At 44.0% G+C, this 72089-nt stretch overlaps 2 protein-coding genes across 2 annotated transcripts; both read left to right on the top strand.

Moving 5' to 3' along the window:
- Positions 1-19588: 19588 nt before the first annotated feature.
- Positions 19589-28688, top strand: LOC115202082 (neuronal pentraxin-1). Its single transcript, XM_029765970.1, has 5 exons — positions 19589-20122; positions 20544-20751; positions 21854-22098; positions 22394-22573; positions 26717-28688. Exons 1-5 carry the CDS (start codon positions 19661-19663, stop codon positions 26936-26938), a joined length of 1317 nt encoding a protein of 438 aa, XP_029621830.1. The 5' UTR covers positions 19589-19660; the 3' UTR covers positions 26939-28688.
- Positions 28689-53119: 24431 nt separating this feature from the next.
- LOC115202076 (uncharacterized protein K02A2.6-like) lies at positions 53120-56075 on the top strand (the record flags this gene model as incomplete). The annotated part of the gene is made up of 1 exon (XM_029765958.1): positions 53120-56075. A coding segment is annotated over exon 1 (2883 nt), but the record flags the coding sequence as incomplete, so codon positions are not given.
- Between the last annotated feature and the right edge of the window lie 16014 nt (positions 56076-72089).

Here is a 72089-nt window from a genome sequence, read left to right as displayed (position 1 = left end):
GTCTCTTGCATATTGCTAAGGCATCTTTATGGAGTCAGATATTCCGTTTAATAGCCGTAATCATATTAATTGCAGATTCTTATTATGGGTTGCATGTGAGGTACAGATAATATTAATAACTACTTCCCCACTGCACAATAAAGCTGTGTGTTTGTGTGTGTAGTGCGGGCCGTTCTTGTACTGTGCTTAGATAATAGTCAGTGCAGGTGCTAGTGGGCAGGAATGTCCATAACTGAGCTCCAGGAGGTGAAGAGAGAGGCAGTAAAACACATGCCCTCCAGATCTATCGGCTGATGAAAGGAACCATCACAGGTGCTTAACCTCACTGCACATTGTGACACATCACGTCTGCTGCCTCCAGTCCCTAATTACAGCTACACTCAGCCACTTTTACACTCCTTCACGACAGAGACTGTCCATGATTTACTATTTAGCTTTCATTACTGACTTTAAATGCAATATTAGGATGGTTACAGAGTCACTTCTGATAACAGATCTATCCCAGCACTTCCTCGTAACTTGAATGAGGAAGTGAGTGAACTGAGCTGAACAAAAAGGAATGTTATGCATCAAGCAGTGCACACAGGACTACCTGCCTCCTCCCCAACTATTCCATTGTACCCTGAATAAGGAACATAGCTTTTAAGAGTAAACACAGTTTTTATGTGTGCACACAGATGCCCCAGGATGTTTATGACGATACAGTGCTGAAGTATGGATACGCACTGTAAAGGTCTGCAGGGAGCATAAAGCTTTAAACATTCTGCAATGTAAAACATCAAAGAACTAGCTGAAATAGCGTAAGTCTATGATGAAATTCCTTGCTTGCAGCTACCGTTGTCAGCTAAGCCTCTTCAGAACTTATGATGCAACCTGAGCTAATGGTGGGTCTGGTTGGGTGAATTTACAGTAAGTAATGTCTAAAGACAACAGAACACACTGTAAGTGCCCAGCATACTAATAGAGCTGTACTTGTTTACATGTCAACAGCACAAACAACTGTGTCCTGAGAGAGGAGAGAGGGAGAGAGAGAAAGAAAGATTGAGTAGTGGGACAGATGAGTTTGATGTATTGTAGTTGATCGACTGTGCTGCTATGCTCATTACCCAATGAACACACACAGGTGTCAGAGGTCAGTAAAACATGACCTTTAACATTGAACTGGTTCCAAGCACCCCAGATTGATAGGCAGTGATCATTCGGCCTGCTCCAGTCATTAAGGCCATTACCACTGTAGTCTCCATCGATCGCTGGACTCCGTCCCCCGTATCCCCAGTAGACGATGGATGTCCAATGGACAAAGTTAACACTCTCTCACCCTCCACGCCTCTGCTGCCTCTCCATCACGCAGAAACAAGGACAAACAGAGATACTCACAGCAGGTTGCAGGCCACAGAGGCCAATAACCATCAGACACTAGGAAAACATTGGAGAGAGATAAGCACTGGTCTAAAAGTATTATTCAAAGATGTAGCTGACCCTTAAGTTTCATGCATTTGAAAAGAGGTTGGTTCAGATGTTTTGTCAAGGCAATGGGTTTTTCGAGGGCAAAGTCAAAGTGCAACATGGCTATGTTTAGGTCTGCTTAATAGTTTTGACTTATACTGTAGAGCTGAGGTCTGTCAGGGAGTTATGATTGATTCCACTGTGGGCAGAGGTTACTGGCTACAATGCTCTGATACAAAAGATACAACTCACATCCAAAGGACACAGTGCTATTTTTACCTTGTTATCAAATAAATAAAGTACAATCTCACAGGAAATAAAATTATTTCAAGCGTATGCCAGAAGAACAATTTGGGATTAGTAGTGTGTCTTGAAATACATTAAGATTTATTCAAGCACTACTGTCTTTCAACATTACTTTTGTGATTTCACTGTAACTTTGAATTCTGATTTGAAAAACATATGCATATGTTCACTAGTTTTGTCTTATTTGATCACTTATTAATCCTAATTAGAGAAGGACTATTGTATCATATCAGCATGTCCAGGTAAAGCCCATAAACCAAACCCATTGTCTGAGGAACCCATTGTCTGAGGAACCCATTGTCTGAGGAACCTGTTGTCTGAGGAACCCATTGTCTGAGGAACTCGTTGTCTGAGGAACCCATTGTCTGAGGAACCCATTGTCTGAGGAACCCATTATCTGAGGAACCCATTATCTGAGGAACCCATTGTCTGAGGAACCCATTGTCTGAGGAACCCATTGTCTGAGGAACCCATTGTCTGAGGAACCCATTGTCTGAGGAACCCATTGTCTGAGGAACCCATTGTCTGAGCCTGCGTTCAAGTATGACAGACATGGTAAACAGGAGAGAATGATCTCAACAGTACTTTAATTCCTTCTCCAAACATCATTATACTGTACCTCTGGGATCAAATAAGCAAACAGAATAAAATAATAAACCGCTATATCTGGAGAACACTGTGTACTAATGTTGCTTTGCTTATTCTACTGGGGTTGGAATGTTAGACGCAACAACACAAACATAGTCAAATACAGTCAGCCTATAAGGTAATAGTGGGGGTTCCTCCTTGGGCTCTGTAAAAAGACAGAAGTATGGCGGTTTCAGGTTGAACTAGGTGTCACTGTCCAGGGTGGTGCAGTGCTGAAGGGACAGCCCTCTCACAGTCAGACATTGGAATATTGAATGAAAAAATCTTGAAAATGCTGCTGATCATATATCCTAGTATAATAATTTAACATGGCAAGCACATTTGTTCCAGAAACATAGCAGAAACACAATGCTGTATGTCATCTGACACAGCATCCCACTTCCAATGAATTCCTCTTACTATAATAGGAGCTGCATGCATAGTGGAACTGCACAGCCTTGCCACACGCACCTACACAATGTCAAGGGCAAGCAGGGAGGGGGGCAGGATATAAGTATTTGTCCATTAGCAGGGACAGACCAGCAGGCCTGACTAAATTCAACTCTCAGCAAAGCACTCTGATCCCCATCACTCTGCTCATACAGTCTACAGGGGTCTAAGGGGAGACATTAGCCTGACGTTACCAAAACGTCAACCACACAGCCAGCTAAAAGCACAATGAGGAGAAAGATAGGTGAGATAGACCCAACAACCCTAAAAGCCTCCCCTAAAAAGCAGAGACTATTTTTACCCAGTGAATTGCTGATATGGAATGAATAACCGTGTGACGCACAAATGAGTGTGCTTTCCATAGACATCATCACCTCCTTAAACACTTACACTGCAATTCCCCCTCAGTCTATATTATGCCTCTCTTGATGATGAATGAGAGTCCACTCACATTGAAAAACATGAAGTGTCCTGGTTTAGAAACTATTATGGAAGTGGAAAGGTCGTGGAGAGGTCAAATGGAATATTGGTCTTTTGTGGGGGAAGGAAAAACCCTGATGATGCAAAGTGCTACACAATTGTGAGTGTGTGGTTTAAATAAAATGGACCCCAGAGAGAGTAAAGACAATAGATGTGGAGAATAAATTGGCTGAAAAATGTGTCAGTAAAGCTTAATTTCTTCAACCCCTAATGTGAGTCAGAGCTCACAAAGAATGACTCAGATTCAAGGGTGACATACACTCACAACAAATCACATAAAATGAAAATGTGCAGATACTGTCTGCGGTTAAATCCAACTATAGAAAGACAGTGTGTTAAGCTCAGCATTCAGTCAACTAATTACACCCTGTCATTACTGAGCCCAGCACCATGCAGACAGAAGGCGCTGACAGAGAGGGCTGCCTCGCGTCTAGTCCTTAGGAAACTTTGCATTGCTAGCCCAGAAACTTTGCATTAGGAAACTTTGTATTATTAGCCCAGAAAATCTTAAGTGTTATTACAAACAGCGGGGGGGAAACAAAATTGTCACCTAAAACCATCACAAACTTTTACAGATGCACAATTGAGAGGATCCTGTTGGGATGTATCACCGCCTGCTACGGTAACTGCACCGCTCACAACCACAACGGTCTCCAGAGGGTGGGGCGGTCTGCACAACTGTGGGCAAACTACCTACAGCACCCGATGTCACAGGAAGGCCAATAAGATCATCAAGGACAACAACCACCAGAGCCACTGCCTGTTCACCCCGCTACCATCCAGAAGGCGAGGTCAGTACAGGTACATCAAAGCTGGGACTGAGAGACTGCAAAACAGCCTTTAGCTCAAGGCCATCAGACTGTTAAACAGCCATCACTAACACAGAGAGGCTGCTGCCCAGATACAGACTTGAAATCATTGGCCACTTTAATAAATGGATCACTTGTCACTTTAATAATGCCAATTTAACAATATGTATATATCTTGCATTACTCATCTCATATGTATATACAGTTGAAGTTTACATACACTTAGGATGGAGTCATTAAAACTCGTTTTTCAACCACTCCACAAATTGATTGTTAACAAACTATAGTTTTGGCAAGTCAGTTAGGACATCTACTTTGTGCATGACACAAGTAATTTTTCCAACAATTATTTACAGACAGATTATTTTACTTATAATTCACTGTATCACAATTCCAGTGGATCAGAAGTTTACATACACTAAGTTGACTGCCTTTAAACAGTTTGGAAATGTCCAGAAAATGAAATCATGGCTTTAGAAGCTTCTGATAGGCTAATGGACATAATTTGAGTCAATTGGAGGTGTACCTGTGGATGTATTTCAAGGCCTACCTTCAAACTCAAGGTACCACGTTCATCAGTACAAACAATAGTATGCAAGTATAAACACCATGGGAACACGCAGCCGTCATACCGCTCAGGAAGGAGATGCGTTCTGTCTCCTAAAGACGAATGTACTTCGGTACGAAAAGTGAGAATCAATCCCAGAACAACAGCAAAGGACCTTGTGAAGATGCTGGAGGAAACAGGTACAAAGTATCTATATCCACAGTAAAAACGAGTCCTATATCGACATAACCTGAAAGACCGCTCAGCAAGGAAGAAGCCACTGCTCCAAAACCAATATAAAAAATCCAGACTACGGTTTTCAACTGCACATGGGGACAAAGATTGTACTTTTTGGAGAAATGTCCTCTGGTCTGATGAAACAAAAATATAACTGTTTGGCCATAATGACCATTGTTATGTTTGGAGGAAAAAGGGGGAGGCTTGTAAGCCGAAGAACACCATCCCAACCGTGAAGCACAGGGGTGGCAGCATCATGTTGTGGGGGTGCTTTACTGCAGGAGGGACTGGTACACTTCACAAAATAGATGGCATCATGAGGAAGTAAAATTATGTGGATTTATTGAAGCAACATCTCAAGACATCAGTAAGGAAGTTGAACCTTGGTCCCAAATGGGTCTTCCAAATGGACAATGACCCCAAGCATACTTCCAACGTTGTGGTAAAATGGCTTAAGGACAACAAAGTCAAAGTATTGGAGTGGCCATCACAAAGCCCTGACCTCAATCCCATAGAAATTTTGTGGGCAGAACTGAAAAAGCGTGTGCGAGCAAGGAGGCCTACAAACCTGACTCAGTTACACCAACTCTGTCAGGAGGAATGGACCAAAATTCCCCCAACTTATTGTGGGAAGCTTGTGGAAGGCTACCCGAAACGTTTGACCCAAGTTAAACAATTTTAAGGCAATGCTACCAAATACTAATTGAGTGTATGTAAACTTCTGACCCACTGGGAATGTGATGAAAGAAATAAAAGCTGAATAAATAATTCTCCCTACTATTATTCTGACATTTCACATTCTTAAAATAAAGTGGTGATCCTAACTGACCTCAGACAGGGAATTTTTTCTAGGATTAAATGTCAGGAATTGTGAAAAACTGAGTTTAAATGTAGTTGGCTAAGGTATATGAAAACTTCCGACTTCAACTGTACTGTATTTCATACCGTCTATTGCATCTTGCCTATGCCGCTCTGTCATTGCTCATCCATATATTTACATGTATATATTCTTATTCCATTCCTTTAGTTAGAATTGTGTGTATTAGGTAGCTGTTGTGGAATTGTTAGATTACTTGCTTGATATTACTGCACTGTCGGAACTAGAAGCACAAGCATTTCGCTACACTCGCAATAACATCTGCTAACCATGTGTATGTGACCAATAAAATTGGATTTGATTTGATTTGACAGCATCCAACACACATTGACTGGGCATAGGGAGAGATACTGGAAAAGTGGAGATGAGTTGGACGGACTGAAGGACATGGGAGAAGACAGCTAGACAGTGGACGTGCAGAGCGTGGATTATTTGGGGAACATAGAGGGAGGGTACATTTGAGGAGGGAGATCGGGGTGGGAGGTTTGCATCCATTTGTGAGTTTGTTGTTTCTTCAACCTGGCCTCCCTAAAAGCCCCTCTTTCTCCTCCGTAAAGAAGATAGAGGAGAGAAGAAGAAGAAGGGGGAATGAAATATTAAACAAAAAAGGATATCTATTTTTAGAAGCAGGGGCAAAGCTTGAGTTATATTATTGATGTTGGAGTGTGAGTGGGGCCTCTCGGGCTCTCTGTCTGACAGAAGAAGAAGAACAGGCAGGCCTGTCAGAGTGGACGTGTGCATGTGTGTGCGTGCACGTGCGCATGTGTGTGTGCATGTGTGCGTGTGTGTTTGTGCGTGTGTGCATGTGTGTGTGTGCGTGTGTGTGTGCGCATGGACAGAGGACGCGAGCACAGCATGGGTTTGGCAAGGAGGCACTCCTTGGAATTGAGAAGGAGAAAGTGAGATTTTTTTATTTTTATTAAAGATGTGGAGAGGGTGGAAGAGATAAATACTATAAAATAAGAGCAATAAAATCCAAGGAGAAAATAATAGTAAGTAAAAATTAAGACAGGCTGAGAGAAAGAGAAAGAAAAAAAGAGTCAGTGAGTAGAGAGAGACAGTGGGCATGGGAGAGAGGGAAAGAGGGAGAGAGGGAAAGAGGGAAAGAGGGAAAGAGGGAGAGAGGGAGAGAGAGGGAAAGAGGGAAAGAGGGAAAGAGGGAAAGAGGGAAAGAGGGAGAGAGGGAGAGAGAGGGAAAGAGGGAAAGAGGGAAAGAGGGAAAGAGGGAAAGAGGGAGAGAGGGAAAGAGGGAGAGAGAGGGAAAGAGGGAAAGAGGGAAAGAGGGAAGAGGGAAGAGGGAAGAGGGAAGAGAGGGAGAGAGGGAGAGAGGGAAAGAGGGAAGAGGGAAAGAGGGAAGAGGGAAGAGAGGGAGAGAGGGAGAGAGAGGGAAAGAGGGAAGAGGGAAGAGAGGGAGAGAGGGAGAGAGGGAAAGAGGGAAAGAGGGAAGAGGGAGAGAGAGAAGAGGGAGAGAGAGAGAGGGAGAGAGAGAAAGTGGGAAAAAGGGAGAGAGGGAAGAGGGAGAGAGGGAAAGTGGGAAAAAGGGAGAGAGGGAAGAGGGAGAGAGGGAAAGTGGGAAAAAGGGAGAGAGGGAAAAAGGGAGAGAGGGAGAGAGGGAGAGAGGGAAGAGGGAGAGAGAGAGGGACAGCGCAGGGGCCTATACTGCCTGAGCTGCATTCCCTCCAGACAACACAAGTGTATAAAAAACATCTGCCTCCGCTTTCTGCCACAACATTGTGATTCCACACAGGAGTGGAGTGGGATCGCCTGGGTTCCGCTGGTGGTTTGGGGAGACGGGTGTTTCATGTGGAGACATTGATCCTGATCTGTTTTCAGACCAGCCTTCGGAGCTGGAGGGGGGAGTTTATTGGGCTTCTACAAGACACTAGACAGGTCTGGCTTAATAGCACTGCTCTGAGCACAGTCTGAGGACCAATGGCTGTTAAGGCCAAGATGTTGATGGACAGACTGTAAGTCACGATCAGTTCTAACCCTACTTCCATAAAGCCTTTTGTATTGTGCCTACATCTATTTAGGGTAAAACCATTATCCTTCCCACAGTTATTATCATGCTTTCCAAGCTCAAGGAAGTGAGTGTATCCGTGTTTCTATTCACTCTGGGGTGTACAGTGCATGTAATGTATTTCCAATCAGAGAGTTAGGAGATAGTTGCCAGAGACAGAGACACATGGCCCCTGGTGGTAAGTGGAGCTACCCCAGTGAATCAATTCACTCTCAGTCACTTCTTCCCAAATGATCTTCCCCTACGTTACGTCACATTCATATCAGTGAGTTTATACCATCGACTCACGGTCATCCAGGCACAATGAACAGATGCAACGTACATACAGCTCTGATCCATCTCACGCATGTTCAATAGTGCATAAGATGCATGTTACACATACAGTACCAGTCAAAAGTTTGAACACACCTACTCATTCAAGGGTTTTTCTTTATTTTGACTATTTTTGCTTATTTGAGCTGTTCTTGCCATTATATGGACTTGGTCTTTTACCAAATAGGGCTATCTCCTGTATACCACCCCTACCTTGTCCAACACAATTGATTTATTGAAACGCATTAAGAAGGCAAGAAATTCCACACATTTACTTTTAAAAAGACACATCTGTTAATTGAAATGCATTCCAGGTGACTACCTCATGAAGCTGGTTGAGAGAATCTTTGGTTGTCTTCCTCTCATGCTTCCATGTCTTCTCCCTGGACCTCCTCAATGTCCACCTCTTGAACATCAGACTCTGAGGGCTCATCTTCACTGTCACTTTCCAACCATGTTGAAGATGGCTCGTTGTCAGCCTCAAATTTGCCCCGATGGCCACCAATTATTCAATCCTTGCATTGGTCAGCCTGTTGGGTGCTTTGGTGTGTGTGTTCCCAAACAAGGACCAGTTGCGCACTAAGGCGGCTGATGTTGGTGGGATTTGGAGGATGATGGGGGCAACAGGGGAAATAGCCTCAGATCCACAAAGTCCCTTCCACCAGGTGGCTGATGAGATATTTATTTATTTTATTTATTTCACCTTTATTTAACCAGGTAGGCAAGTTGAGAACAAGTTCTAATTTACAATTGCGACCTGGCCAAGATAAAGCAAAGCAGTTCGACAACATACAAAAACACAGAGTTACACATGGAGTAAAACAACATACAATCAATGATGCAGTAGAAAAAAATAAGACTATATACAATGTGAGCAAATGATGTGAGATAAGGGAGGTAAAGGCAAATAAATGCCATGGTGGCAAAGTAAATAAAGTATAGCAAGAAAAACACTGGAATGGTAGATTTGTAGTTTGAAGAAAGTTCAAAGTTAAAATATAAATAATATGGTGCAAAGGAGCAAAATAAATAAAATAAATAAATACAGTAGGGGAAGAGGTAGTAGTTTGGGCTAAATTATAGATGGGCTATGAACAGGTGCAGTGATCTGTGAGCTGCTCTGGCAGCTGGTGCTTAAAGCTAGTGAGGGAGATAAGTGTTTCCAGTTTCAGAGATTTTTGTAGTTCGTTCCAATCATTGGCAGCAGAGAACTGGAAGGAGAGACGACCAAAGGAGGAGTTGGCTTTAGGGGTGACCAGAGAGATATACCTGCTGGAGCGCGTGCTACAGGTGGGTGCTGCTATGGTGACCAGTGAGCGGAGATAAGGGGGGACTTTACCTAGCAGGGTCTTGTAGATGACCTGGAGCCAATGTGTTTGGCGACGATTATGAAACGAAGGCCAGCCAAAGAGAGCGTACAGGTCGCAGTGGTGGGTAGTATATGGGGCTTTGGTGACAAAACGGATGGCACTGTGATAGACTGCATCCAGCTTGTTGAGTAGGGTATTGGAGGCTATTTTGTAAATGACATCGCCGAAGTCGAGGATTGGTAGGATGGTCAGTTTTACGAGGGTATGTTTGGCAGCATGAGTGAAGGATGCTTTGTTGCGAAATAGGAAGCCAATTCTAGATTTCACTTTGGATTGGAGATGATTGATGTGAGTCTGGAAGGAGAGTTTACAGTCTAACCAGACACCTAGGTATTTGTAGTTGTCCACAAATTCTAAGTTAGAACCGTCCAGAGAAGTGATGCTGGACAGGCGGGCAGGTGCAGGCAGCGATCGGTTGAAGAGCATGCATTTAGTTTTACTTGTGTTTAGGAGCAGTTGGAGACCACGGAAGGAGAGTTGGATGGCATTGAAGCTCGTCTGGAGGGTTGTTAACACAGTGTCCAAAGAAGGGCCAGAAGTATACAGAATGGTGTCGTCTGCGTAGAGGTGGATCAGAGATTCACCAGCAGCAAGAGCGACATCATTTATGTATACAGAGAAAAGAGTTGGCCCAAGAATTGAATCCTGTGGTACCCCCATAGAGACTGCCAGAGGTCCAGACAGTAGGCCCTCCGATTTGACACACTGAACTCTGTCAGAGAAGTAGTTGGTGAACCAGGCGACGCAATCGTTTGAGAAACCAAGGCTACTGAGTCTGCCGATGAGGATGTGGTGATTAACAGAGTCAAAAGCTTTGGCCAGGTCAATGAATACGGCAGCACAGTATTGTTTCTTATCGATGGCGGTTACGATATCGTTTAGGACCTTGAGCGTGGCTGAGGTGCACCCATGACCAGCTCTGAAACCAGATTGCATAGCGAAGAGGGTGCGGTGGGATTCGAAATGGTCGGTAATCTGTTTGTTGACTTGGCTTTCGAAGACCTTAGAAAGAAAAATAAATTTTTTGGCACAACTGCCATATCTCCATCCCAAAGCCCTTGCTTGGAAGTGTACTTCACCAGACTGCCAAGAACCTTGCCCTCATCCAGGCCAAGGTGGCGAGACACAGTAGTGATGACACCATGGACCTTGTTGATCTCTGTACCAGACAGGATGCTCTTGCCAGTATACTTGGGGTCCAACATGTACGCTGCGGTGTGTATGGGCTTCAGGCAGAAGTCTTCACGCTTTTGATGTATTTCAGAACTGCAGTTTCCTCTGCTTGGAGCAACAGTGAAGTGGGCAGGGCAGTACGGATTTCTTCTCTGACATCTGCAAGCAGAGTCTGAACATCAGACAGGATGGCATTGTCTCCCTGCAATGGCTACTGCTATGGGTTTCAGGAGTTTCCGTCTGCTTACCACTCTCTCCCAAAATACATCATCCAGGAGTATCCTCTTGATGGGGCTGCCCATATCGGCAGACTGTGATATGGCCATTTCTTGGAGAGTCTCCTTCCCCTCCAGGAGACTGTCAAACATGATGACAACACCACCCCAACGGGTGTTGCTGGGAAGCTTCAATGTGGTGCTCTTATTCTTCTCACTTTGCTTGGTGAGGTAGATTGCTGCTATAACTTGATGACCCTTCACATACCTAACCATTTCCCTTGCTCTCTTGTAGAGTGCATCCATTGTTTTCAGTGCCATGATGTCCTTGAGGAGCAGATTCAATGCATGAACAGCACAGCCAACGGGTGTGATGTGAGGGTAGGACTCCAGTGCAAATACCTTCTGTGGTCCAAGGTCATTGATGACTGCCTTCAGCTGCCTGCAATGTAGAGACCGGTGTGTCTGTTGTCCCTTGTGTCTGTGCTCTTGTAGAATACTGGTTGAGGGGTGGAGATGATGTAGTTAATTATTCCTTGCCCACGAACATTCAACCAGCAACCAGAGATGATTGCAATACAGTCTGCTTTCTCGATGATTTGCTTGACCTTCACTTGAACTCTGTTGAGCTCTGCATCCAGCAAATGAGTAGATAAAGCATGTCTGGTTGGAGAGGTGTATTTTGGGCGAAGAACATTCAGAAATCTCTTCCATTACATATTGCCTGTGAGCATCAGAGCTGAACCAGTTGCATCCACTGCTCGAGCAAGACATTCATCAGCATTTCTCTGACTACATTCCTCCATTGAGTCAAAAAAAGTCTGATTCCAGGAGGACCATGAGCTGTTGCTATCGATAAGGTGTCTGATTCATCATTTTCACCTCGAATAGAAGTAGAGGGACTTTTGTCAGAGTTTGCTTGTTGTGAGCGCCCATAGCATTTTTCCTGTAAAGATTTGAAAGAAATGAGTTTAAAAAAAAATTCAATTCCATGTACAGATAAATAGTTAAGCAGTTAGATATAACAACTCCTCTTTAAGATAAATGTTTTGAAAATGAAACATTCATAGAAACAGGTGAATTAACACTCCTCAGTTTGCAGGCTCAAGCAAACTAAAACCCACATGGTAGCAAAAACTAACTAGCAGAAATTGTTAACAAGTTAGAAATTATTTAAACACACTTTGCTGTAGGCAACTATTTACTAGTTAACAAAGGATCTTGTATGTCATTTAAAATATATTCACCCCACCCAGTATTGTAATCAAAACTTACCAGAATGCATGTAACCCCTGGCTCAGACAGTGTAGTAGTGGGTTCAATAGCCTCTCATTAGTGTGCAAGATCTTGAGAATCAGCTGTACATGTGATGGAAGAATGCACTGTGCATGCAGAGCGTTGCAACTCCATTGAATTGGGGATAGTTTAACCAAAATATGCCACAAGACCTAGAATTGCCTTATGTGTATCCCACAAAGTTTCACTGTTATAAGCTAACTTTTTTGATGAATTTAAGCAAAATTACCAACATATTCTGGGAAAGTTTCTGACCCTTTGCAACCCTAGTTCTGAGTAAAGGGTCTGAATACTTATGTAAATGTGATATTTACGATGTTTTTTAAATACATTTGCAAAACTTTCAAAAAACTGTTTTTGTTTTGTCCTTATGGGGCATTGTGTGTAGATTGATGAGGGGGAAAAAACATTTTAATCAATTTTAGAATAAGCCTGTAATGAAACAAAATGTGGAAAAAGTCAAGGGGTCTAAATACTTTCCGAATGCACTGTAAACCATCAGAGAAAACACTGTAACCTTTCCATGACCATCCACTTCTCTCTGTCCTCCAGCAACTTGAGACAATGTTTTCCAAGGTAACAATGTGCACTTCCTGCATTCCATCCATTGCCGCCTCAAGCAGAAAAAACCTTTACTCATACCAGAATATAATTTTGAATAATTGAGATGTGGCGGAAGTCATCCAGGTCAGAGCAAAGAGAACTCTAGAGAACCAGAGACACAGGTTAGTGGAAAACACATTCCAGAAGCATTTCACAGAATCTTAAAAGCTACTCTGAATACATTTCTAATCGGCCATAATGAGGAAAACACCCATATGGGCTCTGTGCATTAGGAATCTTTATCTCATCAATACAGTGTGGGTGTTTTTGAATATCAATTACTTTACTGTGAAACTAACTTTGTTCGACATCTTTTATTACTTTTTTTCCCAGACTTTGGAACACAGTTTGACTGTCACGGCGTCGTAAGGAGTGGACCAAAATGCAGCGGGTATATTGATAATCTTCTTTACTTTATTAAAGAGAAGACACTTAAACAAAACAAACGCCGAAAACAATCCAGTAAGGTACACAGACTATACTAGGAACAACCACCCACAAACACAAGTGAAAAACAAACACACTTAAATATGGCCTCCAATTAGAGACAACGACAACCAGCTGCCTCTAATTGGAGGTCATTGAAAAACACAACATAGAAATAGAAAACTAGAATAAACATAGAAATAGAAAAGATAGAACATAAATCAAAAACCCCAAAACACACAAAACAAACACCCCCTGCCATGCCCTGACCAAACTACAATAACAAATAACCCCTTTTACTGGTCAAGACGTGACATTGACGGACATGACTTCAGCAATTCCATCACATTGGCTAGTTTAATTTTGTCTGTCTACATCCATTCATTAAACTGGACCTCTTGACAGCTCTGCATGCTTCCTCTGTCTCTCTGACAGGAGACTGCTACATACCCAGACATGAGATTCCCACCTACACATAAGAGTTTATGAGTCATGACTGTATATGTGTTTTGAAGCATAGTATACAACTTTACATTGTGCATATTGTGTTGACGTGAACATGGATCCAATACCCACAGCAGCCCACAGTATTGGAAGTATTTTTGCTAATATCTCTTTTCTGATATCCAAAGGTGTAAGAGATTCAGAGGCTGATAGTGCCTTGAGCTGTGTGCTTCATATTCATGTGATGTGTTTACACTGTGATCCACCTTTGCATATACTGTTCATTACGCTGAACTCTCACCTTAGTTCGGGCGCTTCGTATGCAAAATCCAAAACCAGTCGAGGATTACCAGGGTTTGAGCTAAAACTATGTGTGAAACGTTGGCACGGCTGGATTAATCTAGATTTGTATGTCCAATAAAACATGCAGTTATGCTTAGGTTGTCTCGTTAGTAGCTGTAGGATAGTACTTACACCATACTGTGGCCTACAGGCCTGTAGTACTACATAGTTAAAATATTTTAAAAACATGTTTGACTTAAACCAATATATTACAGAAGCTGCTTATGCGATTTTCCAGAGCCAGATTTCATCTTTGTTTGAGATCAGTATGAGATTGAAATATAATACCCCCGGCTATGAGAATGAGAGAATGCCTGATGCCTAATTCAAATCATACCTGCAGGTTTAGAAAGAGTATCAGACACGGTGTAATCATAAAAAATAAACATTACACAGCAGTTGTTCAAGTTTCTGACTACACTGACTGCTTCAGGGGTGTACATTATCTACAGACAAATCGACCCGTTTACATTCCCTGATAGGAATATGGGCAGGCCAGGGTCATACGATAAATACCATTATAGGGGTACAAGCATATACCCAATTTTCACTACAACAGGAAAAGGATCTAAATCATGAAAGCTAATGATCCATAAAATCAAATCAAACACAATAGCCATGCATGTAATCTACAGAGGCAAGCTGAGAACATTACTAGATTCCTGTTTGCTTTTTCATGTCAAAATACCACATCAGAAAAATGGCAATGAATAACTGAGTGCTTTGTAGATCATGTACTGTACATGTCAGCGTTACAAGAGAGGGAGCAAATTAGTATTTGGTAGCGTTGGGTCAAACGTTCCTTCCACAAGCTTCCCACAATAAGTTGGGTAAATTTTGGTCCATTCCTCCTGTAACTGAGTCAGCTTTGTAAGCCTCCTTGCTCGCACACGCTTTTTCAGTTCTCCCCACACATTTTCTATAGGATTGAGGTCAGGGCTTTGTGATGGCCACTCCAATACTTTGACTTTGTTGTCCTTAAGCCATTTTACCACAACTTTGGAAGTATGCTTGGGGTCATTGTCCATTTGGAAGACCCATTTGTGACCAAGCTTTAACTTTTTGACTGATGTCTTGAGATGTTGCTTCAATAAATCCACATAATTTCCCTCCCTCATGATTCTATCTATTTTGTGAAGTGTACCAGTCCCTCCTGCAGCAAAGCACCCCCACAACATGATGCTACCACACCTGTGCTTCACGGTTGGGATGGTGTTCTTCGGCTTGCAAGCCTCCCCCTTTTTCCTCCAAACATTATGATGGTCATTATGGGCAAACGGTTCTATTTTTGTTTCATCAGACCAGAGGACATTTCTCCAAAAAGTACGATCTTTGTCCCCATGTGCAGTTGCAAACCGTAGTCTGGCTTTTTTTGTGTCAGTTTTGGAGCAGTGGCTTCTTCCTTGCTGAGCGGCCTTTCAGGTTATGTCGATATAGGACTCATTTTGCTGTGGATATATTTTTGTACCTGTTTGCTCCAGCGTATTCACAAGGTCCTTTGCAGTTGTTCTGGGATTGATTCGCACCAAAGTACGTTCATCTCTAGGAGACAGAACGCGTCTCCTTCCTGAGCGGTATGACGGCTGCGTGGTCCCATAGTGTTTATACTTGCATACTATTGTTTGTAGAGATGAACGTGGTACCTTCAGGTGTTTGGAAATTGCTCCCAAGGATGAACCAGACTCGTGGAGGTCTACAATGAGGTCCTGGCTGATTTATTTTGATTTTCCCATGATGTCAAGCAAAGAGGCATTGAGTTTGAAGGTAGGCCTTGAAATACATCCACAGGTACACCTCCAATTGACTCAAATTATGTCAATTATACTATCAGAAGCTTCTAAAGCCATGACATCATTTTCTAGAATTTCCCAAGCTGTTTAAAGGCACAGTCAACTTAGTGTATGTAAACTTCTGATCCACTGGAATTGTGATACAGTGAATTATAAGTGAAATAATTTGTCTGTAAACAATTGCTGGAAATGTTTTTTGTCATGCACAAAGTAGATGTCCTAACCGACTTGCCAAAACTATAGTTTGTTAACAATCAATTTGTGGAGTGGTTGAAAAACGAGTTTTAATGACTCCAACATAAGTGTATGTAAACTTCCGACTTCAACTGTACGTTACAGTATGTAAGAGTTAAACCTCCAGTAAGAAAAACAATTGTGTGTATTTGTTCTTGTATAGTGTCAGAGCAGAGAACAGGGATAAGTTGCTACAAAGACTATTAGAGACACAGCATTTACAACCAACAAAAGTAGAATGACAGTGCAATGCAGTGTACACTATCATCTTTAAATATATATGTTTTATTATCACATACACCAGCTAGGTGCAGTGAAATGTGTTGTTTTACAGGGTCAGCCATAGTAGTACAGCACCCCTGGACCAATTAGGGAAAAGTGCCTTGCTGAAAAAGACAATACTGCACTCATAGTTTGAAAAACATTTGGTTTTGGTAAGAGGCATTAATGCGACTAAAATATTTACAGTGGCCTAGGGCTAGTTAACGGAAGAGGGTTAGATAGTTTTTACTTTTGCTTGAGCTCACACGAGGCAGAGCAGAAGATATGCTCCTCCATCTTCCAATCCATAAAAGCTTGGTGAAACATTTTACATCATCAACGACTGTAAATTGTGAATTCCAACCATTTCTTATGACAGCATTACTTCACCCTTTCCAGGTTTACCCCTTACAGCCTGTTATGAAGCACTCAGACAATTACGTAACCATAAATGTAGTCTTCCATTCCATCTCTTGAACGCCCCAGAAGAGCTGAGAACAAAGAATTTTCCCTTGGCTTTTTTTGGTGGCAGGAATCAGTGGACACAGACGTTATTTGTATTATGGCCCCCTAGCAACCTTATGGTTACACACAGAGCTTAGAGTCAATAAATCTCCTCCTACCCATTTAATTCCTTGTACACATCTGACTTATTTTCACCTAAGAACAGAATAATCTGATCAGAGAACAACCGTGATTGTTAATGAGGATTGAATAGAGGCAGGAATGTCACATTTAGTTCCATGCGCAAAACCAAGAACCACTCGCCCTCAGTTCAGCCATTATACATATACACTACAAAAGTATGTGGACACCTGCTTGTCGAACGTCTCATTCCAAAATCATGGGCATTAATATGGAGTTTAATATGGAAAATTGCTGGGGGGACTTGCTTCCATTCAGCCACAAGAGCATTAGTGAGGTCGGGCACTGATGTTGAGCGATTAGGCCTGGCTCGCAGTCGACGTTCCAATTCATCCCAAATGTGTTTGATGAGGTTGAGGTCAGGGGTCTGTGCAGGCCAGTCAAGTTCTTCCACACCAATCTCAACAAACCATTTCTGTATGGACCTTGCTTTGTGCACGGGGACATTGTGATGCTAAAACAGGAAAGGGCCTTCCCCAAACTCTTGCAACAAAGTTGAAAGCACAGAATCGTCTACAATGTCATTGTATGCTGTAGCATTAAGATTTCCCTTCACTGGAACTAAGGGGCCTAGCCCAAACCATGAAGAATGGCCCCAGACCATTATTCCTCCTCCACCAAACTTTACAGTTGGCAATATGCATTCGGGCAGGTAGCGTTCTCCTGGCATCCGTCAAATCCAGATTCGTCCGTCGGGCTGCCAGATGGTGAAGCGTGATTCATCACTCTAGAGAACGTGTTTTCACTGCTCCAGAGTCCAATGGAGGCGAGCTTTACACCACTCCAAGAGACGCTTGGCATTGTGCATTGTGATCTAAGGCTTGTGTGCAGCTGCTTGGCTATGGAAACCCATTTCATGAAGTTCAGAGGCAGTTTGGAACTCTGTAGTGAGTGTTGCAACCGAGGACAGACGATCTTTACGCGCCCCGAGCTTCAGCACTCGGCGGTCCTGTTCTGTGAGCTTGTGTGGCCTACCATTTCACAGCTAAGCTGTTGTTGCTACTACTTCACTTCACAACAACAGCACTTACAGTTGACCGTGGAAGCTCTAGCAGGGCAGAGATTTGATGAACTGACTTGTTGGAAAGGTGGCATTCTATGACGGTGCCACGTTGAAAGTCACTGAGCTCTTCAGTAAGGCCATTCTACTGCCAATGTTTGTCTATGGAGATTGCATGGCTGTGTGCTCAATTTTATACACTTGTCAGCAATGGGCTTGGCTGAAATAGCCAAATACACTAATTGAAGTGTTGTCCACACACGTTTGTATATATAATCTACCTCATGGTAAGACTATCTAGGATTGTCAGCTGATAGGAGGTGAAAAGCTTTGGCATTCAGGTGCAGCACTTACAGCATTCAAAGTAAGCACTAAACACGTATAGAATCTTCATTTCAATAACTTGGACTAAGATCATTGCTCAGGGAACAAGTTGCCTGTAGGCACAAATCTAGGATCACTTCCCCAATAAAATGTGTTAGTGGCATGAGTTTCCCTGGGGATAGAAGGCGTAATTTGTGAAGTCAGTGAAGGTGTTGTAGGTTTAATGCCTCTCCGTCCTCCATGTCCTTCCATCACATAGACTCATATTGTCCATTGTACTGTACACATTCTGCAGTTGCCTAAAGTAAATCCATTTTAATCTAAGCTCCAATATGTTTTCATTACTTATTCAAGTTGTTTCATTTGATTTTCAACACTGATATAATTAATAAAGGCTGAGTACGCAACCAAAAAAGTAATATTGCTCTCTCTGAATAATTGAAATAGCAAAAGGCTAAGGGATAGATTAAGTCCTTTTTATGGATTGAATTATTGAGATGATTACAAATACTGCATTCATATACTGCAGAATGTGTTGACACTTTGCAGTATCGTTTTGCCCGAAGGGCAAAAATAGGCTGACACCCCATGGGTGCCCGAGGGCCTTAGGCTGACACCCCATGGGAAAACATTCTGGGTATTACCACTGAGTCACTTACAAACCACCATGCCTGTGTGAGGGGCCTGACTTAAGGTGGACCAGCTTGACAATAAATGAAGAAGATTAGGAACATATTAATTTAGAGCATTCAATTATTTTCAAGTTTCAGCAAAATTATACTGTACAATGAGAAATACATGCAATGTACCAAATAAAGAAAACCACTTAACAACATTCTAATAAACCTGGGTGTGACAGTCAAAGAAGTGCAGCTATTGATGGTAATACAACTGCTGCTCATGTAATTATACTGATGTTAATGGCTGTGCTGGCTGCTGTAAACATGCAGACCATGTTATCTATTATAAATATTGTAACATGAGAAAATGTATATGGGGCTATCAGTGTCACAGCCATACAGCCCTGAACTTCCTTTCGATGTGAATTCAGTTCTGTCGGTTTTGCCTATATGCACAAAACGAACACAGCTGACTCTCCTGATACCCAGTAATGCCATTGCTGTTTACCAATCCGCAAATTTTAAATTAATAATGCACATTAAGAAATGACAAATTGTCGTCGTGATGAATGATTTAGCATCCGGGAGCCTCAAGTTTCATCTTTGAGCGTGAGGCTCCTTCCACCTTGACGTCGAGAGGTGATTAAGCTGCTAGAGTCCTCCTCTCCGTGATGGGGTGAATCTGCTCAGCGCAGACCAAGTGCGCTATATAAACCCGGCGCGCGCCACGGACGGATTACAACAAAAAGCGACAGCTCCGTGGTCCTGAAATCACTCGCCACACACCACCGCTGCTCCTAAACCAAATGCAACACAACACACACGGCGAAATGCAGGCCATTAAGAAGGCAATCTCTTGGAAACTTTGTATACTTTCTTACTTATTCGTGGAGGGTTCGTGCCAAGACTTTGGTGATGGACAGACTCAATTTATTTGCACGTCGGTGCCCAAGGATATGGACATATGCGCCGCTACCTTGCAAAACAGTATGCCTGGAGAGGATCTGAAGACTACTGTAATGCAGCTCCGGGAGACCGTGCTACAGCAGAAGGAGACCATTATGAACCAAAAAGAGACTATCAGAGAACTGACTTCCAAGTTAACTCGCTGTGAGGGCCAGAGTGCGCCCGAGCCCGGACCTGGGGGAAGGAGAAAAGAGACGGGGACCAAAAATACTATGGGGGATGTATCAAGGGGTCCCTCGGACACTTTGGCGCAACTATCGCAGACATTACAGTCTCTAAAGCAGAGATTAGAAAATCTCGAGGTATGTGGAGAACCATAATCGTAACGAAATAATAGGCTTTATACATTTCACCAATCATTTTGGGTGAAAAACGACATGTTTATACAATGGCTAAATCACGTTGCACTGTCCTGTCCAACTCGCACTGCCGCCCTTGTACTTTGTTTATCACATTTACTTCCAGGGGTGAACAGCCCTCCACAATGTAGGCTAATACTCTGCACTAATCGTGACATTTAACAAGTCATGCTGAGGACAGACACCTTGCCGGAGACGAATTTAGTTGCTAGATGTAGGCTACCATGTTGCTAACTCCACAGGGCAATAAACCTTATAGAAGTTAATCTGGCAGTAGCTTTACGATGTCCCTCAGCATATGGGTTGTAATGTTTCTCAGTATTTTTTAAACGTTTTTTTAACTAATCATTATTTCATTCCACAGCAATTCAGTCGGAACAACAACTCGGTCCAGACGAACAGTCTGAAAGACCTGCTACAGAGTAAAATCGAGGATTTGGAGAAGCAGGTGTTAACCCGTGTGAACAGTATAGAAGATGGCAAGCCTGGGCTGCGGAACGAGACGGAGCAGCGCGGTAGAGTGGAGTCCACTCTCACATCCCTGCACCAGAGAATCACCGACCTCGAGAAAGGTGCGAGCTCAAAAACGCGACAAATACTTGGCCGGCATAGTTTAACTAATTAGTATTGCCGTTTAAAAAACAAAAACGAACTATTCTGAAAGACCTTTCAAATCCAACTGAAGTGGTGTTTATTACTAATGAATAGATTAATGTCAATATACGAAATCAATTGGTAATATGGCTGGTGTCCATTGCATCGCAGGGGAGGGGATGGGATCCGGTGAATAGCTGCATTGCTTTGCATATCCAATTCCAAAAATATGTGTGGCTTAAGAAGGTGATTTACTGTTTAAGGCATCCGTAAAAAAGGGATGGTGCAACCTTTTGTATTTAGAACTTTCCCTTTAATTCATGCAGATCAAAATGGTTCAATTCTATTGAAACAGCCTTCTCCACTTGCACCACGAGCCGTTTGAGCAGAGCAAAGTTCGCCAGGACCCTATGGCGTAAAGCTCCAGCTTCTTATAGCGGGCAACAAACACCGTTGTAAAGTCCCACGGAGGGAGGGGTGAGGAGAGACCAGGACCGCTATTCCAACCGCTTTGCTCATGTGATGCCTATCATGCCGCAGAAAAAAACGTGGAACCACAAGAAACAGGATTTTGTTGTATAACTACATTGATCAGTCAACCTTAAGCAGCTATCCGCGGCAAATCTCCCCTGCGCATTACGTGATGCTCAGCGACATATTTTACAACCTTCAAAAAAATAAAACTCAAATCCTCACGTTCATCTTGACCTGACAAGCACAATTGGTTGTTAAAGACAGGACAAATGTCCCACCATTGATGTCCAACAAATTGGTGTCACTCAGCCGATATAAGAGGCTCTAACAGTGCTCTACAGTGCTTGACTTGGAGTGAAATATGTTTCTGTACTAATTTTGGGTGCTGGTACTGTTTATATTTAGATGCAGGAGCTTCACAATATTTCTTAGCTAATATTCTATAAGAGGAACAGGAGCTCAAGCAGTAGAACATCTGAGGTGCCAGTACTCAGTACCGGTGAGCTCCTGCCCAAGTCAAGCACTGCTTCTACAGGCCTAGACTATCCCACAATAATTATTGTGACAGGTGACATCTTTAACCTTGTCCTCTGTTTTGTTTTACAGGTCAGAAAGAAAACAGGCCGCTGGATAAATTCCAGTTGACATTCCCGTTGAGGACCAACTACATGTATGCCAAAGTGAAGAAGAGTCTCCCTGAGATGTACGCATTCACTGTCTGCATGTGGCTCAAATCCAATGCATCACCTGGCGTGGGCACACCGTTCTCCTACGCAGTGCCAGGGCAGGCCAACGAGCTGGTGCTGATTGAGTGGGGGAATAATCCTATGGAGATACTCATCAATGACAAGGTATACTCACATGTTATTTTACATTATGCATATATCACCAACAGTATACAAAATATTATTTGAAAGCAGAGTATTGCATCAAAATTATTCTTAATGTATGAACATGCTAATTGTAGCATGAGTGCCTGTACTACAAACTACAAAGAAATATCATTTTTGAATTAGACCACACTGACTATAAAGCCTCAAGCTTTTTAATAAGTATGCAAGCTTTTTTATTTTAGTTGGCTGCAGTGATAAAAAAAAATAAAAAACTCCAGCATATACTAAAAGAAAATACTGAAATCCATTCCAGGTAGCTAAATTACCATTCATTATCAATGATGGGAAGTGGCATCACATCTGTGTCACATGGACAACTCGAGATGGAGTATGGGAGGCTTTCCAAGATGGAGTCATGAGGGGCAGTGGAGAAAACCTTGCTCCATACCATCCAATCAAACCACAAGGTGTTCTGATATTGGGACAAGAACAGGTATGTCCATTACAATTTTAATGGTGAGTTTTTAATCAATACACTTTGGTACCTTAGGACATAATATCAAAAGGGCCTATAGCATAAACATAGCATCAGTCAGACCTGAGCCGCTGACTCTCAGGTTCCATAATAAGATGGAGGAATTATCCCTTTTAGGCATGAATTTGGATCAATTATCAAATTAAATCAATCAAATAAAATAATATTTGTCACATGCTTCGTAAACAACAGGTGTAGACTAACAGTGAAATGCTTACCTCTAGGCCCTTCCAAACAATGCAGAGAGAAAAAAAGAGAAATAATAGAAAAATAGACAAATAATAACACGAGGAATAAATACACAATGAGTAACGATAACTTGGCTATATACACTGAGTCGATGTGCAGGGGTACGAGGTAATTGAGGGAAATACAGTGCGTTCGGAAAGTATTCAGAAGCCTTCTGCTTTTTCCATATTTTGTAACGTTACAGCCTTATTATAAAATGGATTAAGAAAAAAACTTTCCTCATCAATCTACACACAATACCCCATAATGACAAAGTAAAAACAGGTTTTTAGAAATTTTAGAAAATGTATTTTAAAAAAACAACTGAAATATACATTTACGTAAGTATTCAGACCCTTTATGCAGTACTTAAGCACCTCTGGCAGCAATTACAACCTTGAGTCTTCTTGGGTATGATGCTACAAGCTTGGCACACCTGCATTTGGGGAGTTTCTCACATTCTTCTTTCCTTCGATCCTGACTAGTCTCCCAGTCCCTGCCACTGAAAAACATCCCCACAGCATGATGCTGCCACCACCATGCTTCACCGTAGAGATTGTGCCAGGTTTCCTCCAGACATGACGCTTGGCATTCAGGCCAAAGAGTTAAACTTTGGTTTCATCAGACCAGAGAGTCTGTTTCTCATGGTCTGAGATTCCTTTAGGTGCCTTTTGGCAAACTCCAAGCAGGATGTCATGTGCCTTTTGCTGAGGAGTGGCTTCCATCTGGCCACTCTACCATAAAGGCCTGATTGGTGGAGTGCTACAGAGATGGTTGTCCTTCTGGAAGTTTCTTACATCTCCACAGAGGAACTCTGCAGCTATGTATGAGTGACCATTGGGTTCTTGATCACCTCCCTGACCAAGGCCCTTGTCTCACGATTGCTCAGTTTGGCCAGGCGGCCAGCTCTAGGAAGAGTCTTGGTGATTCCAAACTTCTTACATTTAAGAATGATGGAGGCCACTGTGTTCTTGGGGACCTTCAATGCTGCAGACATGTTTTGGTACCCTTCCCCAGATCTGTGCCTCGACACAATCCTGTCTCGGAACTCCACGGACAAATTCCTTCAACCTTTCTGTTTTATATTTTTAATACATTGGCAAACATTTATAAAAACCTGTTTTTGCTTTGTCATTATAGGGTATTATGTGTAGATTGTCCAAATAATCTATAATTGAATCAATTTTAGAATAAGGCTGTAACGTAACAAAATATGGAAAAAGTCAATGGGTCTGAATGCTTTCCGAATTCACTGTATGTACATATACAGTAGGTAGGGATAAAGTGACTAGGCAACAAGATAGATAATAAAAAGTAGCAGCAGCATATGTGACGAGTCAAAAGAGTTACTGCAAAAAGGGTCCATGCAGATAGTTAAATAGTGAACCAATAGCTCCCCGGACTAACTATTTAGCAGTCTAATGGCTTGGGGGTAGAAGCTGTTCAGGGTCATGTTGGTTACAGACTTGGTGCATCGGTAGCGCCTGCCATGCGGTACCAGAGAGAACAGTCTATGACTTGGGTGGCTGGAGTCTTTGACAATTTTTAGGGTCTTTCTCTGACACAGCCTGGTATAGAGGTCCTGGATGGCAGGGAGCTCAGCCCCAGTGATGTACTGGGCCATATGCACTACTCTCTGTAGCGCCTTGTGGTCAGATGCCAAGCAGTTGCCATACCGGTGATGCAGCCAGTCAATATGCTCTCAATGGTGTAGCTGTAGAAAGTTTTGAGGATCTGAGGGCCCATGCAAATCTTTTCAACCTCCTGAGGTGGAAGAGGAATTGTCGTGCTCTCTTCACGACTGTGTTGGTGTGTGTGGACCATGATAATTCCTTAGTGATGTGGACACCGAGGAACTTGAAGCTCTCAACCTGATCCACTACAGCCCTGTTCATGTGGATAGAGGCATGCTCAGCCCTCCGTTTCCTGTATCCACAATCAGCTCCTTTGTCTTGCTGACGTTGAGAGAGAGGTTGTTGTCCTGGCACCGCATTGCCCCTAAGGTTCAGTGTTGAGGGTCAGAGTGGTGGATGTGTTGTTCCCTTCCCTTACCACCTGGGGGCAGCCCCGTCAGGAAGTCCATGATCTAGTTGCAGAGGGAGGTGTTCAGTCCCAAGTGATGAGCTTGGAAGGCACTTTGGTGTTGAACGCTGAGCTGTAGTCAATGAACAGCATTCTCACGTAGGTGTTATTTTTGTCCAGATGGGAAAGACAGTGTGGAGTGCAATAAGATTGCATTATCTGTTGGGGGCGGTATGCCAATTGGAGTGGGTCCAGGGTGTCTGGGATGATAGTGTTGATGTGAGCCATGACCAGCCTTTCAAAGCATTTCATGGTGGCAGATGTGAGTGCTACGGGGTGATAGTCATTTAGACAGGCTACCTTGGCATTCTTGGGCACAGGAACTATGGTGGTCTGCTTGAAACATGTAGGTATTACAGACTGGGTCAGGGAGAGGTTGAACATGCCAGTGAAGACACTTGCCAGCTGGTCCGTGCATGCTCGGAGTACACGCCCTGGTAATTAGACAAGCCCTGCTGCCTTTTGAATGTTAACCTGTTTAAAGGTCTTACCCACATCGGCTACGGAGAGAGTGAACACACTTTCATCTGGAACAGCATGTGCTCTCATGCATGGTTCAGTGTTACAAGGCTTGAAGCAAGCATAGAAGGTATTTAGCTCGTCTTGTAGGGTCGCATTACTGAACAGCTCGTGGCTGTGTTTCCCTTTGTTATCCGTGATAGTTTGCAAGCCCTGCCACATCCGACGAGCATCAGAGCTGGTGTAGTAGGATTCGATCTTGGTCCTGTATTGATGCTTTGCCTGTTTGATGGATCGTCGGAGGGCATAGCAGGATTTCTTGTAAGCGTCCGGAATAGTGATCTGTTCCCTAGAAGCGGCAGCTCTAGCCACTGGGAGTGTGAGAAATGATCCTTTTTACACATGAAACCAACATAGTCTCAGGGCAATTCGTATTATTCTGTAAGTAAATCTGTGACACTCCATTTCGTATGATATATTACTTTATGTACGTTACATTATGAATGGAATAGCGATCATACAATATCATACGAAATATAAGATGTATAGTATCATATTGTACGTCTTACCCGGTCGTACAATAGCATATGAACTGAATGAAGTATATTATACAACACTTTGGCGGACGTATACTATTGTACGTCTTTCTCTGGGACCAGGTTGCTTATTGCGCCATACCACAAATGACAATTATGGGGAGAATTTATGTTGGCGGTTAGGGGAACTAAAAACAAAGTTTAGGATAACTTTTGTAAATGGTTAGGAGAACTAAAACGACAAAGTTTTGGAGAATTTACATAGCAGGTTAGGTGAAATTGGTTAAGTTTTAAATAAGAGTTAGGGGAAGTTAAAATGCTACAGTTGTCCCCAACGCGACTCGATCACACAACCTTTGGATTGCTAGACAGTTGCAGATTACTCCCATCCATCCATCCATCCCCCCCAACCAATCTCCCTTTCTAGCTAAAGTAACTACACCATTACTAGGGATCATATGTCTTGGACGTGCTCAGAAATACGTAAAGTATGAGGCCAGGCTGACGAAACAGGGCAACCCCAATTCTGATTTATCAGCTCACACTGCAATTGCAAAATGACAAGCCATTTGCATGGTAACGTGATTCATCAGTCAAAACAATAATCTGGATAAATGAAAAAGTCTACTAATTTGATATATGAGCTATCCTTGATTTCATCTAACAAGCCACATGGATGGAAGCATGGATAAATTATTTAATGCACAAATTAACTCCAAAGGTTAACTTGAAATAATTGTTTTCCTTTGTGTTAGCACAATATCCATCTTCATTAATTCTATTTTATTTCCCACAGGATACGCTTGGAGGGGGCTTTGATGCTACACAAGCTTTTGTTGGAGACCTGGCGAATTTTCATATCTGGGACCGGAAGTTGTCTATTGGAGAGATATACAACCTGGCAACTTGCAGCAGCAAAGCGCAGATAGGCAACGTGTTTTCGTGGTTGGAGAGCAGCATTGATATTTACGGAGGAGCCTCCAAGTGGACATTTGAGGCTTGTCGTCAACTGAACTGAACTGCAGGGAAAAGTGAAAAGCCAATGAGAAATGTGTGTGTTAAAGCCTCTGTTCATAATGCGTCTGATTTGATAGATAAAGAAGAACTTATTTCAGTAAATGACATCTGGATTTGTTATAGATATTGAATACTTTATGTGTAGACACTTACTAGATTTCTACCTGTCTAAAATAAGAATCTGACCTTGTTCATCTTGGATATTTCAGTTGGATAGTTTTGGCATCTGGTTGGATGCTTCAAAGCACTTCGTCCAACAGGCCGGTTTGTTATCTCATGGTCTTCAGAGCAATTGACACATACAGGCCAGCATATCACCACAACGCAGTGCAGACGCAGACAGCACTCCACGACAGAGGACCACTTAGAACGTCCACCATCAGTAGAATTGGTGACCATGTAGTTGTCCCCAACGAGGAAATCGGGGAGGGGACTGGGGATCTGTCTCCGTCCGTTAGTACATTAGTGCGTTCGTACATTAGTCACACGTGACATCTCAGACAGCACTAGGTCGGTTGTGACAAAACTTGAATGATGCGTCTTGCATTAGATATCCGGCATTTACAAAATTACACTGATTGGCCAGATGATGGCGCTATAACAAGAATTGTATAATATTTCAAATGCAAACTTTGAAAGGTCACGCCCATTACCCCGTTTGACCTAATGTCATGATATTCGGTACATAGGTCCCTCTCCTCAAAGGAAACATATTTGCCTCGGGGACCAATAAGCTTCACCGTTATGGACGTTCCGTTATTTAGAATTTTGTGAAAAACACTTAAAACGCTACTCTTCTGGCACCGAATGACCGATCTGCATGAAACTTGATATGTGGCATCTATGGCAATATTTTCCAGACTAGTACCTAAAACAACATGGCCACTATTGACCAATAAATATTCACTTGGGCATGGTCTGGCAAAAATTAGTCAAGGATATTCGTATTGTAACAAACGCTGTCAAGACTCAACATATGACTCAGAGTGATGAGTCTAGCTAACCCACAAGATATCTCAGACACCACTGGCCCGATTTTGACGAAACTTGGGTGAATGATGCGTCTTGCCATAGAAATTGGTCATTTACAAAATTATACTGATTGGCCAATGGGGTGGCTGCATCATTCGTGGGGGACGACATGCTTACTGTTGCTTTGTTTTTATTGGACTGGGGACACGCATTTCAACCAATCATGCAATTTTATTTATATTGCCATTGCCTGGGATTTTCACTGTGATCGACGGGTGGACTTGAAAAGGAATGTATACTTAAATGGTTATGAAACAGGCACAGCTTTCTGCTCTATCACCACCTGCTTGACGCAATTTTGTGTAAAGAATGACATATTTTTTGCCAACATACAAGCCTGGGTGCCTTGGGATGTTGAAATAACTCAGCACATTCATTATGATTTGCAAAGTATTTTCTGACGTATTAATTTTCCTGTAGGCCTACAACGAGATTTATTTCCAAAAGAGATGTTTATTATCATAACACCTTAAGTTGGATAATAAGATGATTATTGTACTTAAAAGCAATTCATTGAGGTGTTTGTACTTTAATGGGAATGTTTTCTGTACAGTAACTGCATGACTTAACTAATTGCTGCAGCAGCATCAACAAAATCTGCTTTTACTATCCTCCTTTTGGGTTGAGATTTTATACTGTATTGTTATATGCTCAAAGCATGGCAACACTGAAATATGAAAAAGTTCTAATTTTTTAAATAAAATTGTGATACCTGAATCTATCCCTGTGTGAGTGTGACATTACTGTCACAGAGTAACCCATGCATGTCACAGGCCTACAAATGTTTTTGAAAGCATATGAGAGTCCTCTTACATTTCTCTATAGTCTCAATTAACATTGTGAAACCTATTGTCAAGAATCAATGGCAGGTTCAGAGACCTCTGTACACCACTCCCTTTTATTTCCTCTTACTAGATATGCACAGACTGAGAGGCATTGAGAGGCCTGGGTTTCAGTATGTGGCATCAGTGGATGAACCGGGTCAGTGGTGTTACAGCACTACTGCTCTCTTCTAATGGAAACCCTAAAAGTTGAACCCTAAACGTTGTGGCCAGGACCCGGAGAGGATAGAGAAGGTCAACACTATCTGCCTCCTCCTTAAAAGAAAAGCTAGTCCTCATTACCACTGGATAAATCTCCCGGCCACCGCGACCCAGACAACATTTCAAGGTGCATTCCATTGCCACCAAGGTCAAGGGCTACCTGGGAAATATTCTGTCCTCCTGACATAAAAATACACACACACACACGTAAGAACACACACACACACACACACACACCAGTATTCCCAAAACTTGATGTCTATTAGCAATAGCTTTGAATCGACGACAGGTAGAGAAGAGTTTAACTGAGATACGCAGACGACATGCCCATTTCCCTACATACATTCCTTACATACAAACACTTGACTGACGTGAGAGTAACGTCCAATTATAGTAAAGAATGACAGCAGGAGCACAGCAACATACCAAAGTGTAGAATAAAGGGGTCCACTCAATCAAAATAGCACTTGGTTGTTACACTTTGCATAAGAGGGAGTGAAAAACTACAGGCAAAGCATTTAAAAACTGATATATCTAAAAACAAGGGCCCTTGTCACAATAGCTTTTTTGTTTTTAACTAGTTAAGAACAAATTCTAATTTACAATGACGGCCTAGGAACACTGGGTTAACTGCCTTGTTCAGGGGAAGAACGACAGATTTTTTTTACCTTGTCAGGTCGGGAATTCGATCTAGCAACCTTTCAGTTACTGGCCCAACACTCTAACCACTAGACTACCTGCCACCCCATTGTAATGCATCCTGTATCCCATATACAATCACAGAAATACCATGTAAAACCGGTCGTATATGGTTCCATTGGCAGGGCTTGACCTATAACTAGTAGGGTTCGTGAACTCAGTAATGAGGCCAGGTCAATAATTCATGGTAAAACCACCTCAGTTGAGTGGTGGGCTTCCCATGATCCACCTCTGGGACATGGAACACATCTGAAGTCTTTTCCCCAGGTGCCATCCTGCTGTAGCCTATACATATGCCACAGCCATTATCGCCTGCTGCTTTGGACACAGGTGGAGTTGGGTTACAGAGATAATTCCTACTGTGGTAGAGAACAGCAGACAGGCTATCTATCCCCTGAGTGACCACAGCCTCTGCGTGGCCCCTGGAGCACTGGCCAGAAATAGACCAGAGATATAATAGGTCAACCTTGTCTTCACCTCTGGACCATGTGTGTCTGGTCCGGATCAGGCTTTTTTTGGTCTGACCCAAATCCCGGCCCAGATGTTTTGAGGTGTATTTTTATCCTAGCTGGACAGGAGGGACTCTGGTCAGTACTACGTGGCCAATAGCACTACTATTCTGATGTAAGGTTCCTATCAGGGTCATCTCCTCCACATCTGTTTGTCCTTATTATATCATGGTCTGAAATCTAACAACCAACTCCAGTCTTTCACCATATTCAGAAAACCGTATTCCCTCTCCCTTGGCGTGACGCAGTAGGAGCAGTAAGAATAACACTGGGGCGGTAATGAACAGGTAAAGGCTGGTAGCTGGAGGCTCCTGGATAACAAGCTCACAGTGCTGCACTGGGAACCCAATATCTTACTACAGGTGTACTTCAGCCTCTCATTGCTTGAACTTCAATCCACAACTCGAAGGTAACTGGCTCTCAACAGACAGTCAACAAACCAGTAATATCTACCATGCTCCACACAACAGTACTACATATTCAACTATATTGAATATTATAAACTGGGTGGTTCGAGCCCTGAATGCTGATTGGCTGACAGCTGTGGTATATCAGACCGTATACCACAGATATGACAAAACATTTATTTTTACTGCTCTAGTTACGTTCATAACCAGTTTATAATATGGTAACCAGTTTATAATAGCAATAAGGCACCTCAGGGGTTTGTGATATACGGCCAATATACCATTGCTAAGGGTCCAGGCGTTGCGTCGGGCCTAAGAACAGCCCTCAGCCGTGGTATATTGGCCATATACCACACCCCCGTGCTTTATTGCTTAAATATACCCTGTCCCTATCACGAATATTTGTAGAGAAGGACCAAGGCACAGCGTGAGTATCGTTCCACATCTTTTTTAATAAGTGAAACTTTGCAAGACATACAATAAACTATAAACAAAATAACAAACCGTGACGACAGAGGTGCAACATGCACTAACTCAAAATAAGATCCCACAAACAACAGGTGGGAAAAAACAATGATAGACAGCTGCCTCTGATTGGGAACCATATCAGGCCAACATAGAAATATAACATCTAGATTACCCACCCTAGTCACACCCTGACCTAACCAAAAATAGAGAATAAAAAGATCTCTAAGGTCAGGGCGTGACAGTCCCTGACCCTTTGACTCACACTCCACACTGGCAAGTCATCCCATTCACAGCTAATAAAGCGTGTTGTGTGAGGACGAGTACTGCATACAGTTGGCCCACTCAGAATGATCTGCCCTAAATTATGAATTGTATGTGTTTGTATGTGTGTCCATAGCTCTGACCACTATGGTATTCTCACAGATGCCTGGTCCGGTTGACCAGCTTGGCCGGTTGGCCTGTGTGACCTTGCCGTCTGCATCCAGCTAGCTATGACTGTATGAAGGTGGCAGCTAACAAGATCTCTCTCTCCTGCCATCTTCCACCTGCTTTGAATACATAATGAGAAAAAGCCAGGCACTGTCCCACCAGTGACCAGAGCCTGATGAAAAATGCATGACCAGTGTGGGTAAACAGCCACTCAATGTGGGTCAGCAGAGAGGAGAGGAGGAAATTATGCAAAGGTCATATTGATGTTGAATATGATCCTCACTTCTTGTGATATTTAGAAAAACCTTGGGAGGTGCGTATTGGATTGTTGATGAGAATGTTGGTCCGTGACAGTACAAGTGGTTAGAGTGATAGAGCTTCTGATAGGTCAGCTGCAGAGCTTGGAAAAACCTGACATCATCAGAAAGAGGTCATAGAAGCACTACATCTAGTATGGCTCTCTGTCATTAGTCAAAGTATCAATACCCCATGTGGGTGGGAGTGGCCTTAGACCAATGGGAGAGTTTCCTAGAGAGGCTGAATAAAGAGTGACCCTGAGAAGTCCAATATCACCAATTACCATTGATGTAAACCCTACCATTAAAGGCCTTGTGAAACTCCTTTGTAGTTAGTTTAAAACTCCTTCCCAGCTCATTTGAGCAAGCACAAGCAGTAGATCACTGTTCCAATCAAATCTTATTATGCTAAGTATTTCTGGTCAGCCTTATTAAATATGTACCCTATTCATTATTGCACAGCATTAGCAAACCATTCCCATTCATCTTTCTTGTAATTATTTCATGTTGGATTACAGCAGGCAGAGCTACAGTGGATCCCCTCTGACTGTCCATAACAGAGGCCGACAGAGCCCTGTGGTAGACTGGCGGAGAGACAAGACAAGAGGCGTTTGTAAGGCAAACTGAAACAGAATATATATGAGACACATCCATATTCGTCCATAATCTCACAGCCTTCTCTATGGCTGTCAGACTCATGCTCAACACTCCATGTCACTGAATGAATAATTTATTTCATCCCGGGAAGCAAAGGAAATTCTCCTTCAGATTTCTATTTTGCCAGTGCACCAGCCAGCCACTCAGATTCACTACTTCTTCCACCGCCGCAGTCAACGCTTTGCCTCTCTGGGGAAATACAAACACAAACATTAGACTGGGCAGATTCCTTTGAAGAACCCTCCCCGAGCTATCCCAGATAGGCAGGTATCTGATAACTTCTCTAGGGGTAAAGTCATTTTGGACCAGTGCTTTTAAGAGAAGAAGCTAGTTAAGCGTGCTTTACATACAAATTACCTGCTCTTTGCACCAGGGATGAATATCACTGCAGGTTGTATGAAATCATCAGCACAAATAAAATGTGAGGAGTATATAGATGGTAAGTATCAAACTGCAGCACCCTCAGAAGCCACCATTTGAGCAGTTCAGTGTGTTTTGGGTCGTGGCGTCTCTGGGGGCCCATACAGTTTGTCTTGTCTAAAGGATGACAGTGCAGATTAATGGGCCAATCCAGCCCACTCATCCAGCTCTTCCTCCCCTGGCGCTGTGCCACACTGCAGCTCAGTGCCTGCTGGGAGGTCACAGCCCCCAGAGGGGGTGGCAGAGTGCTGTTGCCACCAGGGATAGGGGAGGGGAACACATGTTATGTTGTGTGTGCCCCCCCCCCCCCCCCAGTAGGAGTAAAAGGGTCTACTGGGATGGGTGTTTAGAGACCAGTTGCCTGAGAGGCATTAGCCACAGGAGGTGTATGACAGAAGCCGACACCACAGGAATATTTTTCAAGACATTGCCACAATCTCTGCACCCTCTGGGAACGATGCCAGGGGCTGTGTTCCATAATCAGGTCAATCAGAGACAGAGCACCTTCCCACCATCTCTCACCCCCACCCAGCACACCACCCTGCACCTCCTCACTATTCCTGGGTTTGGGCACAGAGCACAGACTACTGGTGCCCTGCTATGTGTGTGAACATACAGAGAAGGTGTGACAGGGCTGGTGCCAGAAGGGGGGAAGAGGGAGGAAGGAGGGGGAGCTTCACACCTAACCAGACAGAAACAGAAACAGATGAGCTATACTGACAATTCTATGTGTCTGAAAAACAGGAAATCAACAGCAACTCTCATGCATACAAATAAAACAGAAACTATAAATTAGTGGCAGCAGGCAGAATGTGAACAAAGTTCAACATCTGCTAAGTTGGGCACGTTGGTCCTTTTCATAAGAACCCAAACAAAAATAAAATATGAAGATAAGAACAAAAGCTGCAATCTTAATCATTTTTCTAGGATTGAAAAATTGGGATCTCACTCCAAAGGATTACAACTTCAAATGAAAACAGATTCTGTTGGGAAATGTTTTCTAAAGTATGACGAAAGCTAGCTGCAAAGCCAAAAAAGAGAGAAAGAAGTACTCTAGTCTCTAGAACACAAAGGGATGTATGTACCACAGTCTCTTCTGTACTGAATGGAACTCTTTGAAAGAATCTAGAGAATTTAAAGATTTCATAGGGCTGAGTCACAATCAAACCAGCCCAGACAGTGTTGACAACTTGGATTAAATAGTGACCAGGAGAAGATGTTGGCCAGAACCACATACAGATGGAGGAGGACAGACACATAGATGGAAGTACAGGGCAGGCAGTGTTAAAAAGACCAGCCCGTAGTTTCATCACCCTTGAACTATTAGTTAGCTGTACTCTCCCAACACCCCTTATTTTCTTATTAGTGGTACCTACAAGTCACCCCACTTGTATCAGCCAATCATAGTTCACCATTCCCATGCAGCTCACTGACCTCTGCTGCTGCCATCAGAGTGAGATCGTGGTCAGAAGAGAATGAACGTCTTGGACTGATCCTCACCAATCTGTATTTGACCTGTGTTTTAGTGCGTTCATCTAAGTGTAAGAACTGTTGACATGTCATTGGTATTTTAGTTGGGTGTTGCTAAGGCAGTCAAGATTTTTACCAGTTATTCCTTTTATATGTGTGTCATGCTATTCCTAGCCAGCTAGCCTAATCATGCTAGCTCGTCTACGCTGTGTACCACACGCCTTGTTTAGGATAGCCTATTCATATTATTTTGTTCATATTGTCTGTGTACTTGTAGTCATATTTATTGACATGTAGAGCCTTTATGTAGTGCTACTGTACACTGTATTTAGCCTTGTCTAACAAGTAGCCTAATTTAGCCTTTGCCTTCCTCGTAGCGCAGTTACTATTCCACAGTGGTCGTGGTTTCGTGCTCATGCAGAATCTGGTTGCATTATGGTCATGTTTTCAGATATGCTTACCTGTATATGGATCTTTATGCTGTTACTGCGTTCAATTAGTTATCAGTAATTGAACATTGTAGTGCATAGATGTGTGTATTGATGTACATACTACGCTAAGCCAGTCTATTGGTTGTATACAGGCCATACTACTATGATACGACAGGACAGGCCATAGTATATGCTAAGCTAGTTTACCTATTAGAGGCCATATGTATCTGTGTATGATATTGTCCAACTGTGCTACGGCCAATGCTCTGTATGGTCATTACTGGAATCTAGCTTAATTTCTTCAAAGAACCACTCCTATTTGGCTTCCTATTTCGCAACAAAGCATCCTTCACTCATGCTGCCAAACATACCCTCGTAAAACTGACCATCCTACCGATCCTCGACGATGTCATTTACAAAATAGCCTCCAATACCCTACTCAATAAACTGGATGCAGTCTATCACAGTGCCATCCGTTTTGTCACCAAAGCCCCATATACTACCCACCACTGCGACCTGTATGCTCTCGTTGGCTGGCCCTCACTTCATACTTGTCGCCAAACCCACTAGCTCCAGGTCATCTACAAGACCTTGCTAGGTAAAGTCCCCCCTTGTCACAAGCATCAACATGAGTAGACCAAGGTGCAGCGTGGAATATGTTCATCTTGTATTTTAATGCCAAAATTGAACACTTTACAAATGTAACAAAAATGACAGCCGACAGTTCCGTCAGGTACTTACAACTAAACAGAAAGCAACTACCCACAAAAAAACGAAGGAAAAACAGGCTGCCTAAGTATGGCTTCCAATCAGAGACAACGATAGACACCTGCCTCTGAAACGTAGAATGCCCACCCACCTATCACACTCTGGCCTAGCTAAACAGAGAAAACACAGCTCTCCTAGGTCAGAGCGTGACACCCCTTATCTCCGCTCACTGGTCACCATAGCAGCACCCACCTGTCGCACGCGCTCCAGCAGGTATATCTCTCTGGTCACCCCCAAACCAATTCCTCCTTTGGCCGTCTCTCCTTCCAGTTCTCTGCTGCCAATGACTGGAACGAACTACAAAAATCTCTGAAACTGGAAACACTTATCTCCATCACTAGCTTTAAGCACCAGCTGTCAGAGCAGCTCACAGATCACCGCACCTGTACATAGCCCATCTATAATTTAGCCCATACAACTACCTCTTCCCCTACTGTATTTATTTATTTTGCTCAGGACGTGACAGCTATATTGTATTTACTTTGCCACCATGGCCTTGTTTGCCTTTACATCCCTTATCTCACCTCATTTGCTCACTTTGTATATAGACTTATTTTTCTACTGTATTATTGACTGGATATTTGTTTCGCTCCATGTGTAACTCTGTGTTGTTATATGTGTCGAACTGCTTTGCTTTATCTTGGCCAGGTCGCAATTGTAAATGAGAACTTGTTCTCAACTTGCCTACCTGGTTAAATAAAGGTGAAATAAAAAATAAATACAATTATACACTCTCACTTTTACTGTGAGCCATCATTACAGAGGAGTGCGGTGTGTTGAACCCAATATCTGCAATAAACCTGTTCTGAAGACATCTGACTTGTTATTGTCGGACAGACCAGTGGCTGATCCTTATTAACTGGTACCTATAGCTCTCTACTAGTGTCCAGTTCTAGCTGGTTCTCCCAGATCAGCCTTTAGTATTTTTTAGGCAGACAGAAATTAGAGTTAAGGTTAACTCTCAAACGACATTCATGTAGAATGCAGATATTATGAGGGTATGCTGAATAGACGTTCATTGGGGGTAAGAATTGTGAGTTGGATAGAAAGTGATAGGACAAAATCATTCAGAGAAATGACTGTATTTTGGAGAAAGAAGGAGACAGTATTCACTCCTAACCTCACCAAAGCACAGAACCATTCTTCCTTATTCACACTTCAGATTTCCAATAGTCAGGAGACTTAGAACAATTTCTGTATTGTAGTAGTGGTGTGTTTTATAGAATGTAAGACTATTGAGAGGGCCAGTCAATGATCGACCAGAGTAGACGACCTACCTTGAGACATTCTTCTGATCTGTAAAGTGAAAGAGTAATGTATTCTGAATCACAAACCACAGGAGATTGCGGCATATGTACTGTTGGGTAACCGTGACAGTCTAAAGGATATAATTGTGAATCTTAATAATACAGGGATATATTTTCGATGAGTTTCATCATGTAATTATTTTTAGATGAGTTTCCTCATCTTCTGCTGAAAGCCTGGTGCTTATTTTTGAACGGTGAGAGTAATGCAATCATTGAGAGATTAAAAAGTTCCAAGAAGCTTACTGATGTTTACAAAATATTCATATGCACCACAAACTGGCCCCTGCAGTCACAGACCCAGAGCTGGCACAGAGCTGGCCCCTGCAGTCACAGACCCAGAGCTGGCCAACAGCAGGCCCCTGCAGTCACAGACCCAGAGCTGGCCCCTGCAGTCACAGACCCTGAGCTGGCACAGAGCTGGCCCCTGCAGTCACAGACCCAGAGCTTGCCCCTGCAGTCACAGACCCAGAGCTGGCCAACAGCAGGCCCCTGCAGTCACAGACCCAGAGCTGGCCCCTGCAGTCACAGACCCAGAGCTGGCACAGAGCAGGCCCCTGCAGTCACAGACCCAGAGCTGGCCCCTGCAATCACAAACCCAGAGCTGGCCAACAGCAGGCCCCTGCAGTCACAGACCCAGAGCTGGCACAGAGCTGGCCCCTGCAGTCACAGACCCAGAGATGGCCCCTGCAATCACAAACCCAGAGCTGGCCAACAGCAGGCCCCTGCAGTCACAGACCCAGAGCTGGCCCCTGCAATCACAAACCCAGAGCTGGCCAACAGCAGGCCCCTGCAGTCACAGACCCAGAGCTGGCACAGAGCTGGCCCCTGCAGTCACAGACCCAGAGCTGGCCCCTGCAACCACAGACCCATAGCTGGCCAACAGCAGGCCCCTGCAGTCACAGACCCAGAGCTGGCACAGAGCAGGCCCCTGCAGTCACAGACCCAGAGCTGGCCCCTGCAATCACAGACCCAGAGCTGGCCCCTGCAATCACAAACCCAGAGCTGGCCAACAGCAGGCCCCTGCAGTCACAGACCCAGATCTGGCACAGAGCAGGCCCCTGCAGTCACAGACCCAGAGCTGGCCCCTGCAGTCACAGACCCAAAACTGGCACAGAGCAGGCCCCTGCAGTCACAGACCCAGAGCTGGCCCCTGCAGTCACAGACCCAGAGCAGGCCCCTGCAGTCACAGACCCAGAGCTGGCACAGAGCAGGCCCCTGCAGTCACAGACCCAGAGCTGGCCCCTGCAGTCACAGACTCAGAGCTGGCACAGAGCAGGCCCCTGCAGTCACAAACCTCAGTGATCCCACTGCTCCAAAGGGTCGGGGGGCAAGACTGTCACCACCAGAGTTAATATAGGCCACTTAGGCCACTTATGATCCTAGCCTTGGGACACTGGATGGCTCTGGAAAGTCTCATTACTAACTTCCCAAGTCAACATACTTTTTTTGTCACGCTATGTGGAGACCATTATACGACATCCAATGGTGTGCTTCTGCTGGAATGGAAAATTATTTTAACAATGTCCCCTCCGTCCCTGAACAGTCTTTGCAGCTCTGGACAGGCTCACACACCGACTCACTGTAACACAGCTAATGAGAGTCCTGCAGTCTGACACTGCTCTGTGTGTGTGTGTGTGTGTGTGTGTGTGTGTGTGTGTGTGTGTGTGTGTGTGTGTGTGTGTGTGTGTGTGTGTGTGTGTGTGTGTGTGTGTGTGTGTGTACATGCAGCTCCTCACGGACACATTGATTCCGTCTCCCCTTGTCAATCCCCCCTCCCACCCTCTACATCTCCTGGCTGCATTCCCACATACACTGCTTCTTTCCTCCACTGTCATATATAAAAAATAAATATTTAACAAATAAACTAAAATAATAAAAAAGTAAAACTATAAAATGACAATAACGAGGCTATATACAGGGGGTACCGGTACCGAGTCAATGTCCAGGGGTACAGGTTAGTCGAGGTAATTTGTCCATGTAGGTAGGGGTGATAATAAACAGTGAGTAGCGGGTCAGATGCTGAGCAGTTGCCATACCACGCGGTGATGCAACCGGTCAGAATGCTCTCAATGCTGCAGCTTTGACCATCTGGGGACCCATGCCAAATCTTTTCAGTCTCCTGAGGGGGAAAAGGTGTTGTCGTGCCCTCTTCATGACTGTCTTGGTGTGTTTGGACCCTGATAGTTTGTTCAGGATGTGGACACTAAGGAACTTGAAACTCTCGACCCGCTCCACTACAGCCCCGTCGATGTGAATGGGGGCCTGTTCGGCCCGTCTTTTCCTGTAGTCCACGATCAGCTCCTTTGTCTTGCTCACGTTGAGGGAGAGGTTGTTGTCCTGGCACCACACTGCCAGGTCTCTGACCTCCTCCCTATAGGCTGTCTCATCGTTCTCAGTGATCAGGCCTACCACTGTTGTGTCGTCAGCAAACTTAATGATGGTGTTGGAGTCGTGTTTGGCCACGCAGTTGTGGGTAAACAGGGAGTAAAGGAGCACACACCCCTGAGGGGCCCCAGTGTTGAGGATCAGCATGGCAGACGGGTTGTTGACTACTCTTACCACCTGGGGGCGGCCCGTCAGGAACTCCAGGATCCAGATGCAGAGGGAGGTGTTTAGTCTCAGGGTCCTTGGAGGAAATTACATTGAGTGATGGTATGTTTGGCTACTGGAGGAGTCAGACAAGGAGAAGTGTCATTGTCTGGAAAAAAAGTATGAAATGTATGCATTCACTACTGTAAGTCGCTCTGGATAAGAGCGTATGCTAAATGACTAAAATGTAAAATGTAAAAATGTAACAGTGCTCAGGTAGTCACTCAAATAACGTCTGTGTGATTCTGTGTGAGTACAGCACACTCCACAGTCATTGTCCTTGGGATATGGCTTTTTGGTCAGCAAAGAAACATCATCCAGACGTTAGTCATCTCTAAACAAAACCCCATTACTGATTTTCTATACAGAAGACTGAATCACTCACATTCACTCAAATATACAAAAACACATTGAAAACCATCTTGTAAGTGAATGAACACACATTTAATCTGCACCATTATGTGAGATGATTGGTGTGTGTGGTGTCTAGTGTGTCAGAGTGCAGATGATTGGTGTGTGTGGTGTCTAGTGTGTCAGAGTGCAGATGATTGGTGTGTGTGGTGTCTAGTGTGTCAGAGTGCAGATGATTGGTGTGTGTGATGTCTAGTGTGCCAGAGTGCAGATGATTGGTGTGTGTGATGTCTAGTGTGCCAGAGTGCAGATGATTGGTGTGTGTGGTGTCTACTGTGTCAGAGTGCAGATGATTGGTGTGTGTGGTGTCGTGTGTCAGAGTGCAGATGATTGGTGTGTGTGATGTCTAGTGTGTCAGAGTGCAGATGATTGGTGTGTGTGGTGTCTACTGTGTCAGAGTGCAGATGATTGGTGTGTGTGATGTCTAGTGTGTCAGAGTGCAGATGATTGGTGTGTGTGGTGTCTAGTGTGTCAGAGTGCAGATGATTGGTGTGTGTGATGTCTAGTGTGTCAGAGTGCAGATGATGGGTGTGTGTGGTGTCTACTGTGTCAGAGTGCAGATGATTGGTGTGTGTGTCCAGTGGATGATTCAGTAGAAGACTTAATTACTTTGGTGGTTAGACACTGGGACTGGGCTAGAGCGTGAGACACTATCTGTGTCACAGCCACTTAAGCAATAAAGACAGGATAACTGATCGTGAAGACTGTAGACATCATCGCCGAAGCAGCGCTGGGGGACCGGTGACAAGGATGGAGGGAGAGGAGTGGAAGAAGGATGGCAGCAGCTAACTGTGCCTCTTTTAAGAGCATACAGGACAGATGAGAAAGAGGACTGTGACATGAGTTGGGAAAGAACGAGACAGTCTGGGGCTGTTGGACCAGGGAATAATAATATACTACTTCTCATCCCCATTCAAACTCAACAGCCTCCCTGTGGCACATGGGAAATAGGAGACTTGAACAATCACATGCCCTGTTTGCCCTTTTCATCAGTGACTCTCATAGGGCCATCTTTCTAGAGCAATTGTCATTGTCAAGGAAATGTTAATAAAGTTAGGTTTCTATTGAGTACAGACCGAAGCCCCTGTGTGTTTCTCTGCAGTACTGCATGGAGCAAAAGATCAGTGCGTAGTCTCTGACACAGGTGGATGGAGAGAACACACGCTGGACTAATGATCCAGGAAAAGGGCCTTTAGTAAATTACTGTATGTGTGTGTATATGTGTGTGTGTATCCACACAAGGTGACTCAATCTATCCAAGCACCACCCTGCTCTGACAGCAATAACCTGGATAGACACAGAACATATTAAATCTCTCCGGGGCTAGAACCAGAACTTCCCACCAACCAAGAGAGACATCAATCATTTGGAGGCCCGGTCTGGAGCCACAGGGCCAAATCCAACTGAGAGACTCCACAGCAACTCCATTACAGAAATATAGAGCAGTCATACTGTACCTTGTTAAACAATGCATACTAGCACAGGGATGACCTCAGCAGAGTATAAGTACCAGTTCTGCCCCACAGTCCTGGTGGTGTGAGTCATCACAGACGCATCATGTAGCAAAACATCTGGCTCCGGACTAAGATACATATGCCCTGTTTATACCTGGTTCTAACATGCGTCCTTTGTTCTGATCTTGTCCACATTCTGATTGTACCAACATTTTTAGACAGGTGTAGATTAAAAGACGCATTGTGATCTGATTGTGATCAGCTCTTATAAGTGTAAACAGGCATGATCAGGTCAAGATCAGGACGAAGGACGCATTTTAGCGGAAGGTAAACGGGGATGGAGTGTCATCAAGGCTAACACAACGGGGTACATAACCGTTATGACATAACCAAAGATATAGGTCATTCTGTGACTCATGACGTGGTATAATATGCTGTCATGGGACAAATGTATAGGCTGTACTATGAAGTGGAAACATGTTCATCTCTCATCCCACCAGAGTAAAACATACAACAATCCTCCATAAAGGAGCAGGTATAAAATAACAGTTGAAGCAGATAACAGCTGTATTTTTCCGTGCTGTTTAGCCATGCTGTCAGAAGGTGAGTGTAGCTGGTGCATGAAGTCAGGCGCAAGAGAGCAAAATGAGTGAGCAACGTACTTTACTCAAAAATAAAGGCACAAGGTAACAATACACTTGACCAATAACCAACGGTAAACATTACGCACGGGTGAACACAGCACCCGTCGAAATACCAGCCATCATGAACCAAAATGAACATAAACAATCACGCACAAAGAACATGGGGGAAACAGAGGGTTAAATACATGAACATGTAATTGGGGAATGAAAACCAGGTGTGTAGAAAACAAAGACAAAACCAATGGAAAATGAAAGGCGGATCAGCGATAGCTAGAAGACCGGTGAAGTTGACCGCCGAACGCCGCCCAAACAAGGAGAGGGACCGACTTTGGCGGAAGTCGTGACACATGCTCTCAGGCTATGAGGTTTAGACCTCTTTTATCATCCCTCAGTGCCCGGGCTTACCTCCACTGTACCCGCACCCCACCATACCCTTGTCTGCACATTATGCCCTGAATCTATTCTACCACGCCCAGAAATCTGCTCCTTTTATTCTCTGTCCCCAATGCTCTAGACGACCAGTTTTGATTGCCTTTAGCCGCACCCTCATCCAACTCCTCCTCTGTTCCTCGGGTGATGTGGAGGTTAACCCAGGCCCTGCGTGTCCCCAGGCACTCTCATTTGTTGACTTCTGTAATCGAAAAAGCCTTGGTTTCATGCATGTTAACATCAGAAGCCTCCTCCCTAAGTTTGTTTTACTCACTGCTTTAGCACACTCCGCCAACCCTGATGTCCTTGCCGTGTATGAATCCTGGCTTAGGAAGGCCACAAAAAATTCTGAGATTTCCATACCCGACTACAACATTTTCCATCAAGGGGGAGGAGTGGCAATCTACTGCAGAGATAGCTTGCAAAGTTCTGTCATACTTTCCAGGTCTATGCCCAAACAGTTCTAATTTTAAAAATGAATCTCTCCAGAAACAAGTCTCTCACTGTTGCCACCTGTTATAGACCCCCCTCAGCTCCCAGCTATGCCCTGGACATCATATGTGAATTGATTGCCCCTCATCTATCTTCAGAGTTCGTTCTGCTAGGTGACCTAAACTGGAATATGCTTAACACCCCAGCAGTCCTACAATCTAAGTTAGATTGTAAGACACAAATTATCAAGGAACTCACCAGGTACATCCCTAAATCCGTAAACATGGCCACCTTCATAGATATTATCCTGACCAACTTGCCCTCCAAATACGCCTCTGCTGTTTTCAATCAGCATCTCAGCGATCACTGCCTCATTGCCTGCATCTGCTATGGGTCCGCAGTCAAACGACCACCCCTTATCACTGTCAAACGCTCCCTAAAACACTTCTGCGAGCAGGCCTTTCTAATCGACCTGGCCCGGGTATCCTGGAAGGATATTGACCTCATCCCGTCAGTCGAGGATGCCTGGTCATTCTTTAACCTGTTGGGGATAGGGGGCACTATTTGCACGGCCGGATAAAAAACGTACCCGATTTAATCTGGTTACTACTCCTGCCCAGTAACTAGAATATGCATATAATTGTTTGATTTGGATCGAAAACACCCTAAAGTTTCTAAAACTGTTTGAATGGTGTCTGTGAGTATAACAGAACTCATTTGGCAGGCCAAAACCTGAGAAGATTCCTTACAGGAAGCGCGCTCTCTGACTATTTCTTGGCCTTCTTGATCATCTCTAACCAAAACAGGGGATCTCTGGCATAACGTGACATTTTCTAACGCTCCCATAGGCTCTCAGAAGGCGCCAGAACGATGAATGGTGGCTTTGCAGGCCATGGCTGAAAAACAGTAGCGCATTTGGATAGTGGTCGATCTGAGGACAATGAGACTGGAGGCGCGTGCACGAGCCGACACCATGTTTACTTTCTCTCTCTTTGAACGAAAACAACGACTCCCGGTCAGAATATTATCGCTTTTTTACGATTTATGATTATGATTTTAAACAGCGTTTGACATGCTTCGAAGTACGGTAATGGAATATTTTTACATTTCTTGTCACGAAACACGTCGGGTGCGTCACCCTTCTTTACCCTTCGGATAGTGTCTTGAACGCACGAACAAAACACCGCTATTTGGATATAACTATGGATTATTTGGAACCAAACCAACATTTGTTATTGAAGTAGAAGGCCTGGGAGTGCATTCTGACGAAGAACAGCAAAGGTAATCAAACTTTTCTGATAGTAAATCGGAGTTTGGTGAGTACCACACTTGGTGGGTGTCAAAATAGCTAGCCTGTGATGGCCGGGCTATCTACTCAGAATATTGCAACATGTGCTTTCACCGAAAAGCTATTTTAAAATCGGACATAGCGAGTGCATAAAGGAGTTCTGTATCTATAATTCTTAAAATAATTGTTATGTTTTTTGTGAACGTTTATCGTGAGTAATTTAGTAAATTCACCGGAAGTGTTCGGTGGGAATGCTTGTCACATGCTAGTCACATGCTAATGTAAAAAGCTGGTTTTTGATATAAATATGAACTTGATTGAACAAAACATGCATGTATTGGATAACATAATGTCCTAGGATTGTCATCTGATGAAGATCATCAAAGGTTAGTGCTGCATTTAGCTGTGGTTTGGGTTTATGTGACATTATATGCTAGCTTGAAAAATGGGTGTCTGATTATTTCTGGCTGGGTACTCTGCTGACATAATCTAATGTTTTGCTTTTGTTGTAAAGCCTTTTTGAAATCGGACAGTGTGGTTAGATTAACGAGAGTATTGTCTTTAAAATGGTGTAAAATAGTCATGTGTTTGAGAAATTGAAGTAATAGCATTTCTAAGGTATTTGAATATCACGCCATGGGATTACACTGGCTGTTGAGTAGGCGTCCCACCTAGCCCATAGAGGTTAAAAGTAATTTCCTCACCATCTTAAATAAGCATGCCCCTTTCAAAAAATGTAGAACTAAGAACAGATATAGTCCTTGGTTCACTCCAAACCTGACTGCCCTTGACCAGCACAAAAACATCCTGTGGCGAACCGCAATAGCATCGAATAGCAACTGTTCAGGGAAGTCAGGAACCAATACACGCAGTCAGTCAGGAAAGCAAAGGCTAGCTTTTTCAAATAGGAATTTGCATCCTGTAGCTCTAACTCCAAAAAGTTTTGGGACACTGTAAAGTCCATGGAGAACAAGAGCACCTGCTCCCAGCTGCCCACTGCACTGAGGCTAGGTAACACGGTCACCACCGATAAATCCATGATAATCGAAAATTTCAATAAGCATTTCTCTACGGCTGGCCATGCTTTCCTCCTGGCTACCCCAACCCCGGCCAACAGCTCCGCACCCCCCGCAGCTACTTGCCCGAGCCTCCCCAGCTTCTCCTTCACCCAAATCCAGATAGCAGATGTTATGAAAGAGCTGCAAAACCTGGACCAGTACAAATCAGCTGGGCTAGACAATCTGGACACTCTCTTCCTAAAATTATCCGCCGCTGTTGTTGCAACCCCTATTACCAGTTTGTTCGACCTCTCTTTTGTATCGTCCGAGATCCCTAGAGATTGGAAAGCTGCCGCGGTCATCCCCCTCTTCAAAGGGGGTGACACTCTAGACTCAAACTGTTATAAACCTATATCCATCCTGCCCTGCCTTTCTAAAGTCTTCGAAAGCCTGACCAACTTAACCTGTTGGGGCTAGGGGGCAGTATTTGCACGGCCGGATAAAAAACGTACCCGATTTAATCTGGTTACTACTCCTGCCCAGTAACTAGAATATGCATATAATTATTGGCTTTGGATAGAAAACACCCTAAAGTTTCTAAAACTGTTTGAATGGTGTCTGTGAGTATAACAGAACTCATTTGGCAGGCCAAAACCTGAGAAGATTCCTTACAGGAAGTGGCCTGTCTGACCATTTCTTGCCCTCCTTGATCATCTCTAACAAAAACAGGGGATCTCTGGCATGACGTGACACTTCCGACGGCTCCCATAGGCTCTCAGAACCCGGGAAAAAGGTGAATGACATAATTCAAGGCCCTGGCTGAAAAGCTTTAGCGCAAACTTACCCCAGTAAAACTGACTATCCTCGACTTCGGCGATGTCATCTACAAAATTGCTTCCAATACTCTACTCAGCAAACTGGATGCAGTCTATCACAGTGCCATCCGTTTTGTTACCAAAGTCCCTTATACCACCCACCACTGCGACCTGTATGCTCTAGTCGGCTAGCCCTCGCTACATATTCATCGCCAGACCCACTGGCTCCAGGTCATCTATAAGTCTATGCTAGGTAAAGCTCCGCCTTATCTCAGCTCACTGGTCACGATAACAACACCCACCCGTAGCACGCGCTCCAGCAGGTATATCTCACTGGTCATCCCTAAAGCCAACACCTTCTTAGGCTGCCTTTCCTTCCAGTTCTCTGCCGCCAGTGACTGGAACGAAGTGCAAAAATCGCTGAAGCTGGAGACTTATATTTCCCTCACTAACTTTAAACATCAGCTATCTGAGCAGCTAACTGATCGCTGCAGCTGTACATAGTCCATCTGTAAATAGCCCACCCAATCTACCTATTTCATCCCCATATTGTTTTCATTTACTTTTCTGCTCTTTTGCACACCAGTATCACTACTTGCACATCATCATCTGCTCATCTACCACTCCAGTGTTAATCTGCTAAATTGTAATTACTTCGCTACTGTGGCCTATTTATTGCCTTACCTCCTCACGCCATTTGCACACACTGTATATAGACTTTCTTTTTTTCTATTGTGTTATTGACTGTACGCTTGTTCATTCCATGTGTAACTCTGATGTTGTTTTTGTCGCACTAAAGCAGTGCTTTATCTTGGCCAGGTCGCAGTTGTAAATGAGAACTTGTTCTCAACTAGCCTACCTGGTTAAATAAAGGTGAAATAAAATACATTTAAAAAAGATCTGGATCTGATGAGCTTTGCTGCAGGGCAGGAGGAGGGTTATCTGGATTTGGCCAAATCTCTACCCTGCATCTGTCTAAATGAACCAGAGCTAATCCTACCTGTCACATCAAAGAACCAGCATTTCTACTGTTTCCCTGTTCAGTGCTGACACCTGGATAGCCTGGCACACCTCCACAAGGAGCACACAGCTCCACTCACAGTCATTATAGGAGTAGAGTGCAGGAAGTGTGTACTGTGTTTAAATGGGGAAAACAAACTCAAGTAGAATCAAAGTCCAGTAGGCTACGGCAGGTCAAGGTGATTCAAATTCGAAAGACGTGCCTTTCAAATCAAAAAGTGAGCTGAATACATATGAACAGCCTTTCTAGGGGTGGTGCCCAGTAGGAACCTGGGAGTAAACAGTGTTCTCGTAATGCACAAAGAATGTGTTTGCAGTGACAACACAAAATCTCCATGGAAGACACTCATTGCAGTCAAAAGCATGTGGCTTAAGACAGATTGTTTACAGCTGGATGGATCTCAGTCAGCACTACTCCTGCTCTACAGAAGCCAGGCTCTTGGACAGCCTCTTGGTTCTGAGAGGGACTTGACTGTCAGTCTCAGCCCACCAGAGGAATAGTGACAAAGCTGAGGAAGGCTGCTGAGAGCTGAGCTGCTGATGAGACAGATGCTGAGGGCGTCAGAGACCCAAACTAGTAAACACAGCTGAGAGATGCTCACATACAGTGAGGGAAAAAAGTATTTGATCCCCTGCTGATTTTGTACGTTTGCCCACTGACAAAGAAATAATCAGTCTATAATTTTAATGGTAGGTTTATTTGAACAGTGAGAGACAGAATAACAACAAAATCCAGAAAAACGCATGTCAGAAATGTTATAAATTGATTTGCATTTTAATGAGGGAAATAAGTATTTGACCCCCTCTCAATCAGAAAGCTTTCTGGCTCCCAGGTGTCTTTTATACAGGTAACGAGCTGAGATTAGGAGCACACTCTTAAAGGGAGTGCTCCTAATCTCAGCTTGTTACCTGTATAAAAGACACATGTCCACAGAAGCAATCAATCAATCAGATTCCAAATTCTCCACCATGGCCAAGACCAAAGAGCTCTCCAAGGATGTCAGGGACAAGAATTGTAGACCTACACAAGGCTGGAATGGGCTACAAGACCATCGCCAAGCAGCTTGGTGAGAAGGTGACAACAGTTGGTGTGATTATTCGCAAATGGAAGAAACACAAAAGAACTGTCAATCTCCCTCGGCCTGGGGCTCCATGCAAGATCTCACCCTGTGGAGTTGCAATGATCATGAGAATGGTGAGGAATCAGCCCAGAACTACATGGGAGGATCTTGTCAATGATCTCAAGGCAGCTGGGACCATAGTCACCAACAAAACAATTGGTAACACACTACGCCGTGAAGTACTGAAATCCTGCAGCGCCCGCAAGGTCCCCCTGCTCAAGAAAGCACATACACATGCCTGTCTGAAGTTTGCCAATGAACATCTGAATGATTCAGAGGACAACTGGGGGAAAGTGTTGTGGTCAGATGAGACCAAAATGGAGCTCTTTGGCATCAACTCAACTCGCCGTGTTTGGAGGAGGAGGAATGCTGCCTATGACCCCAAGAACACCATCCCCACTGTCAAACATGGAGGTGGAAACATTATGCTTTGGGGGTGTTTTTCTGCTAAGGGGACAGGACAACTTCACCGCATCAAAGGGACGATGGACGGGGCCATGTACTGTCAAATCTTGGGTGAGAACCTCCTTCCCTCAGCCAGGGCATTGAAAATGGGTCGTGGATGGGTATTCCAGCATGACATTGACCCAAAACACACGGCCAAGGCAACAAAGGAGTGGCTCAAGAAGAAGCACATTAAGGTCCTGGAGTGGCCTAGCCAGTCTCCAGAACTTAATCCCATAGAAAATCTGTGGAGGGAGCTGAATGTTCGAGTTGCCAAACGTCAGCCTCGAAACCTTAATGACTTGGAGAAGATCTGCAAAGAGGAGTGGGACAAAATCCCTCCTGAGATGTGTGCAAACCTGGTGGCCAACTACAAGAAACGTCTGACCTCTGTGATTGCCAACAAGGGTTTTGCCACCAAGTGCTAAGTCATGTTTTGCAGAGGGGTCAAATACTTATTTCCCTCATTAAAATGCAAATCAATTTATAGGGGGATCAAATACATTTTTCCCTCACTGTAGCTGCTGTGGAAGACGGGGAGAGTGGCACGAAGTCTGGCACTGAAAACCTGCACTGACTGGTTGTCTGTTAAGCCGCTTTCTTAAAGGAATGTTAAATAAATGTAATAAGACAATTTAGTTTCTTTATTAAAGAGGTTTTTACAATGAATGAGTAACTCATTTGTGTTACGTCCGTAATGATTACATATGATCATTGAACTAGAGCACATTCAAAACACATTTGACATCAACTCTGCGCAGGTCCTAAAACCTGGCACAGTGATATTGATTAATCCCTGGTATGACACAGGCAGAGGAGTGGTGGGACACAGCAATAATCCCAGGACATGGCTCTCGCCCCAGGTCACCATAGGGACCAGCTCCTAATCCAAGGTCACTTTCTCAACCAACCCAGTCTGGTCATAACATAACATTATAACTATGTTACAACAGGACAATAGGTGAATACTTGGGGAAATGTTCCATTAAACTGCTATTTGTGTCCTTATTCTTAGGATTGTAGAGTTTGTTTACAATATCAGGCTACACACACTACAAACAATTTATGATAGGCTAAATCCATTTACAGCAAGACAAGAACACATTCCCCCACAGATTTATTGTGTGTGTCAAACTGTGAAGAGATACTGGGCTTGAAAGTGAGAGACAGTGCCATAAAAATGCAAATCCAAGGTAAATGTAGAGAAGAAGCAAAACAAACCAGATTATTTCATTTTGGGCAGAGTGAACTAATTCCTTATTGATGTTACAGAACTGACATCCCTGTAGCTTTTAAAAAGTTATCTATAGCGGATATAAGGACAGATGCAGTATTTGAGACTTTTGTTTTCAAAACATACTCTACTTTAGAATTTCATAGAACTTACTACTTGATATAAAATTACATCTATCACTCGTTGAAACTAGTTTTGCTTCATTGCATTTATATTAATGTAGATTCTGAATGGGTAAGTAAACCAGCTCCAGCAAGACCTGTGAAGAAATAATAGGCACTACAAGTACTGAGGAGCTGTCCATAGCCCTGCCTAGGCAGGGTGGCGCTGAAGGACAGCCTTGTCACTGGTTGCTGTCCATGGTACTGTGGAGGTGCTGAAAGGACAACTCGAAGATGAGTCTGTGGTCTCTGGGCATGGCCTGTCATGGTCCCACAATCACAATTAAACATTTTGTTTTGTTTTGAGTGACTCAATGTGTTGTTTATTCAAGGTCAAAGTTCTGAACACCCTCCTGTCTTGATCCCACTTTAGTGCGTAATATCAATATGGTTATCAGATTGGATGGAGAAAATAATACAAATTTTAACCTGTAAACAACTCTTTTTTTATGCTGTTATGCTGTCATGCAGTGTGTTTGCTGTATAGAGACGGAAATTCAGAGAGCTGTTATTCAATTTCAGTAAGATCAAACAAGGGCCTGATATGAAACCACTCTCTCTCTCATTGTGATAAATATCATTCTTTCCTGCCTCACGGAGAAAAATATTTTCAACCCAGACCAACTGTTAATGAGGACAATCCATTGCAATTCACTTTCTTTGATGTGTCCAACACACTAACAAGAGTGTCCTCACCCCAGCCCCTCCCCAGCTCAGTGCTAAAATGTGTCGCGACTGATCTAATCTCCAGCTCATAAATCAAATATTCATGAAGAAAACAGGTCAGCAACGGCCGTTCCAATTTCTATGGACGTAGGTCTGTTTTGATAATCCCTCAATGGCTACAATAATTTGATATCGAATTGACACACTAATATGAAAGGCCTCGAATGAGTCAGTGTTGTCATGGAAAGTGTATCCTTACAGGCTTTACATAGTAAACTGGGTGAACAGTGAAAACCATTTAAAGCTTTTAACTAATAGTGGGTTTATAGAGATACAGACTGCTTTAGGCGGTGGTCTTATGACACATAACCAGGCTTTGATACAGGCCAGTAAGACCAATGCAGCGCTCTATTCCACACAAGACGAGCCCTATGGGCTGGGTCAGAGGCCCATTTAGTCCCTGATGGCGTGACTCGCTCTGTAATTACGTTATTGTCTTGTGGTGCCTGCAATGCCACACCTTAACACTAACACAGGGATTATTGTTAATGTTATTTGATTCTTTCATAATTATTTCCCCGTGGGAAAAGCCTGACATGCCCTCCAACCTTAACTACCTAGGTCAGCTTTCGGTAGAGTAGTTAGAGAAGAGGCTACCATCTGCATTTCACACAAAATGAAATAATTATTTTGAAGAAATGGTTCCATTTGAATCTATTTTTTATTATATGCTCTAGTAGAGCAAGTTGCAAAAACAAAGACATAGGATCAAACTTAAACTGGTCTTCACTGGCTCACAAACAGACAAACACTCACAAATGGCAAAAGTTTGTGCTGACATCAGCAAATGCAGTCAATGAAGAAGAGTAAACATTTTCCCCCCAAATCCTGGTAACCAATTTTGAGGGAAGGCAAAAATGATCATGAGCCCACATAAAGATTTACCTGACATTTTTTCCTGCTGCAGCATACCTGACATATCTAGCCTTTAGAGGGCCTCTGCTGCTTTAATATTGATAACGCTCTGCTGAGGGGAAAACTCATTTTGCAGAGATGGAGGCAGGACTGTGCTCCCCAGGTGCCTGTTTGGAGGAGAGTGTTTGACCTTTAAAATGGAATATGGCAGGCCTTGTAATTAAAAGAGCTTCTCCCCTCACTTAGTTTGGACTACAGAGAAATATTTCCAGAACCTGATCTCTCACTCCTGACGAGGAGGAGTCTACCGTGTCCGGAAGAGACTTCACCATACATTTTCTGGATTCAGGTTCACTCAAACATAATTTTAAGCTTTGTTTTACTATTGACAGTTACAGCTGATTTCAGGATTGTATATCAATTTGCTCTCCTTTAATATTTGTCATCTGAAGTATTCGTTGCTGTTATAGTGTGGACACTATATAAATAATTACATGGTTATTATTGGCATTAACCTTGACCTTTCCCCTTTGATGATGTCATCACCAAGAGTGAGTTCTGTGCAATGTGATTCTACCACCGGCTGAGTGGGCTATATAGTTCTGTTATATTTGTACCGTTTGTACCTGGCAATACACCTTTAGGTTTGGGTTGAAAGTAAAGGAAAGTAATATCGAAATGCGTGTGGGCATTCCTTGTCAAGTTACTACACCTTTTTGGCGACGAGGATAAAACTTTATCAACTTGTACAGGGCGAGTTAGCTAGCTAGCTTAATGAGCGACGGAGAGCAGGTGCCACTGGACGGAAACGCCGACGGGGACAATCAGCAGCAAGTGCAAATCGCTAACGAGGATCAAGGACAGGTTGGCGTTATAATGGCAATATTTGGGACTATCACTGAGTTTGTGGAAGAGAACGAAGACTGGACGGAATATGTGGAAAGGTTGGGACACTTTTTCTTGGCAAATGGAATCATAGATGAGGCTAAACAGCGCTCTATTCTCTTGAGTGTGTGTGGGGCTAAAACCTACAAGCTAATGAGGAATTTGGCTACACCACGGAGACCGGGAGAAATTCCTTTTGGGGATCTAGTTGCTCTCGTTCAGACTCACCACAATCCAAAGCCTTCAGTGATTGTCCAGAGGTTCAAGTTTAACTGCCATTTTCGGAAAACAGGTCAGTCTGTTGCTAACTTTGTTGCTGAATTACGGGAACTCTCTGAACATTGTGAGTTTGGGGCTATGTTAGAGGACATGCTCCGTGACAGATTAGTCTGTGGCATTAATGAGGACAGCATACAGCGCCGGTTGCTTGGGGAAGCCACACTGACTTTCAAGAGGGCATTGGAACTATCTCAAGGGATGGAGATGGCCGCTAGTAATGTGAAAAATATTCAAAAGGCCAATAGTGAAAGTTGTGCAGTGCATCAGGTGACAAAAGAGGCGGCAGGAAAAAGGGGAAAAGCAGTGGAATGTTTCAGATGTGGAGGGACACATTATGGTAACAACTGTAAGTTCATGGAGACTGTCTGTCACAATTGCAACAAAAAGGGACATTTAGCAAAAAAATACAGGGGTCCTAGGAGCAAGCCAGAGGGTGGGCGGACTGGGCTGGGCAAGTTCACAGCACCAAAGCCTCAGTCAGCAGCGCACCACCTAGAGAGCACAGAGGAGGAGGACGAGCATTGTTCCTACAACATGTTTAATGTGAGGGAGCCGCGCGCAGAGCCTATTTATGCTACAGTGGAGGTAGATGGAAAGCAGATGAGGATGGAGGTTGACACGGGGGCCTCTGCCTCTGTCATAAGTGAGGAGACCTACAAACAAAAATGGGGCTCAAGACAGGTTTCTGCCCTCACACCGGCAGGGATCAGACTGCGTACGTACACCGGGGAGACCATACCATTGCTTGGGGCTCTAGAAGTGAACATTGCATACAACAGCCAGGAAGCGAGAGCACGGCTCCTGGTGGTGAAAGGGAATGGGCCTAGTTTACTAGGGCGTGACTGGCTAAACAAAATACAACTGAGCTGGGGTGAGATAAAACACACCCGAGTGACTGAGGATGTCATTCAAAAATACCCAGAGATTTTCAAAGAGGAACTGGGCACACTGCAGGGCACTACAGTTAAGCTGTTCGTGGATCCTCAGGCCGAGCCTCGCTTTTTCAAGCCCAGGACAGTGCCTTACGCCATGAAAAAGAAAGTGGAAGATGAGTTGGAGCGGCTGCAGGAAGCAAACGTCATTACTCCCGTTCAGTTCTCCCGCTGGGCAGCTCCTATCGTTCCCGTTCTGAAAAGTGACGGCACGGTGCGTATATGTGGGGACTACAAACTCACCATCAACAGGGCCTCTAAGCTAGACGCTTACCCGCTGCCACGGGTGGAGGACTTGTTCGCTACACTGGCAGGAGGCAAGACGTTCTCAAAGCTTGACATGAGTCACGCCTACCAACAGCTCCTCCTGGACGAGGACTCAAAAGAGTATGTCACAGTCAACACGCACAAAGGCTTGTTCAGGTACAACCGCTTGGTTTTCGGAGTGGCGTCCAGCCCAGCCATTTTCCAGAGGACAATGGACAATCTGCTGCAGGGGATCCCTCATGTAGCAGTGTACCTGGATGACATCCTGGTTACAGGGGAGACGGAGGAGGAGCACCTCCACCATCTGGACCAGGTGTTAAAGAGATTCTCTGAGGCAGGGCTGCGCCTGAAGCGTAGCAAGTGCACATTCCAAGCACAGAGTGTGACATACCTAGGTCACAAGATCACAGCGCAGGGTCTGTGTCCTGTGGAGGACAAAGTCAGGGCAATCAAGGATGCTCCAAACCCCAAGAATGGGTCAGAGCTCAGGTCGTTCCTGGGCATGGTGAACTACTATGGGAAGTTCCTCCCTGAGCTGTCAACAGTGTTGGCTCCACTTTATCAGTTGCTCCACAAAGACTGTAAATGGAAGTGGGGGCCAGCACAAGAGAAAGCTTTCAAGGAAGTGAAAGCACTACTACAATCAGCACAACTTCTGGTTCATTTTGACCAAGACAAAGAGATCATCCTGTCATGTGACGCCTCACCCTATGGCGTCGGGGCAGTACTCTCTCATCAGATGGAGGACGGGTCAGAGAGACCCATTGGATTTGCATCACGTACGCTGACGAGTGCTGAGAAGGGTTATTCACAGTTAGACAAGGAAGGTCTGGCCATAGTCTTTGCTGTGAAACGCTTCCATCAATACCTCTACGGTAGTCATTTCACCATATGCACTGACCACAAACCACTGATGAGCCTTTTTAGTGAATCAAGATGCATTCCGCCCATGGCTTCAGCAAGGTTACAGCGTTGGGCCCTGACACTGTCGGCTTACCAGTATACGATAGTGTATAGAGCGGGGAAGGACAATGCAAATGCAGACGCGCTCAGCCGTCTCCCGCTACCAGAGATGCCTGCCACAACTGTGGTGCCTCCCGAGACAATTTTCCTAATGGAGAGATTGTCAAACTCACCTGTGAATGCCAATCAGATCAAACAGTGGACAGACCGGGATCCTATCCTGTCCCAAGTGAAAAGATTCCTGATGCAGGGTTGGCCTCCTGTCATAGAGGATGATGGACTAGGACCTTACGCAAAGCGCAAAACGGAGCTGAGTGTGCAGGATCTCTGCATACTCTGGGGGTCCAGAGTGGTTGTTCCACCCCCTGGCCGTGCACAAGTCATGGATGAGGTCCATGAGGCTCACCCGGGTGCCTCCCGGATGAAAAGTTTAGCCAGATCTTACATCTGGTGGCCTAACATGGATCAGGAGGTAGAAGACAAAGTTAAATCATGTTCTGAGTGCCAGATCAACCAGAAGATGGCGCCGCCCGCGCCACTACATCTGTGGGAGTGGCCTGACCACCCATGGTCTAGGCTGCATATAGATTTTGCAGGCCCTTTCATGGGTCACATGTTCCTTGTCATGGTGGACGCACACTCCAAGTGGCTGGAGGCGCACATCATGAGCAACATCACAGCGACCACAACCATCGAAAAGCTTCGGCAGGTGTTTTCAACCCATGGTCTGCCGGACTCTCTGGTGTCCGACAACGCAACAACGTTTACCTGTGATTTGTTCCAAGAATTCATGCGGAGAAACGGGATCCGCCATGTCCGCAGCGCCCCGTTTCACCCGGCCTCAAACAGCTTAGCGGAGCGGGCTGTGCAGACACTGAAAGAGGGGCTCAAAAGGATGACTGGGGGAACCATCACTACTAAGCTCTCTCGGTTCTTGTTCCAGTACCGCATCACGCCACAAACAACAACAGGACAGGCTCCAGCGGTGATGTTAATGGGCAGAAGGCCAAAAGCTCACCTGGATCTACTGCGTCCGAACATCAGAGCACGAGTGGAACGGAAGCAGGAGAAACAAAAAGAGAGACATGACCACCACGCAAGGGAGAGACAGTTAAAACCCAATGACACTGTCTACATCCGCAACTTCACAAGCAGCCAACGCTGGTTGCCAGGTATCATTCTGAGTCAGAGTGGTCCCGTCTCCTTTGTGGTCAAACTGACTGATGGTCGAGTCATGCGCAGACACCAGGACCATCTCCGCCTGCGCTATGACAAAGACAAGACCATGTTTTCAGACGGAACAGCTGTGGGTGGTAGTATACAAGTTGAAATCCCACAGGAAACAGCATCTGAGGAACAGGGGCATTCAGTGGTTCCAGCAGAGGGTGATGGACATTCTCTCACAAACACCCAACCCGCTCCTGTGCCCTCAGACCCAGCTCCACTGGGACATGCCTTACCTGTGTCTCGTAGCACACCAGGAGTACTGCGCAGATCACAGCGTAGTCACAAGCCTCCTGAAAAACTAACTCTGTAGTTGAGACTGAGAGACTCGTGGTGTTAGTGTTTGTTTGGAGCAGCAGACCTAGTTGAAAAGAAATAAGGACTGTCATTTTATTGTTGTTGTTTTGGTTACATTTACCGTAACACCAGCAGAAGTTCTACAGTGTGGTGTAGTAAAGAGAAGAAAACACTAATGTGGTTTACTTGTTAACCTTATGTTTTCCTTACAGGGGGGGGATTTAAATTGAGGGGGGAGAAGTGTTATAGTGTGGACACTATATAAATAATTACATGGTTATTATTGGCATTAACCTTGACCTTTCCCCTTTGATGATGTCATCACCAAGAGTGAGTTCTGTGCAATGTGATTCTACCACCGGCTGAGTGGGCTATATAGTTCTGTTATATTTGTACCGTTTGTACCTGGCAATACACCTTTAGGTTTGGGTTGAAAGTAAAGGAAAGTAATATCGAAATGCGTGTGGGCATTCCTTGTCAAGTTACTACAGTTGCAGTCTCTGAATTGTTTTAATCAAACTTTTCGCCGCCTGCTCTGAATATCAGGGCATAAAAACTACCATCTGTGTCCTGAATTAGCCTAGTGTGCATGTGCACCCAGCTATATCCTGTCCCGAGCTTGTTTTTCCTGGCTAAACTAGCTGGCTAGCTGAACTACGGTAGTTTTCATTGCCAAACTTCATAAATACTGTACCTTCAACTTAAAACTCCTTTGCTAGTTATAGGACATAAGGTTATAAGACATTCGCTGGAAAGAGACTTGAAAATGATTTATTGTTTTGTGGAATAGTCATGACTGGTTCGAGCTGTCTGTTGTGTCGTAAGAGAATGGTGGGGAAGGATATCAATTTTACTTAACGTGGATCCAAGTACAGTTTTGCGATCCACCGGCATCATTGGCGTAGGGTTAGCTGACTGAGGGTTAGCTGACTGAGATACTGAGATACACTTGGCTCCATGGGATATGTAGTGATTTGCCAACACAGCCAGATATCTACACAGTCTTGTACCCTTAACTTTTTTTACACTGACTATCTTATTTGTTGATTAAGTCTTACTTTATTAATATAATGAGCAATCCAGAAATGTCATGAGTTAATTGACACGAGTAAACTAGATAAAATAGCAACTCTACAGAGCACCAATGGTTATAATGAATGGCTGAATTACTTTTGGACACGAAGGGTCCGCGGAGCTCCTCCACCTCAACACTCTGTGCCAGCCTGACAAAGGGAGTTGTTTAGGGTTAACTTCTAGCTCGTCTAGAAAACAGACATCTGTCACTGAGAGGACATGGAGAGCAGACAGCTTGAGCTACAGTAAAATAAAAGTATGTGAGGAATTGCATGAATCAGTAACACCTCTAAGTTAGACTGTAATTGCAAAATGTTCATACTTTCTCTCTGCCATTTTCTCCCAACCCTTAATTCAAGACAACTCTTACGAGTTAAGGTGAAGTAACTTTGCTGGCATGTGATAGCAGGCAAAGTTAAAGAGGAAAGGCTGTGGGATCCAGAGACGGACAGCAGTACTGTATGTTAAACATGCCACACTGTCAGATGCAATAGTCATTGTAGCCCTCTCTGCTGAGCTCTTGTTTTCAGAAGTGGGACAAAATGAGAGTACTGTCCAAGGTAACATATCCTTGCTTGATAAATACTTTGTGGAGCTCCTCATCAATCAAAGCCATTCTACCGTGTATTCACTCATGTTATTCTTCTCTTGACAAAACAAATGGGAGTAGTGCTCTAACAAATGAATCCAGGCTGCAGAGAATGGTGTGCTGTAAAATAATGAATCCTGGCTGCAGAGAATGGTGTGCTGTAAAATAATGAATCATACCGACGCCCACTAGACGTTACTTGTGCAATCACACTCAGACACATGCAGACGCAGACACCCCCCCCCCACACACACACACACACACACACCCAAACACCACCAAACACCCACCCACCCACACCCACACACGCCTAGATACATGTACATGCCTAGGTACATGTATGTTACACCAAGGATGTCATTGGTAGAGGAATAGCATGAGTCCACTGCCTTTAACTCACGGGTGACTCATACTGTACCTTGTAGGAAAGAAAGGGTACACATGCTGTTTTCCTTACAAGTGTAATAGATGGTGTTATTTTTCCCTTGAACCAGGCTACTGTGTTGTGTAGTGTAAACTAGCTGTGGATAATGGCACGTGTGGGAGGCCTTCTGAGTGGCAAATTGAGTGGAGGCTGGTTACTGATACATAAAGAGGGTTGTAGAGTGTGAATGACTTCCTGGTGCCTCGTCATGGGGTTTGTTCATCGTTATGTCTGTGTGACTCTGATCCCCTGGCATCAGTCAGCCCCCTCTCTGTTCTGCCATTCAGACCCTCTGAGTAATGGCCTGGGTGACAAAGCCTGTCTGGGTGCCATTTGTCAACATTTGTGGACAGCTTCACTGACTGGAAGAAGAGTGAAGTGATGATTCATCCCAAAGTGGGCGATATTTAAAGATCAGAGCTGGCAACACAACCCATGGCCTGGCCTGGCCAAAGATGTGGGCAAACCAACGTATGAACTCTACTGGGAATTTTGTAAAGTTGTTTTGTAAATGATTATTTATGCACTGACCTGTAAGGCATCTGAACCAGTCAAGTGTTACTAACACATGTCAAAGAGAAACCTTGAGAGTTCACCAGTCCACATACGTTGTAAAACATAGCATCATCTTACAACACCAATGAATTAAGAACCTTTCTTTGCCACATAACTAACGGCTATTTCTTCAGACTAGAATAGACTGAAAGATAACAAATCAAAACACTGGTGTGTGTTCACTACATTCAATGACCATACTTCCACCATCATTAGTAACTACAGGCAATACAACAGCTCAGCATTAACCCTGCCATCCCTCAGAGCTAATTCAGCCATTAATAACCACGGAGGATTGTTTCTCTAATGGGAGGGATTTTAAGTTAATGTCACTGGACTCCTCAGCAAAGTCAGGGTAACTACCAGTTCTAATCTCTAATGCCCACTGACTTTCTATCCAGTCATTTACTCATATACAAAACATTACAATCGGTGGTGTTTCTTGGATTGAAAAGCAAGGCAAATACATACTGCAGCTACCATGGTGAGAGTAAAATGTAAGACACAGGTAAGGGAGATCCTGTCCGATTATGTCATATTTTTCAAAACGCAAATAGATTAGGACTATTTACTTGGACTGAAAGAGGTGCCGGTATTCAGCTCCGGTGAGCTCCTGCCCAAGTCAAGAACTGAGTATTTACCTGTTTATTATAAATCACATATGCTGGTGTTATCTACATCATTTGCACAACAGCAGGTGTCAGCTGCTCTGAAAGGGAGGTTTGACTCTTATATACCTGGAAGACAGCAAAGATAATCCAAAGCATTCTGTTTACATTGCAGAGACGCATCTGTTTGTGTCAGGTAGATGAGACAGGTGGCTCCAGACATGTAGAGAGGGAGGTGTGTGTGTGTGTGGTGTGTGCGAGTGTGTCTGCAGAGGGTAGAAAGTTGTGCTACGATCATGCGATGTCATCTGGGTGGAGCAGAGCACACACAAAGCATCTGGTCCTCAGCACAGAGAGAGGTTTGATAGAGATCCCAGAGTCCCAGAGCAGAATACAGCCTAATCTCTACCAGAAGGTACTGCGCCTGGAAACAAAATAACACAGATTGTTCCTCATGGACCCTGTATATACAATATACACATTCACACATACAGTACATGAATGGAAATGAACAAAGATCCCTTCCATTCACACACACACAGTTTTCCCTTTGACATTACACAAATCACAATCTTTGGATGTGATGGAAGCACTCAACATAATAGACAAAAGGGAACCATCGTAGCTACACTTAGCATGATGGATTATAGCTCCACATTCACTAATAGAATGGCTGAACATTGTCGTGCCATTGTAATAACATATCTGCCGCTATTGTGCCAATTTAGTTACAGATATGCATGTTATTCTAATGCCTTTAGAGGCCTTGGATCTCTCTATTTCTTCACCTTCCCCCCACCCCCACCTTTCTCAGCCCTGTCCTCCCCCTCCTCGTCTCATATTGGCATTCCATCTCATGTACTTCAGATCTTTGCCGTTGTTCTTTTTGTCACTGAAGATTCTGACGCAATGCTATTCACAAAGGGGGGGGTGGGGGGAGGGGCGGCGACAGCAGCCTTCATCTGTAAACTACTCAAAAGCCCAGTCCCTAATACTTACAAGTGCTGAAAACATCAATGCTTCCATCTCTGGTTTGTGATAAACATCAAACATGTCCAAAAGCAAAATGTACACTGTATAAGTTCATTTACGCTTTGGTCTTCTGTAAACAACACCCTCATGCCCATCTCTTTCAAATGCAATCATATGATACGCGCTCGTACGCACGCATGCATGCACACACACACACGCACAAACACACGCAAAGAAAAACATGTTAGTTGGTGTATTTCTATCTGGTTTACCCATCTGATGTTTTTTTTAAGTGTATCAATGTGTCATTTACAGTATCTTTATGCGATTGAAAATTCCCAACCATTTTGAATTCTGATTTGTTTCTATGTGAAATGTATAAATGCTTATACAACGGCTGGTTTGGAATTCCCACTGTTAGAGCCTCTCCTGAAGTGGACCAAAGTGCAGCGTGGTAAGTGCTCATGATTATTTATTTTCAAGAAACACTTAAACAAAATAACAAAAGGAAAAAACGAAAACGCACAGTTCCGTCAGGCACATACGCTAAACAGAAAATAACCTCCCACAAAACTCAGGTGGAAAACAGGCTGCCTAAGTATGATTCCCAATCAGAGACAATGATAGACTGGGAACCACACTCGGCTCAAAAACAAAGAAATAGAAAACATAGATATTCCCGCCCGTCACACCCTGACCTAACCAAACATAGAGAATAAATAAGATCTCTAAGGTCAGGGCGTGACAATGATATATGAGACAACATAGACATGGCCGTGTTCATAGGGGCATCGTTACCTAGCAATACACTAGGCTAGTACTTTTACAACTACTAGTCTTAGCACCTGTAACTCGTCATGGATGATTTTAAAGTTACTTTGATTTGGTTTATCCACTAACGTTTAATGAATGATGCCAACAAGAAGAGGAGGAGGATATTAAAGAAATGAAACAAGAAGAAGAGTTAGTAAATGTAGCATCACCTTTTGTTGAAAAATTGCTGGTTTGGGAAATAATGGTGATTTTAATGCCGGTAACCCGTTGTATAACAGCAATAATACACTCGAGTCCATGTGTTATGACATTTTACCATGATAAAAATGTCATAACACATGGACTCGAGTGTATTATTGTATTATTTATCATGGTAAAATGTCATAACACATGGCCTCTCATGTATTATTGCTTAAATAGATCATTTCCAGTAATAGTTTCCAGTAAATGTTCAAATAAATTCTGGCAATATTCCCTCCTATTTACAACCCTACTCCGTGAATCCTTCCCGACCTTCTACCGTTGTCCTCAGCTACCCTGTACTTCTCTCACTGCTGGCCTGGGTATTTTAATCAACCATCCCATTTACACTCCACCATCCATCCGTCCTGTTCCCACTCCTAATGCCATTATAGTTTTGCACATAATGCAGCCAGAGCTAAGGACGTAGCAACGCTGGATCAGTAGAACAATCAAAAACAACCCAGGCAGGAGTCAACCTAGGATGTCTATCTTCTCCCTGTCCTCTTCCTCCCAACACCACGCAGCCTTAACACTACTCCACTCCACACACAGTCCACCCAGTAGGATCTGCCCATACAAAGAAGACATCTGGCCAATTACTTGCATATAGAGGAGTAGAACTAGATATGTGTTTGTTTCCACACACCGTGCTGAGCAGAGTGATGCTTTCCTTGCCTGGCTGGTTGGAGGTGCAATATTGATCCATGGGATAATACTGCAGCAGGATACTGTGTAGGAAAACATGAGATGGCTCCCAAGTCAATAAAACGCCACCTTCTCCTCAGAAGGCTATTTACTATGTAATGTTGCTGAAAGACACCTGGTTCCACACCTCATAGAGAGTGTGATGTGTTTTATAGGCTACGCCTCAGCCCTCAATGGGTGAAATGAAAACACACTCAACTGACCCACATTGAAATGCTGAAAGTGTTTCTGGGAAAAGCCCTAATGTAATGAAAATGCTGAGTTCATCACGGGTTTGAACAACAACTAATCAAACAAACAGCAAGCACAGCTTATAAATAATCATGATGAACAAGCATATACTGTATGAGAGCAGTCATACAACCACATTCTCTTCCATTAGTCTTGTTTTTGATATCAACAAAAGTAAGAACAGAGCAGGAATAATATTCTGTAATAATCCATACCAAACAAATAGCAACTGATATGATGGGGCTCAGTTCAAACACAGATGGTGTATTAACAATGCTAGGACAGGTTAGATAGAGTTCAAACCCAGACTCTACATGCCACTCTCTACCCTTGACAAGTCATTAATATTAAGTCCCCATTCATCCATTGATATAAAGCGGTCTCCACCCCTCACATGCACTGGTCAGCCCTGGAGAGGTCAAAGTAACATCAATTAACCAGTGTGGATGGAACAGAGGCTTATCTGCAAGACCAGTTATTCCCAGAGGTATAACCTTAACAGTACACTCTTAGAAAAAAAGGTGCTATCTAGAACCTTAAAGGGATCTTTCAGCTGTCCCCATAGAACACTTTGAAGAACCCCTTTTGGTTCCAGGTAGAACCCTTTTGGGTTCTATGGAGAACCCTTTCTACAGAGGGTTCACCATGGAACCCAAACGGGTTCTACCTGGATACCAAAAAGGGTTCTTCCTAGAACCAAAGAACCCTTTTGGAACCCGTTTTTCTAAGAGTGTAGCTGTGAGACCAAACAGCACAGCCAGCCACAGAGCCAGCCCAGCAGTAGTAGCAGGCAGGTAGAGTTTGGTACTTAGACCTCCCATTAGTCAGTCAGTCAGTCAGGCAGTCAGTCAGTCAGCCAGTGTGAGGAAGAGTGAGCTGGGCACTGCCCTCAAACTGCCGCCCCAGCCTCACCCCACTGACCCTCATTCCCAGACTCGCCCAGGTGCCCGCTTGCATTGCTGTGCAATTGAACCCTGGTCTGACTAATTTGGGCCACAGGAGCCAAACCCATAAATCACCTTCCCCCGCTCTGTCTGTCACTAAAAAACCCTTCCCCGCCAGCTGGGAAGCACAGCTTGGCTCGCAGGTTAGCAAGACGGAAGAAGAAAACAATAACTCCAGCAGGTATTACCTCGTTATAGTCTTGATAGGTTGGCAGGATTCAGAGGGAGGGCAGCAAACATGGGCGCCACTGATTGTTTTATTAATAGCGAATTGATTGTAGCTCATAAAAAGGATTTACAACAGAGAGCATGGCTTTGATTGATTCAGGTATTAAAAAGACAGTTCACTATCCTCAACATAAAAACAATATGCCTATTGTTTGTTATCCAGACCTTGGTAAAGTATCTGTTTAACATCTGTGCATTTGGCACATGGTCTTCAGTCTATAGGTGTGAGGTGGGAGCCACAAATAAACAATATAGTGCTAACATAGATAGGAAGTCTAATGTAAGTATAGAGAATACAGACCCTAGCCTGATCAATTCTAACATCAGTCACATCTTATCAGTAGATTACACCTATGATTCCCACATAAACCATCATGGCTCATGCTCGACTAAGTATGATTCATATGTGCACACTCATACCTACACTCCCCTTTGACACTCGAATCTACACTCCCCTTTGACACTCGTACCTACACTCCCCTTTGACACTCGTACCTACACTCCCCTTTGACACTCGTACCTACACTCCCCTTTGACACTCGTACCTACACTCCCCTTTGACACTGGTACCTACACTCCCCTTTGACACTCGTACCTACACTCCCCTTTGACCCTCGTACCTACACTCCCCTTTGACACTCGTACCTACACTCCCCTTTGACACTCGTACCTACACTCCCCTTTGACACTCGTACCTACACTCCCCTTTGACACTCGTACCTACACTCCCCTTTGACACTCGTACCTACACTCCCCTTTGACACTCGTACCTACACTCCCCTTTGACACTCGTACCTACACTCCCCTTTGACACTCGTACCTACACTCCCCTTTGACACTCGTACCTACACTCCCCTTTGACACTCGTACCTACACTCCCCTTTGACATTCGTACCTACACTCCCCTTTGACACTCGTACCTACACTCCCCTTTGACATTCCTACCTACACTCCCCTTTGACACTCGTACCTACACTCCCCTTTGACACTCGTACCTACACTCCCCTTTGACATTCATACCTACACTCCCCTTTGACACTCGTGCCTACACTCCCCTTTGACATTCATACCTACACTCCCCTTTGACACTCGTACCTCCACTCCCCTTTGACATTCATACTTACACTCCCCTTTGACATTCATACCTACACTCCCCTTTGACACTCGTGCCTACACTCCCCTTTGACATTCATACCTACACTCCCCTTTGACATTCATACCTACACTCCCCTTTGACACTCGTGCCTACACTCCCCTTTGACATTCATACCTACACTCCCCTTTGACATTCATACCTACACTCCCCTTTGGCACTCATACCTACACTCCCCTTTGACACTCGTGCCTACACTCCCCTTTGACATTCATACCTACACTCCCCTTTGACATTCATACCTACACTCCCCTTTGGCACTCATACCTACACTCCCCTTTGGCACTCATACCTACACTCCCCTTTGACATTCATACCTACACTCCCCTTTGACACTCGTGCCTACACTCCCCTTTGACACACTGAGCACGGTTAGATGCACACAATAATACAATTATTGTGGGTAGTCACATTCATATATTACTTTGTTTAAAATGTTTGCATGCTTGGAAGAATAAGGATTTCCCTAATATTACTGTTTATATGGACACATCTGAAATCAGGCTACTGATGGGACTTTTGATAAATTCAGAAAAAAATCGACACTCAAAATTAATGTTCTACCAAAGTGACCATGATATTTTTTGGAATACTATTTGATTCTGACTTTGGACAACTATTTCTAAGAGAGAGAGAGAAACTTTCAGTTTTTCCGAACTCACTTCACTCGCCCATAAGAGGGAGGCTTGTGTTACCTGTGCTGGCACATGTACAGATCAAATATACCTCAGGAACCGCAACCTGGACTCATACATGCTGCTATGAGATCCTGTGGTATAATGGCTAAAAACAACATGCTTAATTCATTCAAACAGATGACAGTGCATGGCATGAAACCAGCAATCCAAGCACTTGGTCTTAAGCAGACTGAACGAGTGTCATTCGGACAACTGCGATGACAGCAGTGGAGAGATGGGGCTACAGCTTGGAGGGTACAGATCGGAACAGACACCACAATAACATCATTGATTTTGTAACACTTTATTTTAAGGGTCCGTAATAAACCATTCATAAGGCATTTCTAAAGTGTGTGTTCACCATTTATTAATCATTACTCGCATATTTATAAAGAATTTACTAATCATTAGTAAAGTATTTTTGCAGCCCCTAAAGTGAGCGCTGTTTATGCTTTATTAATACTTTATAAATGTATTGAGTGACCAGTGTAATTTCTCACAAAAAGCTGGGCATGCTATTGGTAGATATTCCAACAACATAGGATGTTTAAGGAAATATATATACATTTGTGAAGAAGCTTACTAACTTTTACAAATGCAGGAGTAACGTATAATAAATGGTGAGCAAACTGTTGGTAAATGCCTTATAAATGGTTTATAAATGGTTTATTACAGACCGTTAAAACAAAGTGTTACCATTGATTTTCAGTGAGCAACAAACTGATTGGATTGGTATCTGAATCTCCAAGCCAAATGGTTAAACGAGACAGGTTGTTAGCAGTGAACTGACATAGTTACACAGCAACATGTAGTCATTGAAGGGCTTGAACACAAAGAGCTGAGGTGGAAGCGCCCAGATCAGGACACAACCTTAGGGTAATGTGGCTGGGCTAGATAATAACACTGGTAACTGTTCCTTTCTATTGCTCTGCACAAGGCAAGCCTCATAGGTCTGGGGAAACTATTCAAACTGAAATTACATTTTAGCACTGCAGCCCTCGGGAACATTACAATGAAATTCTGCAAATTTCCAACACTCACCTGAGGCAAAGACCATAATGAATTTTTATTATTCTGTGCAGGCAATCAGTACAGCATTGAGTGAGGACTGTGAGCATTTAAAGCTGCAATGGATCATTTCTGTTACTGCAGTCAGAAAGAGGGAAAAGGACAGTGGGGGTCCATTTGGAATCATCTCCGTTATCACACAATGGGACGAATACACTAAGCTCAGCACAGTTTAAGTCAACCAGGAGTACCAAGATATCCCAAATCCCCAAACTCTTTATCAAAATCCTCTCATACATCAGGTGTACATCTGCATTGCAGATCAGTAGTGTACTCCATCAGTCCCTGTGCATGTGCCACTTTGAAGACTTCCTCTCTAGCTCTAATCACGTTGAGTAGAGGAAATCCCCAGCCTTGGCATGAGCACACCTTACGCCGGTCCCTGCCACAGAGGCCCAGTCTGGACCCTTTCATCTACTGAGAGTGCGAGATGCGTTTAATCCGGACCCGGCTGCCCTTGATTCTAACTGACGCTAGGATCAATCAGATTACACTGAAGCATATGCTGGAACAAAGGAGAGGAACGCCAAGGCATCTTGTCATACTATTCACTTTACAAGTACGAGTTATGGGATACAATTCTGACTGCACTGCTAAGAATAATGTAAACTGCTGCTTAAGTATAGATTACAAACTTCCATCAATTTAAAGTGATGGTACTGTTCTCAAGGACTGACCCCCCTCACCCCTCTCTCTTTCTGTTGTGATTAACCAGGCATGGTCTAATTGTCTCAGTTGAAGATCCCACAGACTGATCTAACCATAGAGATCCTATTCAAATGCTATTATTATTCTAATTCCTAATTCTATGGTTCTAACCATGAACTTGTTGTTGAGTCATACTGATTAAAATGAATGATTAAAATGCCCACCAATGGCAATCAGTCAGTTTGTGATCAAAAACAATATATTAATGCAGTGGATGATATGACAGGAGTGAGAGAACAGGGTCTGACAGCCAGACAGAAATGTTTGCATCTGTAAGATGCGGATAATAAAGTGGAGATAAAAAGCTTTGTTTGACTACGTGGAATAAGAAACCCATAGAATATGCATGAGGTTGTTGGGCTCACTGCTCAAGACTTTTCTTATGAAAAGACTGAGGAGGGCTTAGAGACGACAGAAAAAGATAGATGGAGAGAGAGAGAGAGATCAGGAGGACATAGAGTATTGTACAGACACAAACGTGGGGTATGGTTGGCTGTGATGTACACGGGGCTCCTGTCTGGTGCAGAAAAGCAGAGAGGTGACATCCGGTCCAGACATTGCAGCAGTGCAGAGTACAGAGCTGCTGATGAGAAGTGAAACAGCACAACCAGATGGCTGAAAAACAGCTTAGCAGCTTGTTCAACCACAGAGCTGTAGTTGCTCCCAAACCCTAACACAACGATGGCATATCAATATTTGGCACATCTGAATTATATTCCTGTACTATCCAGTATATCTAACTGTGGCTTAAAATGTTTTGGATTAAAGCGTTGATTAATGCTGATAAACTATTTCCTCAGTAGGCTATGTCCTACATCCTACCACTAGATATCACTCTGTCGAGCACTCCATCACTACAGTTTTCCACTTTGATAACAGGGGGATTCACATGAAACTTGACACGTGAGAGCATGATCTTATTATTATTTTTACAAGGTCACCTATCATAGTCTTCCTCAACACCGGATGTTAACGAGCCTTTTAACTCCGTTTACTGCATGCAATTCCTCAGCACTCCTGGATTTACAGGACATCATAGAAATCAATTGCCAAGTCAGACGTTTTCTCTCTATAACCTGGACGGGACCTGCACATTTCATAGCGAATTGCATCCAACAAAAAAGCCAGAAAATGTGGTTGAGCGAGGCAATACTGGGGTATATTAATGTACTCCCTGTTTAGTGCAGTTCACCGCGTTGTTGTGTTGGTCTGAGAGAGGAGGACTGAGAGAGGTCTGAGAGAGGAGGACTGAGAGAGGAGGACTGAGAAAGGAGGTCTGAGAGAGGAGGTCTGAGAGGAGGACTGAGAGAGGAGGTCTGAGAGAGGAGGTCTGAGAGAGGAGGTCTGAGAGAGGAGGACAGAGAGAGGAGGACAGAGAGAAGGACTGAGAGAGGAGGACTGAGAGAAGAGGACTGAGAGAGGAGGTCTGAGAGAGGAGGACTGAGAGAGGAGGACTGAGAAAGGAGGTCTGAGAGAGGAGGTCTGAGAGGAGGACTGAGAGAGGAGGTCTGAGAGAGGAGGTCTGAGAGAGGAGGTCTGAGAGAGGAGGACAGAGAGAGGAGGACAGAGAGAAGGACTGAGAGAGGAGGACTGAGAGAAGAGGACTGAGAGAAGAGGACTGAGAGAGGAGGACTGAGAGAGGAGGACTGAGAGGAGGACTGAGAGGAGGACAGAGAGGAGGACTGAAAGAGGAGGACAGAGAGAGGAGGACTGAGAGAGGAGGACAGAAAGGAGGACTGAGAGAGGAGGACAGAGAGAGGAGGACAGAGAGGAGGACTGAGAGGAGGACTGAGAGAGGAGGACAGAGAGGAGGACAGAGAGAGGAGGACAGAGAGGAGGACAGAGAGGAGGACAGAGAGAGGAGGACTGAGAGAGGAGGACAGAGAGGAGGCATGAGAGAGCCCATTTGGATCTGCTTAGTTTTATCAGTGCATCAGGGTGTAATGGCAATTTAATGGAACAGGCTTGAAAGCATTTGCCTTGAGAGGCTGACGGTGCAGAGGTTCATCACTCAGTACACCCAGCCACAGAGCCTAGTGATGTCCCGTGAGGACACACAAAGAGTGTCAACGAAATAGAAGTAGCAATTTGTTCACTCAGATCAATTCAGTTACGAGATAGTTGAGTTATTTCACCTGATCCAGAGAGCAAATTGAAGATGACAAGGGAACTTTATAGGTTGAAGATTGGTCATGTGAGGACATGCCATCCATAACAGTCCCCTGGCTGTCTCTCGGTGCTCGTCTGCTAGACACACAGGCATGTTTACCATCAGGTTAACCATACAGCCAGAGCCATCGGACAGATGCTCCATGTCTCCTATGACACCTGCAACATGAGTCCCACTATATGCTCCCCAATAAACCACACAGCATCCATCATGTCTGCTGTGGCGAGCCACTCCTCCTAGCCCGCCTGCTGAGAGTGACTGGGGGAATAGTAAATACTACGTACACACACTGACAAAAGGCCATTTCCCATGATCCATCAGACTTAGACAACTTCTTTAGATGGGATGCAGGAAAACATGGAGTATCCAGACTAATGCTAATATCAGCTTTAAGGAGAGCCTGGCAGCAAGATCAAGTCTCATGGGTAATTGTCTGAGATGTATATCTAGCGGTAAGCCCCTCCCTCACTCCCAGGCTCTAACTGGCTTGTTGGGACACATTTTCTTCTTTTCACCGTTGCCAAGGTGACACAGACACACTGCCATGACCAGATGACCAGACTGGATACCTGCAGTTGTACAACTCCTAGTGAAAAGAACTCTCCATTGAACGCAGATTGTGTTGACAAATAACATCTAATATAGAAAAAAAAAGATTGAGCCCAGCTAAACAGTGATTAAACATGTTGAATAGGCATGTGTAGTAATTTTCTGTCTCCTCCGCCAGCTCATCAATCAGACAGGATTGTCCTTTCCACAATAAGTGCATAATAGGTTTAGCAGATCAACACTGCACAAAGACTCTGGATGTACAGTCTTATCCTATCTTGACAGACTATTTACAGCAGTCCATTCAGGCTGCATGGTGATGGGGCTCAAGCCTTCATCCCTGTCAAGAATTCCCAGCCAGCCAATATGGGAAGTTATTGAGTGTGGAGCTTGTTCATTTCCTAAACAGGCCATTACTGGCAAGAACATGGTGGCACAAATCTAATGTAATGTAATTCTGTCCCAGACAGATTACATTTTCCCTTCAAGCACTGCAGGGCCTGTCAGACTCCATCTACTGTCAGTCTGCTGTCAGAACCACTCTTCTCACAGTCCCCACGGACAGACAATAACAACAGCCCCATCTGCATCTCTGGGAAGAATGACTGTTCCTCTTTTGGACAGCAGAGGAAACGTTGGGTGCATCTCAATTGTCTACAATGGCTTCCTCTGTCCATCTCCTTTCCTTGCTTTGCACTGATTAGAATGAGCAGGGCAGGTGAAGCAAATTCCCAACAGACACCTACCAGGTTGATTTCACCTATCCTGTGTTATAAGATTAGTTCAGATGAAGGAGAGGAGACAAGGGGAGGAAGCCACTTTAGACAATGAAGATGTCCCCCCCTGTCTCTATGAACGTACAGCCCAATAACCCTTCCTGACCAGAGTCTACCCACACCACTACCCTGGGCTACTGCCCCTCAACCAGATGGACAATTAGTGTCACAGTGGATAGCAAATTGGGCCAACGGGCCTATCAGTCTCCTCCACTGGCCTTAACGATGTGTAATCAGGCCCAGACTGATGGTGTACTTACTGTCAGTGGGCCACATAAACACCAGAGAGGAAAGGCATCCCTCCACGGCCTGAAATGAATGATCTTAATCAACAGTTATGATGAAGCAGTTTGTTCATACGAGCTAGGAAGACACACGGGCTACAAACACAGACAGATTGAGTTGGTTGCCAGTATGCATCATGGGAGCGGTTACGGCCTGGCTTACAATAACGACCTCATCAGTATAGTGAGAGGGTGCAGACATCATCGCTGCCAAAAAGCATTTTCCTCACAGAGCTGTGCTGCTTCTACCTTCTCTCACTTCTCCCTCCCTGGTCTCTGCTTCATTACAGCTGCATGGAAAGTGCATCTCAGGGCTCAGTACAGGTACAGGTAACTGCCAAAATAAAGAAAACACCAACATAAAGTGTCTTAATAGGGCGTTGGGCACCACGAGCCAGAAAAGTTTAAATGCACCTTGACATAGATTCTACAAGTGTCTGGAACTCTATTGGAGGGATGCGACACCGTTCTTCAATGAGAAATTCAATCATTTGGTGTTTTGTTGATGGTGGTGGAAACCGCTGCCTCAGGCGCTAATCTAGAATCTTCCATAAGTGTTACATTGGGTTGAGATCTGGTGACTGAGACGGCCATAGCATATGGTTTACATCCTTTTCATGCTCATCAAACTATTCAGTGACCACTCGTGCCGGTGGATGGTGGCATTGTCATCCTATGGGGGCATATTCATGGTAGCCAAAATAATGGCCTGCCCAGCATTTTTATACATGACCCTAAGTATGATGGGATGTTAATTGCCTAATTAACTCAGGAACCACACCTGTGTGGAAGCACCTGCTTTCACAATACTTTGTATCCCTCAATTGCTCAAATGTTTCCATTATTTTGGCAGTTACCTGTACAGAACACTTCCAGAGGTTGCAGTACACAGTTGAATACTTTTTACCCATAGAGACTGAGAAGGGGAAGAGTTCACTGGATGAACAGACAGAGGACTAAGGAAAGTGGGACAGAACAGTGGCATTGTTGAGACACCCAGCCACTAAAACAGACGT

Source organism: Salmo trutta, chromosome 1, assembly GCF_901001165.1.
Source record: "Salmo trutta chromosome 1, fSalTru1.1, whole genome shotgun sequence".
Lineage (NCBI taxonomy): Eukaryota > Metazoa > Chordata > Actinopteri > Salmoniformes > Salmonidae > Salmo > Salmo trutta.
The sequence above is the reverse complement of the archived record's forward strand: the minus strand, read 5'-3'. Positions and strand labels throughout refer to the sequence as shown.

Coding starts and splice junctions, on each gene's coding strand:
- LOC115202082 (XM_029765970.1), top strand. CDS start 19,661: ATGCAACACAACACACACGGCGAAATGCAGGCCATTAAGAAGGCAATC. Junction 20,752..21,853: donor AATCACCGACCTCGAGAAAG/GTGCGAGCTCAA, acceptor TTTGTTTTACAG/GTCAGAAAGAAAACAGGCCG. Junction 22,099..22,393: donor AGATACTCATCAATGACAAG/GTATACTCACAT, acceptor AATCCATTCCAG/GTAGCTAAATTACCATTCAT.